Raw genomic sequence first — 60,948 nt, 5'->3', positions numbered from 1 at the left:
CCTAATCACTACAGCTTGGTTGGGTACGAGTAACAACATTGTTTGGTTGTGTACTAAGAACCCAAGCATTGTTTGGTTATGTACTAGGAACCCAATCACTGCAGTTTGGTTGTGTACTAGGAACCCAATCATTGTTTGTTTGTGTACTAGGAACTCAATCAACAACCCCTTCATTTAGACATAAACATGGGTCTTCTTCTATGTCATTTTGAGTTTCAAACACAACCTTTTGCTTCTAAAACTTCGGGAATACGTCTGGATCATCAATTGCTGGAACCACTACACTTTCTTGAGTTAGGTTTGTTGGGTTTCTAGGTAGTGATTTCTCTACTAAAGATACACACAGTGCAATGCGATGGTGGAGTGATATCGAGGTTTCAACTAAAAAGAAGTTCACATCCATATCTTGTTTGATATCAGTTATATAGGAAAATTTGTCATCTATACCCAGAGTATTAAACTTGGTTTTAAGAAATAATTCATATATAGATTTATCAACATTAGTAGCAAAATATATCATATCAACTAATTCAGCATATGTAGAATTTAGGAGAACATTCAAACCTCTAGTTGACTTTGGAACAAAATGAGTTATGCAATCCGTAATTTTCCACTCTCCATCAAGGTAAAAAAGTACTTGAGCTGCAATTGAAAATAGTTCAACGATTATACGCGTATTGTAATGTTCTGTTATTAGTTCACATAAAATAAATGTACCCATTTGAGAACAAAGAGTCGTGGGTCTTCAGCTGCTGAACTTGAACGAAGGGACGGAGCTGAGAATATACAATAACCGTAAGTTACCAAACATTGGAAAAGCTAAGCAACATTATAATATACCAAGTTTGTGAATATACAACATTGGATAAGCTAAGAAACATCATAATATACAATGTTTGTGAATATACAATGCTCGTGAATATACAATGCTCGTGGATATACAATGTTTAGACACATATACCCTATACCATCAATATAAACAGATAAACCCTAAACTCTACAAATATCCTAAAACTAAGGAATATCCATCAATATATAAGCATCTATGAGTTATACATAAAAGCCCGACTGAATAATAACATTACACAACCCTAAACTCAATCCCTAAAGCCTAAACTGACTTGTAAAGGAACGACGACACAGACGGAAGGACCAATCCCATAAGCATCAATCAATGATGTTGAACGAAGTTGGAATGGAAAGTCAACAGTTGTAAAGACGAAGTTTTGGAGGTCGGGGTGGGAGAGAGTCGATAGATCTTTGTGAATGAGTTTTGTTTTAAATTAGGGCAAAAAAAATTATATATACAATGAAAGACGAGAAATACCATTCACGCATTTTCATCTAAAAAGCGTGAGTTCATAAACGCGTTTTAGATGAAAATGCGTGAATGGAATTTCTTGACTTTCCATTTACGGGAAATGACATTCACACATTTCATCTAAAACGTGTTTATGAACTCACGCTTTTAAATGAAAATGCGTGAATGACATTTCTCATAAATGAGCGGTAAATTAGGCGCGAGAGATATTACAGACTTTTCGCAGGGAAAAAGGGCCCATTTTGCAAACATTATCAGACGTGAGCCTTTTTTGGAATTAAGGCTATTATGGAGGCCATTTCATCAAATTTCCCAATAGGGGACTATAATGTTATTTGCAAAAATAATCTTTTGCCTTTAGCAAAAGTTCAAACTATCCTTAATAAATTTTCTTCTTATTTCTCTTCTTCTTTTCTTTTCTTTTCTTTTCTACTCTCTTCTTCTCCCTCAACAAGGGCGAGTTCCCCTCCGACATTTCTGCTATCCCAAACAAAGCAACGCCTTTTTCTGCTTCCCCTCCAGACGTTTTCTATCTCCCCTACGACTATGTAGCATCTACATTAGATCTCCATCAAACGTCGACGACTGTACCATCCCTCTAGCCCCCGACGATTGTACCATCCCGCTAGATCTCCAACAAAACAAACTCTGAATCAGTGGGTAAGTTAGATATTATTTTTTTAGATGAAAACACTTGTTATTAATCAATTGGGATCGCAAAGTGCATCTTGCGCCGATGCAAAATGCATCTTACGCCTGCGCAGATTGCATCTTACGCCGACGCAAACTAAACTTTGCGCACTTTGCTGCACTTTGTTTTAGTTAGTATAAAGTTGTGACATTGTTCTCTATCCATATGTTCGGTCACTGCCAAGGATAAAATAGAAAAACAGGTATGATGCTAAGAATATTACCATTGTTTTTTCAATTGCCTTAAAGAAATGGGTTTTGGCCAAAGGGAAAAATTGTATGTTGTGAATTATATGTTTTGGACAAAGGCAGAACATAATGACTAATTTCTTTAACGTAGGATCATTTAATGTAACTAATTATATTTCATCAATGACATTTGAAAAGTTTCAACGTATACATTTATCATTACATTTGATTGAAAATTTATCATTTATATATTGATATTAATATCCCATTTAATTGCAAATATATCAATTTATTTTTATGCAATAAAATGCATTTTGCAAATAAGTTAAGCCCCACTTGAATTAATGTAAAACACTAATATTAAATAAAATTGTCTTTTTTTTTATCTTGTATGATAAAATGTTTAAAATTTTACAACTTTAATTTAAGTTAGTTAGTTTAAACAACAAGACTATCACAATATCATATTATATATGATTTATATGTGTATCATAAAAATGCTACATTTTGTTGTTTTTTTAATGTGAACAAATCCACTAACTCGATTTTATTCTTGGAACTCATTCATTCAATTTTATTCTTGAATTCTCGTTTTTATTTATATAATGAAAATCATCTATATAATCTAAATTCTAACATTATATTAGATTAATCCAACCACTTTCAATTAATCTTTTACATGTACTAATTATAGTTGTTTTTTAATTTGAACTAGTTAAAGTAGAAATATATCAAGTCCCTTATATAATGGCTTTTTATTGATCATAGGCGCCATCACGTTAGTTTATAAGGAATGATTATTGTGTGTCCAACAGAAAGTGAGAAGGAAAAAGGTGGTTAGCAAATGCCGCCGCGTCTGGATTCTTCCTCTTCTTCCTCATCGTCATTTGTAAGTTGATGGGAAAGTCGCAAGGGATCAAAGCTATAGGAAGATGGATCCATGGTGTCACCTATGAAATCAAAGTTGGAGTTAAATGCTCTAGGTTGTTGGTTGTTGGAAGTGGATGAGTTATTATTGTTGGAATAAGCAGGTTGTAGAAGTCGAAGCCCCAAACTATAATGATCTTGTTGTTGATGTTGTTGGTGAAAATGATTATGTTGGAATTGTTGTTGTTGACAATTGTTAATAGCATTTGCAACTACAAATCTATTACTTAATAGTTGAGATTGCACCATTGCTAGCTCAGCTTGTAGATTTATTACCTACAATAAACATTTTTATACATATATAGTTATTCTTATGAATTATTTATATAAATATATAAAAAGAAAATTTCCGAGTTAGCCTTAAAAAAATAAAGGAAAAAAAATAATATTTAACTAGAATGAACAAGAATGTAATTTTAAAAATTTAACTTATGATTCAATATAACTATGTTCTTATAAAACAAAAGAAAACAAAGGGAAATTTCTAACACAAATTTGTAGATTAAATAATAATAATAAACAAACAAAATCTTATAATTTAAGATAGTGTTGGATAAAATTAAAATTAAATATTAAAGTGACTTTAATATATGAAATAAAAAAAAAATGAATTAAGCACACAAAAATATTTAAACATTAATAAAGTTACTAAATTCTTTAACATTATAAACTAAATTATATAAAACTATTGTATATTATTATATGTTTCTAATATAATATAAGTTAAATAAAGAAATAAGAATATTTTTTTTCAATTACATACCTTACCCTTCGGACACTTTGGAGTGGCCCTCACTAATGGTTAGGTAACCTTCATATTATAAGAATAATTTTTTTTTATATACAATTAATTTAATTTAAAAGGATAAATTTGTGTTTTTTAAATTATTTTATAATTAGCTTAGTTAGTTTTATTTTATTTTTTAAAATAAGTTAAACATTTTATCTTTTTATATTTAATATATTTTTACTTATATCTAAAAAATATAATTATAAATATGTATTATTAAATAAACTTAAATTATATTGTTTTAATATCAAATTAATTGACAAGTGATTATACGTACAATTTTAATTAATTTTATTGTGGTTATTTATTGTTCAAATATCTTTTAATTTTATTTATTATTATTATCATTTTATTATCATTTTATTATCATTATATAATATTTTTATTTTAAATGATTAATGAGATTTTAATTTAATATATAAAAGTTGATTGTAATATATATTTTCACATGTTTCCTACTCTACTTAAGAACATCTAATGGTTTATTTTTGTTTGCTTCGCCTAAGTTATTTATTTATTCATATGGAGTTTGTTTGATATTAGTTTTTTAGATTTTTTTAAATTTTATTCAGTTTTTTTATAAATTTTCTATATCACGTCATTATCATTCTAACCATCAAATCACTCATTTCATCAATTAAAATACCTTAACTTTATTTTTTTTAAATTAAATTTTAAATAAAATAATATTATATATAGTAATTTAACAAATTAAAAATCCAACTAAAATATCCTTAACTTTATTTTTAAAAAATTAAATTTAAAATAAAATAATATATAGTAATTTAACACATTAAAAATCCAAATAACCTACTTTTTATTAAACAATTTTTTTTAATAAAATCTCAAAAAAATCCTAATAAAAACAAATTGGGACAATCTCTTGATGATAAGATTGGCGACACCGAGACAACTCATACAAGCAGTGGTAGATCCAAGAGGTACAAGAAGAGGCTTAAGCATCCCTGACTTTTGTGAAAAGTTTGGGTATAATTTATACAAATTAATTATGAATTATATATTTTTTTCTATATATAGTTAGAAATGGCAAGCAGTACAAAGGGGTAATGGCGCAGTTGGCTGACGCGTAAGTCTCATATGTTTGTTTGAGGCTAGTTCCCTAAAAGTATAGACTGATTTTGAAATATACTCTTAAAATATGTTTTTGTGATAGATACCCTTAATATGCTACATTTTGATGTTCAACTTTACCATCAAAATTGTTGTATTCATTTATAATTGCATGTTGTTGCAAGAAAATTTGTACTATACTGTATAGTGTATGTGATAAAACATCTTTTATTGTTTTCTAATAGTATTTCTTATTTTTTTATTATAAAAATAGGTTCTTGATACGTTGATTCAAGAGATGAACAATTATTTTTCGGAATCAACTATAAAGGTACTTACTTGCATTGTTTGTTCAGATCCAAATGACTCGGTTTTTCAATTTGATATTGGTAAGATACTTTATCTTGCTGAACTTTATCCAGAGGATTTTCGTTAGCTGACCGTATAGTACTTGAGACTAGCTTCAGATTTACATTCAAAATGTACGAAATGAATTTTCTATGATTCAAGATTTGGAAAGTCTTGCTAAGAAGATGGTTAAAATTGGGAAACATAGAGTTTTTACATTGATATATCGGTTGATTGAGTTAGCATTGGTTTTACCTATTACGACTGCTTCTGCTGAAAATGTATTTTTTGCGATAAAAATTATCAAGACTGATTTACGTAATAGAATGGGTGATGAGTGGATGAACGACAGTTTGGTAGTATACATCGAGAAGGAGATTTTTTCCACAATTGAAAATGAACAAATTTTATAATATTTTCAACAAATGAACACCCGAAGAAGTTAATTGTCTTCATTTGTTTGTACGTCTAGTAGTAGTTAAATTGTAAAAGGATAGATATTTTATTAGTATTAGTTTAATTTTATATCTTTATTATTATCATTATTAATTATATTTTTATTTTTGATCAGTGTTGCATAGTAAAAAAAAATTATACATGATAAATTTTAGAGCACCCATTGAAATCTGACTCTAAATTCGCTATTTGATTTGTGGCAATGAGATGTTAGTATGATATGTACATGGACTATCCATAAACTGAAACTTCAAAATAAATTATGATAGATTTTCCTAAATTCATTTTTCTACTATTGCCCTTGTAGAGAATCAACTCTTTTAGAGAAAATCTATCTAGGTACATTCGTGTCCACCCCTTCAAAAGATATGTCCCTCCTAAGAGATCATAGTTCTGGATAGTTCATATTTCGTGGATACGGAATGTTGTTTTTTTAATTTTTTTATTCTTTATGATGCAGTTGGGAAATAAAGAAGAAAAAAAATCAATATTTGTTTGATAGTGAATTAAAGTGATAAAAATGTTATAATAATGTCATATTAAGTCATCCTCAACCCTAATATATAAATATGTCCTCGATATGTGATCTATAAGTGAGGTAGGCCGAGTAGGGAGCCTATTTAAATAGTGTTTGATACACTATGTTGCTTTTATGGTCACTTTGACAATTTTAGATTCCTCTATTGGAGATATAATCCGAACAAATAGGCCGAGTATAGAGCTTATTTAAATAGTGTTTGATACACTATGTTACTTTTGTGGTCACTTTGACGATTTTAGATTCTTCAATCGGAGATATAATCCTTGTTTGGATTGGGTTATTTAAAAAACCTAGAGAGAGAAAAAATAATGTTTGTTGATGATTTTGAATAAATAATGATTAGTTTGGTAAAAATATTTAAAGTGTATTGATATATATAAATAAAATAAAAAAATAATAATTTAAAATAAATAATATTTTAGTATTTTAGTTAATGATTAAAGTGATATGAGAGATGAGAGATTAGTGATTTTATTTGAGTTATTAAAAAAAAATCAAACCTAACAAGGGCATATTATTTGTCAAAGGAAAGACCTCCCTTTAAGTAGGCTCAATAGACATTTAGTTAATGATCATGGTTTGTAGGTGTAAGCAGGCCGGCCTAATCTTATATATTTTTAAAAAATAACATAAAGCATTTCTCACATTGTCTAGCTATCTTTCATTATATCCATATAAATAGTAATTTATTTAATTTAATTTGTAAAGAAAAAATAAAATTTAAACAAATAGAAAGATGGAAAATGATTTTTTATTGGTTGGGTTGTCCTGAGTTGAATTTTTATGGAAAATGATATAATATAAGATTAAAATTATATTTAGATAAATTTATATTTTAATAAATCTAAAAAAATTATATTTATAAGAATTAATATATTTTAAATATACTAATATTAATCAATATTATAACTCTAAATAAAATTTCAAATGTATTAATAATATAAGATTACAATTAAATGGAAGCGAATATTGGTGTGATTCTAGTTTTAATTAAAATATATATATATATATATATATATATATATATATATATATATATATATATATATATATATATATATTACAAGGTTATACTTAACTTTTATTTTTGTAGAGTAGTATATTAATTAAAGAATGTTTGTTTGATAAAAATGTATTGAATCTTCTTATCTAGAACTGTATCCAATTATTAAACTTGGATATTATTAAAAAGACTATTACTCATTTTGAAATATATTTGCTACAACCCTCTAATAACATTGTTAGATTTTAATATGCTTTAATTTTAGTTTGATATAAAAACTTTATGTATTGCATAATAGTATTGAATATTCTTTAATGTAGAAATCTTCAATCAAAACATCTCCTGCTTATCTTTAATAGGATTAAATAACATGTAGAGGTGTAACACTTATTTATCTTTAATAGGATTAAATAGTCACATTTCCAAATGTATTTCTCTATTTTATTTACTTTAACTTCGTAGTAGAGCATTCACAAGGATTAACACTCATGATCCTTTCAAAGTTTTAGTCAGATTAAGTAGAAGAATATAAAATATATTTCTCAAAATGTCTCAACTGAACATGTTAGCGTTAATTAAACTTTTTTTTACAGATCAATTCAATATCTTTTGACATGTTGCTTTTGTTGAACAATCATTTCCTTTAAAATTGCAAAAACTTCTTCTATCAATTATTTCACCACTTATATTTCTTCTCCTCCACCAATATTTTCTAAATATTTCACATTTTCACAATTCATTCTCATCACTCCTAACATCTTAACCTTCACCATCATCAAACTTTGAAGTTTCATCATCGTCATCTCACATTTACTACATTTGCCCGACTATAAAAGTTGATCACAACTTCAATTTAATTTGTTTTATTACCGACTTAAAAGTCGATACCGACAATAAAAGTCGAGAAAAACATTATTGATTGTAAAAGTCGAGAATCTTTATCAAATATAGAAATAGAAAACATTATTACCGACTGTAAAAGTTGAGAAAATCATTGTCAAATGTAAAAGTCGAGAAAAAAAATACCGACTATAAAATTATAAAATTCGATGCTGACTATAAAAGTTGAGAAAATAATTTTAGGTCAATCACATGTCTCTTAAAAGACTCTTTAGTTTTTCTTTAGAATCTCTTGATTTCATCTACCCGTAAATCAAAGAGTCAACATTTAATATTATTTACTTGTAACATTTCGATTATTATTTTTTTTACTATAAATACTAGTACATGCAAATACTAATCATCAAACAATATCATGCAACTCTTTAGAGTTTATTATCTCGCTTATTATCATACTCTCTACCTTCTTTATTTTATTTACTTTAATTTGGTATCAGATCATTCATAAGGGTTAACCCCATGATCTTATCAAAGTTTTCGGTTGGATTGAGTAGAAGAATATATGATATATTTCTCCAAATGTCTCAACCGCACATGTTAGCGTTGCTTAATCGGTCAATTTTATATCTCTCGATACTTTACTTTTGTTGAACCCTCGTTTCCTTTAAAATTGCAAAAACTCCTTCTATCAATCATTTCTATACTAATATTTATTCTCCTCCACTATTATTTTCTCAATATTTCACATTTATCAAAACTCATTCCGAAATCTCATCACTCCCAACATCTTAACATTCATCATCATCAAACTATGAAACTTCATCATTTCTCATCATCTCACATTTACTTCATTTGTCTGACTATAAAAGTTGATCACAACTTCAATTTAATATGTTTTATTACCCCCTATAAAATTTGATGCCAACTATTAAAGTTAAAAAAATTATTACCGACTGTAAAAGTAAACGTTGACAACAAAAGTCGAGATAATATTATAGACGGTAAAAATTGAGAAAATCTTTTTTTAGGAAAACTATTAAAACCATTTCATTAAAATCCTAAAAGTGGGAGGGTTAGAAATCAAAACTAGACAAACCCTAGCTATGATTAAGGATGACAATCAAGAGACCCTAAAAAACTGATTAGTAGAATTCATACATTCTAAAAAATAGAGATTACAAATAGAAAAGACTTTTATTGTCGGTAAGTTGAGAAAATCTTTACCGACAATAAAAGTAGAGAAAATTATTACCGACTGTAAAAGTCGAAAAAACCATTGTCAAATGTAAAAGTCGAGAAAATAAATACCACTATAAAATTCAAAACTGACTTTAAAATTTGAGAAAATAATTACAAAAGGTAAAAGTCGAGAACATAATTACCAAGTAAAAAGTCAATACTGACCATGGACTCTTCATTTGTACCACACCATCACTCAGTTTGTCTGAAATTTCTCATCATCAAATACATATAAGCAACTAACTAACATAATAACCGAAGACCTTCACTCACACTATTTTGTCTTATTACGTAAAAAAACTCATTGTGTGTCACTCCGTTTTGTTTGAGGGAATATATTACAGACTATAACATCATCAATTTAAAGGATTAAGAATCAAGGTCAATCACATATCTCTCAAAATACTCTTGAGTTTTTCTTTAGAGCCTCTTGATTTCATCTACCGTAAATCGAAGAGTCAGCATTTAATGTTATTTACTTGTAACATTTCGATTACTATTTTATTTACTATAAATACCATGTACATGTAAATACTAATCATCAAACAATATTAGTATAACTCTTTAGGGTTTATCATCTCTCTTATATCATACTCTCTACATTCTCTATTTTATTTACTTTAACTTGTTATCAAAGCATTTATAAAGGTTAACCCCATAATCTTATCAAAGTTTTCAGTCGGATTGAATAAAAAAATATATATGATATATTTCTCCAAGTGTCTCAACCGCAGATGTCAGCGTTGTTTACACGTTTTTACCAGTCAATTATAAAACTCTCGATAAGTTACTTTTGTTAAATCCTCTATCCTTTAAAATTGTAAAAACTCCTTCCAATAATCAATTCTACATTTATTTATTCTTCTCCATTATTTTTCTCAATATTTCACATTTATCACAACTCATTCTAAAATCTCATCACTCCCAACATCTTAACATTCACCTTAATTTATCAAACTTTGAAACTTCATCATCTCACGGCATCTCACATTTGCTACGTTTGCCCGACTATAAAAGTTGATCACAACTTTAAAATAACTTGTTTTATTACCCACTGTAAAAGTCGATATCAACGGTTAAAGTTGAAAAAATTATTACCGACAGTAAAAGTTGAGAAAAACATTATTGATTGTAAAATTCGAGAAAACTTTTACCGACAATAAAAGTGGAGAAAAATATTAATGACTGTAAAGTCGAGAAAATCATTGTCAAATGTAAAAATTGAGAAAATAAATACCAAATATAAAATTCGATATTTATTGTGAAAGTTGAAAAAATAATTAACAACGATAAAAGTTGAGAAAATAATTATCAACTAAAAAATCGATGCTGACCATGAACTCTTCATTTGTCCCACACCATCCCTCAGTTTGTCTGGATTTCTCGTCATCAAATATATATATTTAATGATCAACTAACTAATGAAATTGATTTTTATTAAATTAAATAAGGAGTTACATATAAAATATTATTTATAAATAATAAAAAATAATATCTAAAAAATTAAATTAACTAAATAAAGTTTTAAGTGATAAACTATGAAAATTTTAAATAATAAAATTATAACAAAAATGATTTATCATTATACAATTTCTTGAGGTGACTTAAAAGATGAAGTCATTTCAATTAACAATGAAGTAGAGAATGATCAATTAAGAGTGGTTGGAAGAATCTATTTCTAAAATTTTTAGAGAGGATTATTAGACAACGAAAAAAAAATATTAAATGATAACTCACAATTTACGAATATGGTGGAAATAATGAGAAATTAATAAAAAAAACATTAAATTAGAGGATACCTTTAAAACGTCATCGAGATGAAAGATGAATTCTAAAAATTGTTTATTAAAAAATAAAAAAGAATTTTATATCTCACAATATTATCTCATTTGCTGCAAAAATAAAAAGAATACAGACTCGAAAATGATCACCTAGACTATTAAAGAGTATGAACAATAAACGATCCACTAAATATTGAGAGTATTATTCTGATGATAAATTTGAGACGATAAATCTTTAATTGTGCACCAAACAAAATAAAACAATAACTAAAATTTGAGTAGTAAAAATAGAAATAAGACACTGGAATTTCAGAAAAGTCAATGAAAGGATACGAGTAAAATGACTTTTTTACATTTTTTTTTAAAAATTTTCTAAAAATAGAAATATTGATTTACTACATTTTTATTTATTATTATACATTTTAATTTGATATAAATTTTATGTATTAAATATATAAATAGTATTTAAAGTTCACCATCAAATTATTTAACTTTAATAGTTTATATAATGTATGTTTATCACTGTAAACTCTAGTTTTCATTATCATTTAAAAAAAAGCACATTAAATATATATAAAATAATCAAATTGTTAATTATCAATTAAAATCGTTTGTTGAAGTTAGTTTACGAGAGTAAAAGTGATGATTCCTAATTTAAATAAATATATATATATATATATTTATTACTCTTATAAATAATATTTTTTATTTTAATTTATTAAAAAAACGTTATTTACTACCATCTAAATTGCAACCAGGACTTATTCGTTTAGGGTTATTTAAAAACATAACCTAAAATTATTATATTATTCTATCTCTTTATCCGTTATATCGTTACTCAAAATATTAAAATATTATTTATTTTAAATTATTAAATTTCATTTTATTATTATATATTAATAATTTTTAAATCATTTAAAAAAAAAAACTCTATCTTAGGACTAGTTTGATTCAACTTATTCTTAGTTTATTAACGCCAATTTATTCAGCTTATTCGCATTTACATTAGATACTATCTCAACTTATTTAATTGGTAAGTTTGAGGATGTTTGATTCAGCTTATATGTCTAGCTTATTTATTTTTTATATTTATAATATTATATATATAATGTTATATATATTTATTAATTTAATTTTAAATATTTATAAATGATTTAAGTTAAAGAATAATTTATTTGAAAATAAATTATATTAATTTTTGTTAATATATAATTTTAAATATTAATAAATGACTTAAATTAAAAAGTAATATATTTTAAAATAAATAATATGAATATATTAATTTTTATAAATATATAATTTTAAATATATTAAATATATATATATATATATATATTTTATATTATTTGTTTGAAAATCAGTCTGTTGTCTACATTTTTATTTTAATTTTTAATTTTTTTTTAAAATATTTAGATATTCATTTAAAGAAAAATAATTTATTATTATTATATATATTTTCACCTTTTCACACTCTCTTACTCAATCTTTTAATTGTCAGTTCTATTTTTTTTTTTCACTCTGACCCTCTTCCTATATCATTCATTTAGGTCACGTTCCATTCATCGATTATAATATGTACTTCTAGATAATTAATTAAGACTAGTTTGATTTTCAAAATTATATTTATAAATTAAAAATTATTTATATGTCATATTTTGCTTAATTATTTTCTATATTAAGATACATATATTATAAATAATAAATAAAAATGTATTTAAATTATATTTTATTAGTATAATAGTTTTATATAAATATATAAAAACATTAAAAATAGATGAAATAGATGAAAGAAAATAAATAAAATATTAGAAAAATATTAAATAAATGAGAGATAATGAATAAAATAATTAGTTTTGAATGAAATATATGAGAGAGAATGAATAAAATAATATTTAAAAGTGATGGGAGAGAGAAACGTTGAGATTATAAGTTTAAACGTCAAAATGTATTTTGATTATAAATTTTTGTGTGAGTTTATTACACAAAGTTACTGTAGCTCTAGCTGTAGCTGTAAACGACCTAAAGCAGTTTAAACGCTGAATCAAATAAGGCCAAAAATTATTTGAATAACCCCATTTTAACTCTTAGTTTCAAGGATCTACAATCACATAAAAACATTAAAAACATGTACCTTGTTTCAACAAAGTATACCAATATCAAGGCAACTATATAACCTAATGCACAAACAAATATTGTACCTTGATTCAACCAACTTAAAATTGATCAATTTACTATTTCTATATAAAAAAAAAAGCAAACTTGTCTGATAAAAAATAAATTAGTTATTTAAGATTTGTGTAAAACTTAAAATATTTGTTTTATTAACAATTTAATTTAATAAAAATAAAGAAATAGTATTTTGGTGTACAATGAAAAAATTAAATGATTTGATAATTACAATGATATTAATGTGAAAAAAATTAAAATTTCATGTTTAATTTTCTTTTAAAAAGAACTTTAAAAAACCTATAAAACCCCAAATCAAACAAGCCCGATGAATGTCTTTGTCAAATACTTTCATGAAATTTGGAAAACAATATTCCTAGTAATTGTCTTAAATTGCACCGCCGTTATTTTTTTTGAATAAAAAGTTTATTCAACCCAAGTTAGGAAATCAAAAAATAATAAAAATCTGAAAATACAAATGTAGCTTATAAAAAAAATTAATTCAATACATTAAATTTATCTATAATATTATTTTTGATATTGACATATTTCATTATTTATTTGTAAATTTGTTTAAAAAATTGATTTATTTTAAAGTTACAATAAAAGTTTCAATTAAATCTGCCAATAAAAGAATTAAATCTAAAATCTAAATTGTTTGACACTAAATAACTAGAGAAAATAATATAATAGCTACAATCTAAACACCACTTCTTATTACCAATCATTCTCCAAATGACCATATGTGGTAACAATAAAATTAAATGGTGAGGATTGTCTTATTGTTGGTTAGCTAGAATCCTATATTTTTAGTGTAAATGTAAGGTTAATTATAATTTATATAATTTATTGCATCTCAAATTTCATTTTACTTTTATCTATAAAAACTTATAATATTTTTTTCAAAATTTGAAACATTTTTTTTAAGGAATGACGTGTCATAAATACGAGTGAAATTAAAATTTAAAATTTCTCCCTTATATTAGATTTTCAATCCATTCATGAAATGATATATTGTTTTTTTACAAAATTCTCGATTTATAGTTACTCATTTTTTAAATTAACTTAAAAGATTAATTATTTTGGTCACATGTCCATACAAAAAGAAAAAATTACAATGAAAAGATAAGAGTTATTTTTGTAGGGTTATTTTTTTTTTTTGTCCCCAAGTGAAATCTTCCCCATGTTGAGCCCATCTACCATATTCCATTTGTTCATTCACAACATCAACCATTAATCAATAAACATAACTTTCATCCGAATCCTTATCATCAACTTTTTCACTAACCCAATTCTACACCTTCATCCTCAATCTTCTCAACCCCATCTCATCACTCACTGCCTTCCATCACCACCAAAAACCAACGGACTCCTCACTTTTTTGTTTAGCCTTCCAACCCTTTGTCTAGCTACAATTATTTTTCACGTTGGCCTCCTCAACATAGTATCTATTATCAAATGTTCGAGGACAAGGAATCGACCAAGTAACCATATTCCACCCCAACAACTCAACCACAAGCTGCCACATTGTCCCATTTAGGGACTCAAACTCGAGATTTCGTCGGTTTCGTTTTTGTTTACATGTTGCATTAGTTTGTGTTTACTTTTATTTATTTTGTTATTGTTAAGTTTAATTTCTTATTTTATTATGTCTACATCTAACATTCCTTATTATTAATTGACATGTTTGGAAATATATAAAATAGGAGTTAAGTTGAGGTTGACCCAAAAAAACAGTATTAAATTTGTTAATATATATATAATTAAGTTATATTCTAAAACATTAAATCATGTAAATCAATATTTGAATAAAATAAATTAAACTTTTTTTTTCACCTTTTCAAACAAGGACATTATAAATAAATCCTTGTGTTTCAAAAAGAAGAAGGTATATATAGGCATTCTAGTTAACATGCATGTTTTCTTCTCTTGTTAATTTTTTGATTATATTATTTCATGTTTAAAGTCTCTTTGTTGTAAACTTTGGCTTTCCCTTTTTCATGTTGTGATGTACACCATATATAATACTAATAACTAATTAAAAAATCTCATATATTGTATATTTGAAAATAACACTTAATTTTTGTATAATAATTAAATCACTACAAATAACTTTTTTGTTTTATTAACTTGTATTAACCCTGCACTTATAACAGGGATAAGTAACACAATGTTAGACCACATATACTAGCTATTAATTAATTAAATAAATAAATTCTAAGTGGTGACTTTTAAAAGTACAAAAATGAATTAGGTTAATAGACAAATATTTAAGAATTGTTGTTCACAATGTTCTCTCATCACTTGATTTAGTATATTAGGATCTATAAGACTTACTACCATTTTAGTATGTTTTTCTGAAATATCTTAATATACAAATTATTTAATATATATATATATATATATATATATATATATATATATATATATATATATATATCTTTAATCAAATCAATCCATTAATTTATTAACAAAATAATAAATATTTTCTATTAATTATATTTTAAACAAATATTTTTTCATTAAATATTAATATATTTGAAGTGTTCACAAATAACTTAGGCCTTCTTGATTATGAGTAACAAAGCCATATTAAATTCCTCTTAAAAAAAATATTTTGTAAATAATAAAAATCACTCATAGCATAATAATCTTAAAGAGATTGAAGGGTTTGAATTATTTACTTACTTGTTGTTGCAAAGCAAAAATAGTTGATACACAACCATAAATGGGATCCGATAGCCTAGCTTGTGCCTCATAAGATATTGTCACAGCTGCATCTTGTCTACGATTGACAGGAATATGTTGTAGTAACTTGGAAACATTACTTGCACCAAACACCTTATGAACAGCTGCAAACCTAGCCGCCCCTTGATCCATTCCAAAGTAAGGAGCAAATATACATCCACTTATACATTTCCTCCTAAGAAACTTGCACGCCCCACATGGAGCACCAGCCACCACCGACACCAATTCACCGTCTACTACAGCTTCCACACGTCTAGTCTTACTACCTTTCCTCCGCCCTCCTCCGCCGCGTGTTGGATTCTCCATTTGATGGTTAGGAGAGGGAAATCATGAATTGGGGAGTAATGTGATAGCACTGCTATATATAATATGCATCAAATGAAGATGTTGTGTAATGCATGTATGTTGTAATGCACGGAATATTCGTGGAGTTTGGAGAGTGGGAAGAGAGCTGAGAGTGGGACGTTACGGTTGGTAATTTAGAGAAGGAGGATGAAAAAAATAGAAACATTTTTGTTGTGAGGTCCAAAACTATTTGTTTTTTCATTAAAATTACATTTTCTGGTGATAAGTTAGTTAGATTAGAATTTTTAATCTAAATATTTAATTTTTAAGTTTTTAATTGTATTACTCTATTTCAATAAATTAAGAAAAATTGTAGTTGCGAAAATATATCGGATCTGTAGTGAAAACGGTTCAAGAAAATGTCTTTCAGATCCTTGCTTAATCTTAAATATCTCAATTCTAGATCTACATTTAAATGTTAGATGAAAATGATCCCATTAGAATGTCTGACGTTGGATTTTGATCTTTCCAACTTTTTATTGATGACCCTTGAGTATTCTTGAGAGTGGACAATTTTACCTTTAATCTCATCAAATTAATATAACATGTACTAAGTTGGAAGTTGGAACCTAGTTCTATTATACTTATTTATTATTCGGCTCATCAACAAAATAATAAAATATATTATATATCTACATTAACTTTAAATATCACTTTAATTGAATTTAATTTTTATTATGAAAACAACAATATAATTACTAAACAATATATATACTAAAATATTTAAATTAATTATAACAAGTTCTAGAGAATTAAACTACTAAACATTTCCTCCAAATGGTTCTCAAATTTGATAATATTGTTTTGTTTCAATGTGGTCACAATTTGTTTTTTTACTTGGTAACTTTTATCTAATCCAAATAATTAGCATCGGGTGAGCTTAGAAGTATTATTTTAATTATTTGTATTTATAATGATTTATAAATTATTAGTGGTTAGTATAAAGTAAAAACAAATAAATAGAAAGGCATTATTAATTTATTCTTGGATTTGTTCTTGGGTCATCATGCGGAAGAAGCTTGAGGTTGGTGCATATCTATGAGTGGCACATTCTTTCGGCCCTTGGCTATAACTGGAGTTGGTAGCCCACCAAACATATACTCTTCTTTGTAGTACAAACGTCACAAAATAAAAGTACTCTTCTTTATGGGCACATGTCAAATATGGTCCTATAGGCTATGCTATTGATTTTAATGCAATATAGTGCTAAGTATTTCTAAAAAAGTTGTTTAGGGTATGACAAAGATGTGAGCTTCTTGGAAGCTTATATTTATTTGTCTAACTGTTGATTTTTTTCTTACCAGGGGTGATTTTATTTGTTTCAAGAAGAAGAAAATATAAGATAATTTGTCAAAAAAATTTATAATTACACATTTTTTACAACTCAATTTATAATTTAAAAAATAATTGTTTGCCTACAAATTAATTTCTAAAATTAATATACGAACTTATTGCATGAGATTAAAATAAATAATTAGTTCGAAAAATGTGTGGTATTAGTTAGATTTCAAATTAATTATATTCTGGACTATTTAAAAATAAATTTAAAATAGAATAAATAAAATAAAATAAATAGACTAAGGGAGAATATAACGTTGTTTATCTTGTTCGTCGCTCTTGTTTTAAAACCTTTTTGTTTTCGACAAGAAATGATATTTTCCTAAAGAGTATGTTTTTATCCATTCGAATGTCATCTCTTTAAGGTCGATTTGTGCAATCCGAAGTTAGTTGGTCTCATGCCTTACCTATCCGTTTGAGTGCTCCGCCCACAAAGGGGATGCAACGAAAGATTTTAATGGTAGGCACAACCCATTCACTTTTTAGAAAAAAAATTCTACAGCAGTTATGTTATAGTACACCTTTACTTACCTTCCTCTCGAATCTCATAAAAAGTAGATAGGAAAACTATATGTGTAGGATGTCGTCATATCTAAGAGATGAAGAACCAAAATAAAATTCTATACCATAGACATTTTGGTTGACCCGTACATATTTTAGATTTGTACGTGTAGAAACATAGTAATTTAATTAACTTTAAGAGTCTCAACTTTAGTTTACATCACAAAGAAATTAAATGAAATAAAAATTAGAGCATTCATGGATTAAGGGTCTAGACTTTAGTGTTTGATTACGCATTAAGAAAATGTCATAGCGCTATGTCCTATGCACTTATCCAAAGGACGGTCTTTACTCGAATGTAGTTGTCCATTGTGTTTTGTGAGAATATGTTATACATGCATTCTAAGTTCAAAATTCTTTTGCTTGTGAATATCTTAACCTTATGTCTAGACTATTTTTGCTTAAAGATGATTCTAATTAATATAGCTATTCCACTCGGCTTAAGATGAGGCGTCTAAAAAGCACTTGCAGACAGACGTCTGACTGTGCTATCCGCATACCTTGCATTTAAGCTAAGACGTCTGTTCAAAAGGCGTCTGTTGACTCATAGCAATAGAAGTGTCAGCTGGCGTCTGCCCAATCACTTAACGTCTATCTATGCTTAAATTACAAGCTACTTAAGCACAACTCGTCTGATGTACAGTGTCGTTAGAAGACTGTTCTGTTCAACATGAATTGAGACATCTGTCTTAACACGTCTAGCTCTATCAACTTATCAACAAATTTCCCCCTCAATTTGTGCATATTGAATTAAATTAATTTAGATCTAAAAGACCCAAAATATTTCTAAAGTAAGAAAACTTCATCTCGGGGAGTGACTTCGTGAAGATGTCGGCCACTTGTTAATCCATTGGCACATATTCCAGCCGAATATGTTTCTAAGCAACATCGAATGAAATAATGACGGAGTTCTGTCTTCTTAATAATATTATATCTAAGTCTCTCCAGGAGAGAGTAGGGTCGTTCGACACCTACACATAGGAGAAATTTGAGATCATGGTGGCCATATCAAAGGGGTTGGCTATTAATTGGCTGTCCGTCCTGTTCTCTACCTTGTGTTTGGTGGTGTCTATGCCGAAGAAGTAGAGTGTGGGCTTCTCTGTCCAACTCAGTAGAGTTCTTGAGCACTTACATGTGCCTTTGGGCAAATGCGCCAATATTAATGTAAGTAGGGTTATGACTAGTAGTACTGTTGGGAACAACATTATAAGGATGAAAACGATCAAAAAAATCCAAATCCACTTCATTCGTCCCAAAATTGAGTGGTCAGTCGAACACTTAGTCTAAGCGCCTTACTACCTCTAGTCGTAAAACCCCAGCAAAGAGGAGAAAGCTAATGATGCAAGATTCAACTACACGTTCAACAAGTCGAAAGCGAACTTCTGTTAGAGAAACCGTTGAGGTTGTCTCCGTTGCGAAGAAGGCTAAATGCTTAAGGATTTTTCATTTTGTAGTCTTCTAAGGATTTTAACTAAATTAACATCAGTTTGATCCTTAGATGCTAAAAATACTATCCAAGTAAACCTTGAGTAGTCATAAATTATGACCAGTGTATATCTCATTCCCCATAAACTAGTTACTTAAATTGGACCAAACATTTCCATGAGTAGTAATTCCAAACATATATCAGATTGGATATTCCCTTTGTTTTTAAATGTTGACCTGATCTGTTTGCCCAGTTGATAATCTGGGAAAACCTTGTCTTTATTAAAATTCAGTTTATTCTAGTTACAAGATCTTTTGTACAAATATTATTAATTGTTTTAAAGTTTAGGTAATTAAGTCTTTTATGCCATAACCACTTTTGATCATTTTTGGCAATCATACATATGAGATCAGAAGAGTTATTATTCTAATCCATTTTATAAGAGTTTTCTACTATACTTCCTATTAGTAGGGTGTTCACTTTATGATCTAACACGACATGCATGCTTGTGAAATTCTACTATGGGCCTATTATCGCGCATTTGACTTATGCTAATTAAATTGTAACATAAATTTTCTACCAATAACACATTATTAACAATAAAATTACTATGGACAATCTTACCCTTACCCACGGTTTTACCTTTCGAGTTATCACCGAAGGTGATTTTTGGTCTAGTACATTTTGATATGTCCGTCAGCATTCAGTTGTTTCCTGTCATATGCTTGGAGTAGCCACTGTCCAGATACCATACTGAATCTTCCAAACTGCTGTCCTATTTTACCTACACCTCGTTGTCATCTTCCATGAGGAATTTGACATTTTTTCCTCACTTTCACTTGAGGAGCTCTCTTCGAAATAACTTTCAACCCATTTACTCTTGCTTTCCTCAGCAAGCAGAGCCTTCTGTTCCTTTTGTTCCTGGAAGATCTGCGATCCTCTTTGTACTTCCTCTCGAATGACTTTTGTCATCCCTTGTGAGTTTCTTGCAGTCAGCCATGAAGTGATCTGGTCTGTCAAAATTAAAATATTTTAAATTAGCATTAGACTCACTTTCATAATTATTTCTGTTAAGATTAGTTAGAATGATTCTTTCTCATGAATTTGCCAATCTTTTTGACAAATAATGACATTGCGTCGTTGTTGATCTGTTTAGTAGACTTGGTAGATGTCGAAGCAAGTGGCTCTTCAACAATCACCAATGCTTTTGTTGTGATGGAGGTGGACTCCTCCTCCTCATTCCTTGAGTTTATTTCAAACTCATAGGCCTTCAGATCAAAAAAGAGATCATACAACTCGATCTTATTGAGGTCCTTGGATTTCCTCATAGACATCGTTTTGATATCCCATTCTCTTGGCAAACTCTCATAGCTTTGATAACAAATTTCATATTGTTATACCTTTCCCAGGGTTGAGAGTTCGATGACTATGCTATTGAATCTTTCATCGAACCCATTCATAGTCTCACCCGGGCGCATCCTGATGTTGTCAAACTTTTGTGTGGCAACCATCATCTTATTTTATTTTGTTTGGTTGTTGCCTTCACAAAGTTGAGTCAGCTTCTCCCAAATCTTTTTGGTAGAGGAACATGATTTGATCTTGCTGAACATGTTCTTGTCCAAAGTTTTGTAGAGGATATCTTTGGCCACATTGTCGAGGTTGGGCTTCCTATTGTCTTCAACAGTCCACTCGTATCTGGATTTTTTTGTCATCCGAGGAGCACCCTCCGTTGTATTTGTGGCTGTGTTGACCTTTAATATCTTCATGGGACCATCTGTGATGATATACCACATGTCATCATTTTGTGCCGCCAGATGTGCTTACATTCTGATATTTCAGTCATCAAAGTCTTCCTTTGAGAACATTGGAATCTTGTTTAGGTAAGAGTTGATTCAGATATCTATAGTAGTTTAAGAATATAAAACCTGCTCTAATACCACTTGTTAGGATCGAAGACAACATTAGAAGGGATGGTTGAATATTGTTGTTCTATTTTTCATTTAAACGAGATTTTAATCCTGTTAAGGATTGAAAATCTATTTCTATTATTGGACAAATCGTAGCAAACTCTTGAACGGTTTCAAGTGCGGAAAATGCTTGCAGGATTTGTTGTGGTAGATATAAGAATGAATGAAGTAATGAAAAGACAACACAAGATTTTATGGATGATCGGAGATAAAAACTCTTACGTCACCCTTTCTTCTGTTTTTAGAAGGATTTTCACTAGAAGACTTTGATTTGTATATATATGCTACACAAACTCACTCAGATCACATGTCTTAACACTTGCCTGTCTGAACTTCTAGCTCTCACACTATCTTGTTGAATATACGACTATCTGTTCAACTTACACAAGTAAAAAAATTATCAAATAATACAAAAGATTATCGAGTAAAGTATCTTATGTGATCGTCGTGTATGTTAACGTCTCTCAACGTATATCATCTCGTATATGCGTAACGTAGTGACTTGTAAAGCATAGAACAGAACTGAGAGCGAGAGAGCGAGATAGAGCAAAAACGAACGAAAAACTTCACTGTTGTTCTCTAATGCCTTTTTATGCTTGAGAGATGTAAACAGTCGAATCCATTTTGTTGATACGTGGCAACAATATGTTTGTCGTATGCTTACCGTACGGGGTTTTAGTGTGTAGGGGAATGAAATATTCGTTTATCGTTTTGCATGTTAGAGTAGAGAGCTAGTTGTATATTTTGTCGTATTGGAATTTATGAGTGCTCAACTATTTGACTTAGTAAATAAGCATTCAACTGACGTGGAAATCAACTGATAGAAAGCTCTATTGATGATTAACTCTACTGATGAGCTACTCTGCTGATAGAGAATGTTCAGCTTATGGCAATTCTGTTGTTGGCGAACTCTACTGATGGAGCAGCTTAGCTGATAACAAGTCTACTGATGAAAACTCTGTTGTTGGCGAACTCTGTTGATAGAGCAGTTCAGTTGATAACGAGTCTACTGATGACAACTCTATTGTTAACGAACTTTGCTGATGGAGCATCTCAGTTGATAGCGAGTCTGCTGATGTCAACTCTACTGTTAGCGAGTCTTTAGCTGATGATAACTCTACTGTTACCGAACTTTGCTGTTAGCGAGTATTCAACTGATGGCAACTCTACTGTTAGCGAACTCTTCTGTTTGAGTACTCTGCTGCCAACAAACTCTGATGATTGTGTAACTCTCCTGCCATCGAACTCTGTTGTTTGAGTAGCTCTGCTGCCAGCGAACTCTGTTGTTTGAGTAACTCTACTGCCAGCAAACTCTGTTGTTTGAGTAACTCTACTACCAGCGAATTCTGCTGTTTGAGTAACTTTGTTGCCAACGAGTCTTTGATTTTACCTGCGTACTAACACATTGCTGAACTTAGTTTTATTCATTTATCAAAACCATGTGTGTTCATTTTAATTATCATAAGTTCATTTTAATTAATTAAAACGATTTTTATAATTCAACTTAATTTAACGATTTTCCCATTTAACTTAATTTAACAATTTCCCTTTTTTTATTAATTTAACAGGTGGGCTTAAAAATAGGACATGCTTAAAAAAAATAACGAGAAAAATTTAAATAAAACGAGTAAATAAAGGTAAGTTTTACTATTTTTGAATAATTAAATAAACAAAATAATGAATTTTATTGATTTAAAAAAAAATATGAGGTAATTCACATTTTAACCGTAATTCTTTTTGGGGGTTGACTTCAGCCTGCTTTTACATAGATCCGTCCCTGTATCTAAGCACCCATCCCAAGAATGAGTGTAACAATCAGGTTCATGTACAAAACAAAAATACTCAAAACTCTTTAACAACCATTAGTAAAACTACATATACTAGAATATAACATACAACATACCATTACAATTAGAGAACAAATGAATTAAAAGCGTCCACTCATGATATCAAAATCAAAAAAATCTAAATAGAATGCAAAAACACTGTTTCAAATAGTGGAACATAATTTGTTATCCTTCAACAATTTTAACTGGAGACCTGCAGAAACATATGATAAACTAAATTAAATTAATTTGTTAAAAATACAAAGAAACTAAGATATCTAAGAAAGGAAAAAAAAAGAGTAATGAATTTGGTATTATTATTAACATGATTCTGATTAATCCTCTAAGCTTATGATTATGTTGTTCCATTAATCATGTTACTTATGTTTGTATATATACATAATGAATTATGTGAATCAAATAGGATTCCTTATCTTTGATAAAGACATTATTGTTGAACTTTATGCATACTTTCATGAAAGGTCTGATTTATAAGAACTAGTATGTGATACTTAGAAGAGACTGATAAACTTACATACAACCATTATGATTCATATTAGTTTCTTTACTTAATTATCAACATTATGATGTTACCATATGTAATTGATTTATCTTATATTATGTGCACATTATGATTATATTAATTACTTACTAACAATGGAAGAATGTAAGACTAAAACCCATTAAGTATTAATATATAATAAGATAAATCATTTATATGAGTTGGGCCATTAATGTTATGGATTTTTTAATTAAAATCTGGTCCACAAACACATTGATGGATAGTCTTTGTTTTACTATAAAAGGAAGATTGACTATCTACGAATTAAGAGTTTCTTTCTCTAAACCAAGAAAGGACAGTAAAGAGAAAACTACTTTAAGCTTCTAGAAAAGGGAAAAACATAGAAATTCGTAAAACTATGAGTCCAAATTTGTATTACTGTTCGGTGAAAATGATATAGTTCGAAAATCCTTGGCAATAATGTTTTCAAATTAAGTTTCATATTTTCTAACATCAACACATTACAAAGAAAATAAAATAAAATCGGAATCTTCTTTGAGCTCTTCTTTCATTGTCCTTCGGCCTTTCGGCTTTCTCATTTTTCTTAATTCGACTCGATTCTTGTATGTGTCTAGCCATAAAAGTTTGACACTCTCGATCAATGTCTTCCCTTTCTTTGTGTCGCCCACTTGACAAAGTAGGAGACGTACAACTCGTCTTTCATAACCGTCTTTATAGCTAAGACTTCTCTCTCAAAGGCATCTTGTCTAACTTGAATGTTTCGCGGTTATGCCCATACTTTGGAAATTGAGAGTCTAAATGGTAGAGATCGTGGTATCGAGTATAGAACTACCTACATGACAAATACCAAAAACAAGCAAACATTTTGTCGTTTTTTTTCGGAATGTACTCATGGGCGCCAATCTAACTATAATACATACACGTATTTAGATAAGTATAGTAGGCATGTCAACAAATCTCTGATGTGGCTATCGATGAATAAAAGTGGTCCGGTTTTCTCGTCTAATTAAAACATTCGAGAAGGTTAATCCCCCGAAATCTAAAGTGAATCTTATGATGTAAGAGAGCATACCCTCACCATCCGCTGCAGCGCTACCTCTAAAAGCGTTACCTCTAAAAGATAAACACTTATTATACTTAATATAGATGACATATTGATTGTTTCAATAGATATAAACGCCATTCAAAATAAAGAGGCTTTTTGAAACCAAATTTAACATAAAAATTTTGGGAATGAAATCACATCATTTAATTGATTTATTTATTCATTGATAAGTGATGGCGTGATAATCATTCAACATATTTCTCAAAAAGCCATTGTTTTTTTTCTCTATAAATTTCACAACAATACATTGTGTTATTATCCATAAAGATATTTGTGAAACCAAACAGTGTCTCTGGCTGATTTTTTTTGTGTGTGGACTTGATCTCTGAGCACCAATCCCAAATGGGTGTAACAATCAGGGTCATTTACAAAACAAAAATACTCAGATAACAGCCATTAGTAAAACTACAGATACTAGAATACAACATACAACAGTCAATTACAATTAGAGAACAAATGAATTAAAAGCATCCACTCATAATATCAAAATCAAAAGAATCTAAATAGAATGCAAAACACTGTACCAAATAGTGGAACATAATTTATTATCCTTCAACAATTTTAACTGGAGACCTGCAGAAACAGAGGATAAACTAAATTAAATTAATTTGTTAAAAATACAAAGAAACTAAGATGATCTAAGAAAGGAAAAAAAAAAGTAGTTCAATGAATTTGGTATTATTATTAACATCCAAACAAAGGCAGGTGGTGTCTTCTTCTGTTTTCCCATGCTGCAACCAATTGGGGAAGATGATGAGATGGTGATTGCAGAATAATCCCTTGTGATTATAATTAAATTTGAACATGAATGGTATTCATGTGTGATTACAATTCAGTTTAATTAATAGAGAATAGTTTGATCCTATGGCCATCTCATTTTCTACATGAGTTGACTTGGTGTCGTATCGGTTTGACAAATAACAGAGGCAAAATTGGATCTGCTGGAGTGTTAATGAAGTGAGATATTCAAACTAAGGTGCTAAGTTGAGAATGGGTGATTTAAGGTTCTTTCATAAAAGTGCCTCCAAAATACATAGTACTCACCCAAATGGGGTTTGTTTGATGGATAGCAATTCAACATCCAACTGAAGAGGAAAAAGATAAAGTTAGAATGAGCAGGCAATAGCAGAATCCTAATGAATATATTTTGTTTTATTTTTTTCAATGTAGATAGTAAAGAAAGATGTGTTACCTCAATTGTAGCATTAGGAGGAATTTCCTGCACTCCCTTGCTCCCATAGGCTAATTCAGGGGGAACTATCAGCAATCTCTGCAAGAAATTAACTGGATAAAAAGATTGATTTAAATTCTTTGACCTTGAAAGAAATAGAGTATAATATGTGATCTCCTTGAAAGTCTAAGGTATTGCTAGCCTTAGTCACTGATATTTTTGTTTTTCCTTTTCTTTACTTTCGTGGTTTTGACACCTCCTCCTCTGCGTCTTTTTAAGAAAATGACCTAGTTTCAAAATATAAACAGAATCTCACCTGTCCTCCAACACGCATTCCTTGAACACCCAAGTCTAAACCTTTTAAGACATTTCCCCTTTCAGACTGACCAACATCAAATCCATATGGCTGCAAATGAAAACACATGTTAATATTTAACAAACTTTCAAGCATTTACAATAATGGGTAGAAGGATAATGAAAGATCTCACTGTTCCACCACCAACACCAAGACCCTGTCTACTTGTCATGAATGTTATACCCTTCCATTTAGCCACATAGTGAACCTATAAAAAATGAACAAAAAATAATTATCTTTCCAAAAGGCAACCTTAAGAGTAATGACATCACAGGACATAAAATCGAAGGTAAACTAATAGGAGAAACAAAAAAAAAACACAATAGATAGGTTTTCTAAGTGATGTTCTCTTTAAATGATTTGACAATGCATTAGGTATTATTGACTTAAGCATATAGTAGAAGATAGTTAGTAGAGACAGATAGATAGATAGATATAGAGGAGTATTGGACAGATGCAGTTATGAATGAAAACAATGATGTGCTGTCATGCATCTATTCATGATTTTCTCCTCTCATGCTCATGCGAAGGCCATTCTCTTCTCATCTGCATCTCTTCACCAAATCTATATAGATCCTAGATTTCCATGCAGGTCTATTGCATTAGTATGGAAGTATCGTGAAGCACTAAGTCAATATGTGTTGTACTAATGTTCCTGCAAATGCAATGTTTTTAAAGGAGTCACAACCATACTGCAACTCGAGATCCTTTCACAGCTTCTGCGCCTTTTCCAACTATAAAATCATAATACCTGCATAATATTTCCATAACATATGTTTATACCGGAACAATATGAATAGGTGTTTGAAAATTAATCAGGAATTTCTGTAAGAGAAGAAAGAAATTGGAACATTTAGTGTCTACCGTATCTAAATAAGTTATATTTTAGGGAAATGATGGTATGACAAAATGAAGAATAAGAAAATATAATGAAGCAAAAACAAAATCATGGAAAATTTTACTTACTTTAAGCCATTTGAAAGAGTTTTGAACTCACTCTCGGGTATTTTTGCACCTCTAAGCTGCCATATAGACACAATTTTTAATGTTTCATCAATTTTTCAGTAGCAAAGAAGACAACATCAACAGCAGACAAAATATGAAAGAATGTGGGGTAAGAAGTATTATTACAGCTCTTCTACTTGTGCTTACTGCTCCACTCTCGTAAGGAAAATAAAAGCCGACAGCTGAATCATGAAAAGAAACAGTTAAATGGATAGTTATGAACATCGAGTACTTAATAGAAATTAGAATTTAAAAATGTAAGTTATATTTTTGAATTGTAATAATATGATCATAATATTATGAGAATCTCTTTATTCAATATTATTATATATGTTAATAATTTAATTGGAAAATTGTGGAAAAAAATGAGTGAACTAAAAGACCGGACTCCATGCCTTGACAGTTTTCTAAATATGTAGCAGAATGTATTCAATTCAATATATAGAAATAATATTAAGGAGGGTATTGTAATTAAGCCAGAAACATGAAGCAAAAAAGTTTCTTCTTTCCAGAACATGAAACTAATTTCTGTCAATGAAAACCCAAAGAAAACAACTTCTTGAAGGTTGGTGAAAGCTTAATGATTTGTTCTTTGGAATGCACATATGTATGCCTGATTCTAACACGCAGCAAAAGAACACCAAGTTGAGTTATGTCATCTGCATAATTGTCATTTGATTGCCTCTAGAGAATTGGTTGCATAAGGCATCATCTCCATTGAGAGGTTAAAAGTAGGAACAATTTCAATATTATGAGTTATTTACTTCTTGAAAGGAACTTGAAAGAAACTCAATTGTGAGAGAATCAAAACAAACACAAACATTATGAATTAAGCTAATTATTTTCCATCTTTTGCACTTCCAACAGTCTGCTTCTCTGCTTTGACTTGTTTCTATTCTTCACTTGATTGTGTGACAGTTATGTCTCAAGCCCAATTTAAGCTTGTACCATATATTCCAACTTTAGGAGAAACCAGACTTAAATGATCCTTGAATACAACATAGAATCGCCCATTACAACAAATCATGTTAACAGAAAAAGAGAAAAGCCCTAAGCAGATGAAAGATGCCATTTTTTCACAAACATGCAATAGATAGATCTAAGTTACTACGAATTCAAGCACCAAACCCACCTGCTGTTACTAACCCACTTATCAGAACTCTCCTTTCATGGTATCCCTGAGATATAACGGGAATTTCTTCCTTAACCTCTGAAGAGGACGATGAACATTTACATGGAAATATTGGTCTAATCCACCTTAAGGGTTTTGTCCCTGCAATTAAACAAATTAATATGATTGGTAATAATACATACAACGCATATTAGATAGAGAAAAAGAGGTTACTGGATATGGAAATGGAGTTAAGAGAGTGGTGAAGGAAATTGTGATGATATGGAGGACAGAGAGAGAGCTCCATAGTTCAGAGTCTGTTGGAAATGGCAGTTGATTCAAAGAATCAGCCTTTTCGGGGGAGGATTTTGTACCCATTTAAGCGTTTTACAATGGGAATATAGGGGAAAGATAGCATGTCCAATTTCATCCACATTTTTTCTACCAAAATATCGGAAAATAAAATCATTGGCAAGAAACAAAATGGAAAATATATGTCTTGGCAGCCCAAAAAAAAGAAAAGAAAAGTAGAACATGTATGTTGAATTGGCATTATTGATTAGAGTAATGCAGGATGTTTGTTAATCTAATTGGTTGTAAATAATGGTCAAGTCACCCCACTCACAACAAGTGATCCTTCACTCCATACTCTTTCAATTATGAAAGTACCCACAATTTTTCTTTCTTCTCCTTTATTTTTTTTATTGAAAAAGTAAAACATGTTAGTAAAAATTTAGTTACAAATGAGTTTGACAAAATTATGGGGAAAGAGTATGCCATAAAAAGAAGAGCAAACTCGTGTGAATATGGATAGGGATATAGAACCCAACGCCACAACTTTTTATAAATACGTAACCAAACATCGGTCTCTTAAAATGAGAACTCTTTAATTTTATTTTAGTTTTTTTTTGTGAAGTAAACTAAATTGGAGACTCTTAAAGTCAATTAGTTTATTATGTCTCAGCACGTACTAAATCTAAAATTTGTACGGGCCAAATAAAAAGCCTATGGTATAGAACTCTATTTCGATTCTTCATCTCTAAGATAACATAATTCTAAAAGGAGAGTCTTCATGTCTATAATTATTAGATTCGAAAGGAAGGTAAGTCTAGGGGTTCTATGACATACCTTTTGTAGAATTTTTTTTCTTTCCAAAAAGAGTGCACGAGTCGAGTCTACCATTTAAGTCATTCGTTGCGTCTCCTTTGTGGGGTGGAGCACTCAGAAAGATACGTAATGAATGACACCGACCAATTTCAGATCTCACAAATCACCCTTACAGATGAGGCATTCGAATGGATAAACCTATAATAGGATAAATCTTTTCACGGGAGAGAAATAAAATGCGTACATAAAACTGACGACTCTACTAAGGACTAATTAGATGCTTAACTCAAAATATGTAATTGGTTAAACTACACTAATAATGAAGGATGTTACATAACCTATTTCAAAAGAATCTTTTATTGAGGGCACAAAAACCATGAACACAATGTGAATCTCACATTTTAATTTGCTTGATTCTTGCATGCAGATTTAACCTGACAAGGTTCATCACCTCATAATTGATGAGTTGTGTGAACAAACGTGTATTGATAAACACTATTTGCGCACACACGGGCTCAAATATCTTTGTATGTCAAAGCTATGTAGACATAAGTATCTAAGGAATACTACCTACACTAGTAGGCCCATTCACCCATGATCGTTGAAACTTGAAACACTAAGATACATCCTCTTTCTCATCTCATTTTTTATTGATTATGTCAACATGTTGTCGTAAGTCAATCTACGTGCAATTTTTACTATGTGTTTTGCATGTTAAAATAAATAGACGCCCATAAGCATAAAATTAGAGATTGTTTTTCAAAAATAAAAGTTAATTAGAACTTTTTTTTTCTAGGAAATGTCTCGACTAGCCCAACTCGATGTTGATTGTCACGTCAATCATTTCTTCAGTAGTAGGGAGTCATATGCATGCTTTGGCACTAATGAAATTCTCTCACTGATCTGTACACCACTCAAAATCAGTTTTTTGATTTAAATGCACAATTATTGGGATCTGGACACCATAACGTTTGTCATAAGAGGGAGACATATTTTCCTTAATATCGAGGACTTCAAGGTCATCATGATGTTTCCTAATGTCACTCCCCGTGCCTTTTGCATCCACAAGCATCTATCCCCTATAACCTTCTACATATATGTTTCGACATTAATAAGTAGGCTACTCAACATTTAATGGTGGATGAAACCATTGACTTGAATGGATGGAACGAATCAGATCTACACTCTGAAGATTTGGGACGAGCGAACATACTTTGCAGAAGGATAATGGCGATGATGCTTGTACACTTTCTGTTGCGCCCTTCACAAATCAAGAGGTCTTCAGCGCGTCTCATTGAAATTTTCGTCGCCATGGAAAGTAGTTTGCACAGCCTAACATGATTTGGATTGCTGAAACTCTCATGGGTCTTAATGTGTTTTGAACTAAAAAATAAATAAATTAAAATAATTTTTTTTGGCACAATTAGAATCCCACATTCCGATCGAAAGATGATGGGAGTGAAAGAAGTTTCTTAGTATATAAAAGAAACTATATTCATAATTATAATAAATCCCACATCGAAAGATGATGGGAGTTGGAGAAGTTTCTTAGTGTATAAAAGAAATTCTCCCCTCTTTGATTTATTGCACCCAATATTAGTATCTATTCTTCCTTATTAATTGATAGCCTTAGTGCTCGGAGACATAGACAACATTTTGGCCGAACTCTGTTATCAAATTTTGTTAGTGTTCTTTCGGTTGTTTTCTTATTTTGTGTTTCTGTCAGGGTTTTTCCCAACAAGTGGTATCAGAGTCGAAGGTTCGTCCTTGGCATGGTGGAGTCTTCAAAAAGGGCGTCAACTCCTTCGTCATCCTGGACGAGGACACCGATGTCGAATTTGAAGTTTGCGGTGGAGATCTTTGATGGAACTAGGCATTTCGGCATGTGGCAAGGTGAGGTTCTAGATTGTCTTTTTCAGCAGGGTCTGGATATTGTTATTGAGGTCGGAAAGCCAGATGGTATAGAAGAAAAAGAGTGGAGTATCATGAATCGATTGGCATGTGGAACAATTCGATCGTGCCTGTCCAGAGAGAAGAAGTATGCTTTGAAGAATGAAACTTTTACACAAAAACTGTGGCAAGTATTGGAGGATAAATTTTTGAAGAAGAGTGGTCAGAATAAGCTCCTTATGAAGAAGCGGGTGTTCCGGTTTAATTATCAATTAGGTACTACTATGAATGAACATATTATTAAGTTTAATGAATTAGTAGCAGATCTATTAAACCTTGATGTTAAGTTTGAGGATGAAGATCTTGCTTTGATGTTGCTATCGTCCCTTCCTGATGAATATGAACACTTAGAAACAACATTACTTCATGGAAAGGGAAATGTTTCTCTTGATGCTGTAAGTTCTGCTTTATATAGTCATGAATTGAGAAAAGGACAAAAGAAAAAGCAAAATAGGTACAGCAGATGAAGCATTGATGGTCAGGGGCAGTCAGCAAAGCAAATCAAAAGAGAAAAGAAGAAGATCTGAAAGTAGAGTTACCAAAGATGAATGTGTTTTCTGTCGTGAGAAAGGACATTGGAAGATTAACTGCCCAAAGTTGAATAAGAAAGAGAAAGATTCTGAAGATGCGAATGTTACAGAAAACAAAGGTGATGCAGATTCAGAATACTCTTTATCGATGTCACACACATCACATCCTGATGCGTGGATATTGGACTCAGCATGCACTTATCATATGACACCAGTTCGAAAGTAGTTCTTTGACTTTAAGGAACTGGATGGTGGAGTTGTTTACATGGGAGATGCTAATACATGTAAAATAAAAGGGATAGGTTCAATTAAGCTGAGAAATGATGAAGGATCCACCGGAATTATCAGAGATGTTCGGTACATACCGAATATGAAAAAGAATCTCATTTCTTTGGGGGCCTTGGAGTCGAAAGACCTACATGTGAAATTGGAAATTGGAGTTCTTAGGGTAATATCTGGAGCGCTAGTGATGTTGAAATCTATCAGGAAGAGTAATAATTTATATTACTATTCAGGTAGTACAGTTAATGGGACATCATGTGTATCAACTTCCGGGAGCAATAAGGAATTAGAGGCAACAAAGTTATGGCATATGCGATTGGGGCATTCTGCTGAAAATCTATGCAAACTCTTGTGAAACAAGGATTATTGAAAGGTACAAAAGTTTGTAAGTTAGATTTTTGTGAACATTGTATTCTGGGAAAACAAAGACGAGTAAAATTTGGCATTACTATCCATAACACCAAGGGTATTTTGGATTATGTGCACTCAGATGTCTGGGGACCTGCCAAGACTCCTTCTCTTGGAGGTAGACATTATTTTGTTATTTTTATTGATGATTTTTCCAGAAGAGTATGAGTGTTTACTATGAAGAATAAAGGTGAAGTGTTTGAGGTTTTTTTTAAATGGAAAACTCAAGTTGAAGACAAGACAGGAAGAAAGATCAAAATTCTCCAGACTGATAACGGTGGAGAATACAAGAATGATTCATTCTAGAAGTTATGTCAAGAGTGTGCCATAGTTCGACACTTCACAGTCATAAAAACACCACAGCAGAATAGAGTATCGGAACATATGAACAAGACATTGGTGGAGAAAGTTCGATGCATGTTGTCTAATGCTGGGTTAGATAGGAAATTTTGGGCAGAAGCTGTGTCATACGCTCAACATTTAGTAAATCGTCTACCATCATCTGCACTTGGTGGTAAGACTCCATTAGAGGTATGATCTGGAAAACCTGCAACTGATTATGATTTTTTGCATATTTTTGGTTATACTGCATATTATCATGGAGTTGAATCAAATTTGGATCCACGAGAAAATAAGGCTCTTTTTATGTGATTTACCACAGGAGTTAAAGAATATCGCCTCTGGTGTTTGGATGCAAAGAAAACCATTATTAGTAGAGATGTTACTTTTGATGATTATTCAATGTTGAATAAGGTAACACCAGACAAGATTGATTGTACTCCGCAATAGGTGGAGTTTGAGCAGATAAAGATAAGCCCAACTATAAGTGACTCACCAACGATAGATGAAGAGTTAAATGAGGAAGAGGTTCAGACCCAAGAACCTTCAGAACAACGTGAATCAATTGCTGTGAATAGGCCAAAACGAGTTATTCAAAAACTAGGTCGGTTTATTGACATAGCGGCCTATGCACCTCTAGTCGCAAATGATGTTCCATCCACTTTTTCAGATGTCAGTCGAAGTACTGAAAATGGAAAAAAGGAGAGGTGTTATGGAAGATGAGATGCAATCTATTCATAAGAATGAGACATGCAAGTTGACGCATCTACGAAAAGGGAAGAAGGCTATTGGTGGTAAATGGATATTTGCTAAGAAAGAATGATTTTCCAAAAAAATTGACGTTCGTTACAAGGCAAAATTGAAAGCTAAAAACTACGCTCAGAAGGAAGGAAGTGATTATAATGAGGTACTTTCTCCTATTGTTAAACACTCTTCCATTGGAATTTTGTTGGCCTTGGTAACGCAGATGAATTTGGAGCTAGCTCAACCAGATGTGAAGACCGCAGACATACACGGTCATTTGAACGAGGAAATCTACATTTATCAACCAGATGAATTCAAAGTTGCTGATAAAGAAAATGGAGTTTGCAAGTTGAACAAATCATTGTACAGGTTGAAGAAATCGTCGAGACAATGGTACAAGCGACTTGACAAGTTTATGATGGAGCACAAGTACACAAGAAGCAGATTCAGTTCATGTGTGTGTTTGCGCAAATTGCAAGATGAGTCTTACATCTATCTACTCTTGTATGTTGATGATATGTTGATAGCATCAAAGAGCCAATATGAAGTTGACAAATTGAAGGCTCAATTGGGTAAAGAGTTCGAGATGAAAGACATGGGGAAAACCAAATCTAATTGTTTAGATTTGGTAAACATCTTCCGCGTTTGAGTCGGCGTTGAAGAGCGCCAATTGGAAACACTGAAGGTTTAATTTTTAATATTGAAGATTAGTATTTGAATATTGTTCCAAAGTGGAGATTTGTTGTTTTTGGCACAATTAGAATCTCACATCGGAAGATGATGGGAGTGAAAGAAGTTTCTTAGAATATAAAAGAAACTGTATTCACAATTAGAATAAATCCCATATCAGAAGATGATGGGAGTTGGGGAAGTTTCTTAGTGTATAAAAGAAACTCTCCCCTCTTAGGTTTATTGCACTCAATATTAATATCTCTTATTTCTTATTAATTGATAGTCTTAGTGCTCGGAGACGTAGGCAATATTTTGGCCGAACTCCGTTATCAAATTCTGTTAGTGTTCTTTCGGTTGTTTTCTTCTTTTGTGTTTCTGTCAGGGTTTTTCCAACAATAATAACATAAACATTTTCCAATAAAAGCACAAAAAAATATTTTTCTTAGTCTAGTTTGGTTTTTCGAAACTATAATATCAGAGATGATATATTTTTAGGTAAACTTTTGGGTTCGTTTCTTGTTCACAAGTTTGTACCACTTTTATTCCAATATAGACATATATTCTGTGAAAAGATTGTTGCAAGACTATTGATAGAATGGATTCAATATTTAGACAAATGAGTAGGATTTGTAAAAATGAATATAGTGTAACAATACTAATCTTGTAAAATGATCAAGTGTTTAAAATAGAGAACACACTAATGCCCTTTTTTAAGAGTGTAATCATGCACCAAACCGAACTTTATTTTCTTTCTAAAACGTGTTTTTATGCACAAATCATTTTATTTCTCAACTTCTTTCGAAGTAAGTTGGGTAATGATATTAAAAAAGTTTAATCATGATTAAGTTCTATTTTCTTATTTATAATCTCACAATTGGGCGAGACCTTCGATAAATCTCTTTTCTCAACTCGTTTTATAAGATTCTAGAAGAAGATAGCTACATGACTTGGAAAATGGACAAAAATTAAAATTCCACTCTATTTATACCTCAATTTGATTCCTCGTCTGGTTTAATAGATTCGAGAGGAATATAGGCATTGATTTATAAAATAATCAAGTATAATTTAAAAAAATCAATTTTTAGATTTTACACCGTGCACTAAGTCCTTATAGGAATATTTTAAAATAGATTGTTTTAAAAAAACTTTTGGGTTCGAAACGATGTTATTTGTTTCCTTGAGCATTGACTACTGCGTTCCCAAACCATGAGCAGTTGTCGCTCTGTCCACAATGGCTTCTATTTGACTTCCATTTGCGGTTGGCGAGCCCTACAGGCTACAACCGATGGTGGTTAGCGGTGCCAGATGACAGAGCTTCGTCTGGGGCTCATTTAACTTAACTACTAATTAAACCTAAATTATTATTTTTGAAAATTTTATTCTATTATGTATATTTATTTATTTACCATTTAGTAATGTCTAAAAATTGTATTCGCTCTTAGCGTAATTTTCTCTAGAAACTCATAAAATGTGACGAACAAACAAAGTTTTCGGAGGTTGTCTCATCTAAAATGAGATTATATGAACCACAAATAGAGTTTGATTAGATTTAGACAATATTTGACTTTAAGGGTCTTCACTTGTTTCCTCCATGAGAAATCTGGAAAAATTGATTGAGCATTCAAAGATGCAAAATAAAATATATTTTGATTTGTGGTTCGGTGGTTAGTTACACTTGAGAAAGAGCCTCATTTCTTTGTCATTGTGCTCGTTCAAAAGATCGTCTCTAATCTAAATCTCCGACAATTTAAAAAAACACTATGTTTACACTCTATTTGATAAACTACTTTTTTTTCTCAAGACTTATAAATGACTCCAAAGATTAATGCAATTCTATCGTACACCTAATTTTGCAACACTTTGTGCTAGTAATTAATGTGTTTAACTATAGGCATTTGTGAAATAGTAAATGCAAATAACATATTGCAACACTTTGTGCTAGTAATTAATGTGTTTAACTATAGTCATTTGTGAAATAGTAAATGCAAATAACATAAGTATAAAGCGCAACTATTAGCAAAAAATTAATCCAAAATGGCACCTCGAAAATATAGATCACAATCATTGTTTCGAAAATATATAATATTTTTAAGAATGTATTTGTTCATACTTTGAATTTTTTTGAGAGAAATAGAATAAATCTAAATCAAACAAGCCCTAATGGCTTTGACAAAAACAAGACAAAGTGATTTAATCACAATCAAGCCATGGGTTCACCTTGGTCTCAATTGAATTCAAGGCAGCAAAAATCAGTTGTAGCGGTCGGGTGCTCTCGGTTGCAGCGGAGGTGAAACTGTCGAATGCTCTCGGTCGCAACATGAAATCCTCTATTGGATGTCAATCAGTCAAGAAATGTGGTTCAGGGCCGAGTTACCAAACAAAAGTTGTAATCTTCTATCAAAAAGGTGAAGGTGTTGACCACCTTCCTTGAGTGTTATGATCATGGATAATCGTTTAAATACGAGATTGAATTTATAGCCGATATCTAGAAAGTTGGGGAAAAATATATTTTATTCCTAAGTGAAAGAAAAATCATCACAAAGGACGGTAAAGACGTTCAAAGCATAGCCACAAATACGTTTCTAATCCCAAAACGTCATGATTCATTCTAAAGAATCAAGGTTAATTCCAATCTCGAAAAAATAAGAGATAAATAAGGAAAGGAATTGAGGAAACAAAAAATATTTTTTTTTATCCAAAACCACGAGTCATTTGTTCATACATAAAGCTCGAAACCTTCGACTAATGAATTTCAACTAGCTATGAAGGACACTTTTATAAAAGGGAAAACAAGGATTTGTTTGAAATATTTCCTTAAAAGGAATAGAGCCACGACCGATACAACTGAAGAAAAATAAGCAAAATCAAGTCTACAAAACCCTATATATTGATAGGTACGTGAGTTTATTTGACACAATCTTATAAGAACCCTAATTGTAGTTAGGTATCTAAACACTGTGTATTGATAGGTGCGTGAGATTGTTCGTATACAATCCCGTTTAAGTCCTATTTGTAATTAGGTATCCACAACCCTATTTGTTAATAGGTGCGACGTATCGTTTTTATACGTTTCCGCTAAAAACCCTAATTGTACTTAGGTATATAAACCCTAACTGTTGATAGGTACTGAAATTGTTCGTACACAATCCCATTTAAAATCTAATTGTAGTTAAGTATCCAAAACCCTATCGGTTGATAGGTGCGATATATTGTTTTTTTACGATTCCCGTGAAAACCCTAATTGTAGTTAGGTATCTAAACTCGATATGTTGATAGGTACGTGAGGTTATTCGTACACAATCCTGTTTAAACCCTAATTTTAATTAGTTATCTAAGACCCTATATGTTGATATGTGCGATAGATCGTTTTTATACGATTCCGCTAAGAACCCTAATTTAGTTAAGTATCTAAACCCTATTTATTTATAGGTATGTGAGGCTACTCGTACACAATCCCGTTTAAATTATAATTGTATATAGGTATATAAAACCCTATATATTTATAGGTGCGATAGATCGTTTTTATACTATCCCGTAAAAATCCTAATTGTAGCTTGGTCTCCAAAACTCTATCTATTGATAGGTACGATAAATCATTCTTACACAATTCTGTCTACAAATCCTATCTGTGTATAGGTTGATACATCATTTATATATGATTCTGTTAGAAACCCTATTTGTTTATAGGTGCGAGAAATCGTCCGTACACGATTCTGTTAATAAACCCTATTTGTTGATAGGTTGAGACATCATTTGTATATGATTTCATTAGAAACTCTATATGTTGATAGGTGTGATAAATCGTTCGTACACGATTCTATCAATAAACCCTATATATTAATATGTAAAGACGTCATTTGTATATGATTCTGTTAGAAACCCTATTTGTTGCTAAGTGCGAGAAATCGTTCGTACACGATTCCGTCAATAAACGCTATATATTGATAGGTCGAGACATCATATGTATACGATTCCATTAGAAACCCTATCTATTCATATGTGCAAGAAATTGTTCACACACGATTCCGTTAATAAACCCTATTTGTTGATAGATCGAGACATCATTTGTATATGATTATGTTAGAAACTCTATCTGTTGATAGGTGCGAGAAATTGTTTGTACACGATTCTTTCAAACAACCCTATCTATTGATAGGTCGAGACATCATTTCTATATGATTCCGTTAGAAGCCCTCGAGAAATAGTTCGTACACGATTATGTCAATAAACCCTATATGTTGATAGGTTGAGACATCGTTTGTATACGATTCTATTACAAATCCTATCTGTTGATAGTTGTGAGAAATAGTTCGTACACGATTCCGTTTGTAAACTCTATCTGTTAATGGGTTGAGACATCGTTTATATACGATTCTACTAAAAACCAATCTCGATAGGTACCCTTTCTTGCCACCAATAAACCCTATCTTTTTATATATCATTCAAGACATGTCTGTAAACAATCCAAGAGATCATTCATACATGTTCCAACCACACCAAACCTTGTTATCCAAGTAGGTAATTCAAACCCTATCATCTGAATGGGTATACCCTATCACTCGCATATGTACTCATGCAAACTCTATCTCTTTATAGGTATCTAATCAAAACCCTATTTTTCAATAGGCGTATCTCCCAAATCTCAAAAGCATTAAGACTTGTTTGTCAACAAGGATAGTGATTATTCGTACGTGATCCTGACCAAACCCTATCACTTGATAGGTAATCACACCATGTCATTTAAAACAGGTACCTCAAAATTCTAACTCTCAATAGTATTCAAGTCTTACTTGTTAACAATCACAACGATCGTTATACATGATCATGTCTAAACTCTATCATCTGCTCATGACAAAACTCTATCACTTGATAGGTCCTCACACAAAATTCTATCACTCAATAGGTAACCAAACCCCATCTCCTGATAAGATACTCAAGTAAACCCTATTTCTAAATAGGTACTCAAACAAAAACACTATCATCCGAAAAGGTATCTAAACTCTATCAGTTGATAGGTATTTAAGCTTCGATTGTCGAAAAGCACAACGATTATTTGTGTACATAATCCTGTTCAAATCCTATTCAGATAGGTAATTCAACAAAATCTTGTTCAAAATCATATCTCACTATAGGTACTCCAATGAAGTTCCCATTCTCTGATATAGTCCTGTATCGATCCATTTCTTTGATAAATATTTTGTTCCTAATTCCCGACACATGAAAGTTTGTTTGTTGATAGCATCACGATCATTTATACATGATCGTTCTCAACTTCACTTGTGAGTGATCTTCACGGAAAGTTTGTTAACTTCCGTAATAAAAGTGGTAATACCATGATCATATATAAATGATCACACAATAGCAAGACCCATATGACAGATTGTTGACTTCCTCACCAAGAGTTATATGTTGATGAGTCTCGTGATCATATGTTCGTGATCACTCTAAGAAGTTACTCGTTAGTAACCCACATGAAACATTATTACAACTTTCATGTTCCTACATATCTCATAACGTTAATTTGTTAGCCATTTATACATGACTAAAACATGAATAATTTGTTGATATTCATGCTAGACAGGAATTGATGTTTCAATACATATGATTATCCTTACCCCATAGATTTTATGGTTAATTTCTCAACTTCTATAAAATATGATTTTCAAGAATCATCCTTGTTAGGATAAAACAACAAGGAAAGAATTTCCTAAAGCAACGCTTGAAAACACCTCGACGAATGCTATGTATAGCATCAATATGTCACTCCAACCGCAACACGCTACAAGTTCCATTTTTCCTAACTCCCTCATTATAAATTGGATAAGATTACTTAGTGTTAGATGTCAAACTCGAATCAACGTTTTCAAAACCAGATTATTGTATTCAAACTCGATTCGAGAGGCACACTAAAAAATAAAAATCTACACTCCAATTTATAATATTAATATATATATATATATTTAATAAATAAAATCAAAATAATAAACTCAATGGCCAAAAACTTATTTAAAATAATTAATTAAGATTATTTATTGTGATAATTAATTAAATTAATTAAGAGATAGGGCCAAAATGAAAAAATAAAATTATTTGAGATAAATGTTGTATCCAAAATGTCTCAAAATAATTTAAAAAAAATTGAAGGACAAAAATAAATAATTTTGATGAATTATTGTATCCATTTCATCTAGAAACAATTATTTATTTAAATCCTTAAAATATACAAAAAAATAAAATAAATTAGTAACATATTTGCCATATTTATTTTAATATTTTGTGTATTTAAAAAGATCAAAACTAAAGCCAAAAAGGTGAAAGAAAAATCAATTTCAAATAAATCCTTAGGATTTAATAAAAATATATTTGTGATTCTGTGTGGCCGAAACTAAAGGAATTAGTTGTAGCGCACATTAGGAACATCGGATGAGAGCTAATTTTTTATCTAGGCCCCAAGAGAGAGCTGCGTAGCCGGTTATAGCGAAATCAACGCACATCCGGGCCACAGTAGATCACCAAACGTACGTTAACTGGAATGCTAACAAAATACCCAAAACGCCAACGACGTTACACAAATCGTTAACGGAGTGCATCCCAGCATCAAAACGACCGCCGTCTGAATAAGCATGAAGAACCGTGTTAATCTTCCCTTTTTAATACTCAATCATTATTCCAAAAAATTGATTGATTGAAAGACTAGGATGATCACCATACGATGGTGATAATTCTTCATACAAAAGTAGGAATCGTCAATGCCTACTCTATACAGTTGACTAAAGAACATCTAAAACGCCATCAATGGCTTTTGGATGATTCAGCTCAATTGAAGCCTCAACCAACCTTAGGACAATATAAATACCCCACGAATCATTCCATATGCAATGAATCCAATCTCCACCTTCAATTCAGAAGATTTCAAAATTCGACATTGAAGCTCAAAGCTTCTGGATTTTTTGGAAATCCGTTTAAGACCTTAAGGCTTGGATCTAAGCATCTAAAAAGCTTCCCTAAAGATCAAGGAGTGTTTTCCAATCATTGGTAAGTTTCCAATCAACCTCTAATTCATATTTACAGTTTAAATTTGAATTTTTTATATTTCAAATTGCATAAGTTGTATGTTTGTTGTTTATGGTGTTTTATGATTGAAAATGCATACCTAGATAAATTATAAACAAATGGAATATGATAGAAATGATCAATCAATCTAAATAACAAAAATATAAATTTGAATTAAAAAAAACGGGTTTGTTGTTCTTGGGTTAATTCCGTTGAATCACAACTTAGAAAACTTCTCCATATGATTGTAACCATGTAGGGCAACTATTTGGATCATGTTTGATCAATTTTGATCATGTTTGATCAAAATAAGTAAAATTTTGAGTTCTTGAATTGGTTAAAACGAACGACCAATGTTCTTGTTTTGGTACCAATGTGATATAAGGAAGTTATTAGATAACTCATTTCACTTCAAAACAACTTTTAAATCAAAATCCTAAATTTTTACCACAAATCGTTTTGAACAAATTGATCATCATCCAAGTTAATTGATACTTTAAGATGATGATAAACATGTTCTTGGCCGCTTTGTGAAGCTACCCAAGCTCTTGGATTAAAGAATCAGAGCTACAAAATGAATTTTAAAAAATGGATCATTGTGTTCTTGAGGAGTGAGCACTATTAGCCTAAGACCAAGAGATCCAACTAAGGATCCTTGGTCCGGACCGAGACCAAGGACCGAGAAAATCGAGCTAGGACTAAGACCAATGACTGATGTTCTTCAGTTAGAACCGAGACATAGGACCGATGTTTTTGAGTTAGAACCAAGACTTAGGACCATGACGCCCGATCGAGGATTATCACCTAGTACGGATAGGTCTGACCTAGAACCGAGAGGCCTAACCTTGTGACCGAGAGCTCCCGAGCCTAAAACCGAGGAACTTAGCCCAAGGCTAACCCCGAACCGAGAGGTTTATAAACCTCAACATGTAAATCTAGCACCATGCTAGTCTAGGACCGATATATTTTTATACCTAGACCGATAATCCTAGTAAAGGACCGAAATCTTTAGCATCATGACTGAGAGACTCTAGTACTCAGACTAAGAGCTCCGAACCCAGATTGAGGGTCTCTAGACACCGACCGACAAAAATGAACCCGAACCTTAATTTCGGTCCTAAGGCCGGTTTGATTTCACTTTTAAAAATTCAAAATTATTTTTATAATTTTGGGACTATAAATCATTTTCTAAAAATCCCGAAAAATTACAAAATGTATTTTAGATATTTTTGGATATTTCTACAAAAATATTTCCACAAAGGCTCGTTTGATATTTATTTCTAAACCCTAACATCTTTAAAAATGACTTCTTTGGTATTTCCACCATAATTATCATCCGCAACAGGTACCAACATTTAAATATTATCGATTCAATATTTTAAATAATGCTAAATCTTAAAAGCATGACTAGAACCAAGAGAATAATTTATTAAAACTCAAACGTTAGACAACATATTTTCAAAAAACCAACTTTATAAGTAGAGATCGTTTTTAAAAAGTGTACGGAGAACAAAGCGCGAAAGCCCTTTCTCGAGTATCACCAAACTACGAACTAAAATAAACTCTAGTCAGAACGTTTGTATATGTATGTCAAGTTTTATTTGATTTTCAAAAAAATTAATTGGCAACTCTGTTTCATAATAAATAATTTTTTGTAATTAATTTTGACGGTTTCAATTGATGATACACCTCTTATCTTTTGTCAAACTCAAGATTATGGTTAGTGGGTGGTTTACCGATTGGATAAAGAGACATATGAAATTAATGGATTTTTAAAACAAATTGTAGTTTGATAATATTTCCGATTATTTAAAATTGAACCCCAAAATTAAATTTTAATTAATTTAAAACGCTGTCAGAAATCAATGAAATCTTTTAAAAATAATGTTTTATATTAAAAAGAATTTTTTTTATACATAAACCGAGGTTATACTTCTCAAACCTCAAACTTTCCATGAAACCCATCTTTTCTGGGATTACGATAATGATCGTTCAATGGACAAACTTTTTTTTATGAAATTAGATTTGGACCACTAAATCAAGTTAGGTTTAAAAAAACAATAATTATACCTACGTGAAGAAAATAACATCATTTTTAGTCATTGTGTTATGGCTTTGGTTGCACATTTATGTCTTCGGGCATTCTGTGTTGACAAACCCTTACTAGTTGAACTCACACTAAATCGAAGTCGATCATGACCGCGGTTGCTGCTCATCTTTCTATAGTTGCTCACGGAGGCCGCCAACCACTCTTCGGGTCCAATCGTTTTTTAAAACCACGAAAACAAACATAAAAGATTATTTAAAGGATTTTCATCTAATTAGTAATGGTTGTAAACCTCCTAAAAATGTGTAAAATTAAACATTTAAGAAATTTTAATATTTTTTTAATCTATTTATATTATATATGAAAGGATTCAAATTTTAAATAATTTAAAATTTCAAGGATAAATTGTTTGTTCCAAATTAATTATTTATTTTAACCCTGTGAAATTAGTTTTAAAGATTATTTTTGAATAACTCGAAATTATTTTAAAATTTGAAGTAAAAAAATAAGTGTAGTCTTCTATTTAATTAAGATTGTCTAGTCTTTATTTAATTAATTTGACTTCAAATATATAATTTTTTTATTTTAATCTCGTGCAAATAATTTTTATAAAAATATTTTGTAAAACATTTTATTCTTAAGTAAAATTATTGAAAATAGAGTTATAGAATAAGTTGTCAAAGATATTTCAAAAAAATTTAATATATATTTACAGATATTACTTTGAATGTTGTAGTAAATTAAATGCCAAAATTATACACCAAAAACATTATTATTACTAACCAATGTTGGAGAACAAATTCATAAATTTATTAGGAGAATGATAAAAATACATATTCGATTGCATTCCAAACTTACTGGTGATAATCGCTTCATAACCCGCTATAGAAACCAAAGCAATGTCCATAAATCAAATATATATATATATATATATATAATTATAATGATGCTTAATTTTTAAAGTGTTCGGATTGCCGAGTCGAGAGCTGTGGTTAATTTGGATATATGTGAGAGTAAATGGATACTTGGGTCGGATTGTGGGTTGACCCGCCCATAAACTTAAAACGGTTAAAAATAAAATTAAAAATACTATAGGTGTGGTTCGAACTTGCAACCTAACAAAAACAAGTACAACCTTTTAACCAACTAGACTAATAACACTTTATATTTTAAATTCAACCCAAAATTTGATAAACGCATGACATTTTAACAATATAAGTTCAACTTTTTAACTAACTAATCTATATATATATAATGATGCTTAATTTTTAAAGTGTCCGGATTTCTGGGTCGAGAGCTGTGGTTAATTTGGATATATGTGAGAGTAAATGGATACTTGGGTCGGATTGTGGGTTGACCCGCCCATAAACTTAAAACGGTTAAAAATAAAATTAAAAATGCTATATGTGTGGTTCGAACTTACAACCTTACAAAACAAGTACAACCTTTTAACCAACTAGGCTATTAACACTTTATATTTTAAATTCAACTCAGAATTTGATAAACACGTAACATTTTAACAATATAAGTTCAACTTTTTAACTAACTAATCTATATATACATATAATGATGCTTAATTTTTAAAGTGTCCGGATTGCCGAGTCGAGAGCTGTGGTTAATTTGGATATATGTGAGAGTAAATTGATACTTGAGTCGGATTGTGGGTTGACCCGCCCATAAACTTAAAACGGTTAAAAATAAAATTAAAAATGCTATAGGTGTGGTTCGAACTTGCAATCTAACAAAATAAGTATAACATTTTAACCAACTAGGCTAATAACACTTTATATTTTAAATTCAACCCAAAATTTGATAAACGCGTGACATTTTAACAATATAAGTTGGCAGCCCTCGGCCCGATCATCCAATTCGCTCCAACAGACAGGCATGGTTCTGTAGTCAAAGCAACTTCGTCACTTTCGTGTACCCATCGGACGGCAGCCCTTTCGTGGGTTCCTTAAGGACCGATTCACTCTGCGTAGATTGACTGAACGCAGAAAACCTTCCACTGGCAGGCGATCGTGTTTTTCACAGGATTTCTCGTTACTCGTTCAACTTTTTAACTAACTAATCTACATATATATAATGATGTTTAATTTTTAAAGTGTCCGGATTGCCGGGTCGAGAGCTGTGGTTAATTTGGATAAATGTGAAAGTAATGGATACTTGGGTCGAATTGTGGGTTGACCCGTCCATAAAAATTTTACCGTAATATTTTTTTCACGGTTTTTTATATTATTACTCAAGAAAATGCACGGGATACATGCTAGTTGAAATAATGATACATAATAAATGGTTAACTATTTAGAAAACCTCTTACATTAAATTAAACACAATATAGCATAACATTTTGCAAACTATATTGCCAAATTTATAAATTCCAAAATTAACATAAATAACGTTGCAAAAGAAATTGTTAATTTAATGAAATTATAATTAAAAAATATATAATAATGCTTAATTTAAATTTGTTTGTCAGGTGGAGAGTTGTGGTTAATTTGAATATATATGTGAGAGTAAATCAATATTTGGGTCGAATCGTGGGTTGACCCTTGAAAGAAACAGTTACACCTAGAATTTTAAATGCTATACGTATGTTTTGAACTTCAACCTAACAAAAACAAGTACAATCTTTTAACCAACTAAACTAATATGTTTTTATATTTTAAATCCAATATCAAATTTGAAAAACGTGTGATATTCCAAACAATATAAGTTCAACTTTTTAACTAACTAACTAACTAACTAACTAATCTCTCTTTATATATAGTAATGTTTAATTTGAATTTGCATTTTTCGTCGGGTTAAAAGCATTGGTTAATTTGGATACATATGTTAGAGTAAATGAATATTTGGATCGGATTCTAGGTTGACACTCCCATAAACTTGTAACGGTTAAAAATAAAATTAAAAAAGCTATATGTATGTTTCGAACTTACAACCTAAAAAATAAGTATAACCCTTAAACCAACTAAGCTAATAAACATTTATATTTTAAATTCAACACCAAATTTGATGAACATATGACATTCCTAACAATACAAGCTCAACTTTTAACTAACTAACTAATATATAATAATAATGCTTAATTTGAATTTGAATTTGTTTTGTTTTTCAGGTCGAGAGTTGTGGTTAATTTGGATATATATATATATATATATATATATATATATATATATATATATATATATATATATATATATATATATATATATATATATATATATATATATATATATATATATATATAAGACTAAAAAAATACATGGGTCGGATCGTATGTTGACCCTATAAACTTGAAATGTTCAGAAATAAAATTAAAAATACTATATGCATGTTTCGAAATTGCAACCTAACAAACAAGTACAACCCTAAAACCAAGTGTGATTGGGTGTGGTTTTCCGAGAAATAATAAGTCGGTAACAAATAAGTGTGGTTAAAAATATGAATCATATATTTGGTAACTAAAGTGTGATGTCACGATGTTAAATATCGATTGAGATTGGTGGTTTATTTTTTAAGGAATAAGAGACGTGTGAATGTGTGATTGGCTTGTGGTTTGCCAATGTATAAGAGGTGGATAACAAAGTATCATGAGGTCATAATATTAGAGGTTGATTGAAATTGGTGGTTGGTTTGCTGAAGAATAAGAAGCATGTGAAACTGCGATTGAGATTGGTGGTTGGTTTTCTGAGAAATAACAGGCGTTTGAAAATATCATTTAGATTGGTGGTTGGTTTCGAGGGATAAAAGGTGTGTAAAAATATGATAAAGAGAAATATGAAGAATTTTGTGTCACAAAATGTCGACTAATTAATTAATTAGTAAAAAATATTAAATACAAAATATATATACATACACAAAATTATAAAACTTTATTATGTTATTGAGATTGATAGTTGGTTTATCAAGGGATAAGAGGCGTGTAAAAATATGATAAAGAATCATATAAAAAAGTTTGAGTCACAAGATTACGAATAATTAACTATTTAATATTTAATACAAAATATATATATACATACACAAAATTATAAAATTATTTCAACAATTTCAAATCGTCTAGCAGTTAAGGTGTTCACATTTCATTAATAAGACTAGAGTTCGAATCCCAAAAAATACAAATTTAAAACTTAGTATTATAAATATTTGAGAGACTGATGTTAAAGAATGTATTCTTGAGTATAATATATGGTGGCACAAGTTTTAACTATTGACAAGAGGCATGTGAAAGTGTGAGATCGGTTTTATTAGTTTGTTTGACGAGTATTTGAAAGTGTGAGGTCACGAGATGTAGGTCGAGTGGTGGGTGGTTAGTCAACTCAGGGATAAGAGACATATCAAAAAGTGTGAGTCACAATATGATGATCAATTGGGGGTTATCGGTTGATTTGACGAGATGTGTCATCAATTGATATTGGTTGTTGATTTGTTAAAGTAGAGGGGAAAATATGCGTATAACGTTGTAATTAAATATTTTTAATATTTAGAATATTTTTACTAATTACATTATAATTAAAATTTTGATTATAAAAAGTAAAAGTTATTAATAAATAAGTTAGAACTATTATTACAAAATATAATATAGTAAAAAAAAAAACCTTAATTGCAAAATAATATTATAAAATATTTCTAAATATTAGGAAATTTTTTATTAGTAAACATGTTACTAAAATAAAATTGTTAATATCAAGTTGCAAATAAAATTATAAAATGTCAATAATTACTAATACTTTTTTAATTACAAAGGATATTTTTTAAAACGAGGCTCCTTTTTTTGTAGAGAGGTTATATGTTCTACAAATTGATTAAAATACCTTGATTTAGATGTCCTTCTCTTAATGGTATAATAATCAGATATATGCTTCATAAAAAAATAAAAACTAATATGTTGAAAATGAGTCCCATTTATTTATTTTTTTATAGAGATTATATGTACTACAAATTGATTAAAATTTTGTAGATTTAGATGTCCTCATAATTGAATAATAATCAGATATATGCTTCATAAAATATAAAAACTAATATCTTTCGTTAGTGAACGTAACCTTATCTATTTTAATATTGAAGTGTTTCAATATCTTGATTATTATTATTTTTTTGGCTAAACGTCTCTTTCGGCCTCTATAAAGACCCATCAAGAGAGAGCATTACAAAATAAATTTAAATATCTTGGATAAGTAACATTAATTTTTTAGTCACTTGATGTTATCAACATGTACTCCACTTGTACAATTGTAAATGACGAAAAAAGATAGATTAGTCTTACATACGCGTTGCGTTTGTTTTGTATCTTAGTATATTATATTTTATAATTGGAAACATGCTTAATCCAAATTATTTGATGACATCATTGTTATTTTGTGATCACCATATCAATTTACAATAAATATATATTTTATTACTGTAAAATATGCTTCACCATTAATGTATAGGAGAAATTGAAATGAAATTTAAAGTATTATTTTCTTAAATATAAGCCCTTAACATTTAATTAACTTGTTTTGATATACATCCTTATTAATTTTCTTTAAATGTGATTAAGAAGAGAGGGACATAGAGAGATAAATTAACAATGACATTTTCATTTGTTATTTGTTATAATAATAAGAAGAATAATGCTAAATTTGAATTTGTTTGATTTGTAAGGTCGAAAGTTGTGATTAATTTATATATATATATATATATATATTAATATATATATATATATATATATATATATATATATATATATATATATATATGAGAATAAATGGATATTTGGTTGGATCGTGGGTTGCCCAGCTCATAAACTTGAAACGGTTAAAAATAAAATTAAAAATGTTATAGGTATGTTTTGGACTTGTAACCTAACAAAATAAGAATAAACATTTAACCAACTAAGTTAATAAAACTTTATATTTTAAAGTCAACACCAAATTTGATGAACGAAGATATTCATAACCATATAATTTCAACTTTTAACTAACTTTTAACTTTTAGGAGTTCGGAGATAAAACTCTTACGTGACCCCTTCTTCTCAAACCTGTGAGAAGGATATTCACTAGAATATTCGATCTATTTACAACACGTACATAAACTTAGTCGAACAACCAAGTCTTAGTTACTGTATGTTTTCGATCTTTTAATATACTCACTCTGTTGAACAGAAACAAATTCTATCAACTTACAATGATCACCACTCACACAAAATAGGTAGTATTGTAATACACATGATATTCAAAAACACTCTTAGAGAACTTGTAAGTTTCAAAAGCTTGAGAAATTCGATAGCAACGATTCAAGATGTTGAAAAAAGTGAGAGTTGAAGCAGATTGACTTTTGTCTTCTTAAGTAGGTAAAGATATCAATAGATATATTTGTGACTTCAACGACTATATCTCCTTCATGATACCACTATCTTCACTTTGATTGGTTGAAGTCCAGAATAGTACATTATAAGAGATATTCTTGATCTTGTCTTTACTTTGATTATAATAAGTTAAGATGACATTAATTAGATTATCATTTCCTAGGAGCATACAACAAGGATAATTTGTCTTCTGGTGCTCTTGAAAGTCAAAAATGTGTTAGCAGGCAACTGCTATCAAAAGATTTTCCTCAGACTTACACCAAAATGGAAATAAAACTGTGATGTAGCTTAAAGCTGATTTCTGTCACTACCGGAAAGGTGTTTGTATTTTGGAAAGTAGTGAAGTTAATATCAGACGCGCTTCATGGGATGCTGAAATGTAGAGTGCCGGATTCAATTGTAGGGAGTCGATATTTGGAAAGTCGGACGCTTTCTTTATGAAATACTGATATTTGGAAAGCCGTATCCAAATGTCGATGTGTTCCGAAAGCCGATTTTGCGAGTGCAAAACTTCCGAGTGCTAAACTTCCAAGTGCCGAACTCCTGAAAGCCGAACTTCTGAGAGCTAAACTCCTGAAAGCCGAAATCCTGAATACCAAACATTAGAGAGCCGAACTTCTAAGAGCCGAACTCCCAAAAGCCGAACTCCTAAATACTGAACTTTTGAGAGTCGAACTTCTAAGAGCCGAACTCCCGAACGCCGAACTTCTGAATACCAAACTTCTGAGTGTCGAACTCCCGAAAGCCGAACTCCTGAATACCAAACTTCTAAGAGCTGAACTTATGAATACCGATAACATCCGAAATCCGATAACTTCTGAACGCCGATATCTTCCGTAATCTGATGATTTCCAAAAGCCGAAATCTTCCAAAAGCCGATATCTTCTATGATCTGATAACTTCTAAAATCTGATATAGGATTAATTTGCACATTATTATTTTGCCACAATTAGTTTCTTATTTTAAATAGTGAATTAATAATATTACTTAATTAACTATTTTTACTTATCAGAGAAGCTCAAGGAGACAATTCAACTATTGACCAAAGAAAACGAGAGATCCAACTATGTGATCGTTGCACGGACAAAGTCTAGGGATGCGGTCAATTAGATAACAAGTCAACTAAGGCCTTCCAAATGTAGATTTGGTCTATGCTATGACAACAACAACCCATACAAGTCATGCAAGAATTCGAAACTCACGAAAGGCAAAGTTCCCTCTATAAGTTTTGTCAAGAGTACCTCAACTACACTCAAGCGAATCACGATGCAAATGAGTCAATAACTAAAAAAGAATTAAAATATGTTGAGTCAACTGACAAGTCAAGGTGGCTTAATCCTAACAAAAAGAAAGTCAGTCAGTCAGTTGGACGTAAATCCGACAGACGGCTAAGAAGGCCTCATTAAAATTCATCCTCAAAGCATAATGACTCATCGAAAGGAAGACAAAGAGGTGTCAAGCTTAATGGAAATAAAATTATAAAGACAAACACTGGTAGATCCATCAAAGTAACACAAGTATGGATCCCCAAAGGACTAATTAACCGTGAACCCGATTAAATATGGGTACCAAAGGTTGTAAATAGTTTTATTCACAGGTTAAACAAGTTAGCTGCTTGGACAATTCAGAATGGTACTTGGATAGTGGATGCTCAATGCATATGACCGGAAATAGAAATATTCTAACCAATATTGTAAAGGAATCTGGATCAAGAATCACATTTGGTGATAACTCCAAGGGTAAGACCGTGGGTAAGGGTAAGATTGTCTATGATAATCTAACCATAAACAACGTGCTACTAGTTAAAATTTTGTGCTACAACTTTCTTAGTATAAGTCAAATGTGTGACATAGGATATGTTGTTGAATTCCGTAAGCAAACATGCATAGTAAAGGATTAACAGGGAAGTACTCTGTTGACAGGGCATATGCCAAGTAATGTCTATAAAGTCAACTAGAAAAACAAATCATCTAATCGTATTTGCATGATAGCTAAGAACGATCAAAACTGGTTTTGGCATAAGAGACTTAACCACCTAAGTTTTAAGACTATTAACACTATCTGTTCTAGGAATTAGTTGTAGGAATTCCTAAGTTGAATGTTTTTAAAGATAAAGTTTGTTCTCCTTTCCAGATGGGCAAACAAATCAAATTATCTTTTAAAAGTAAAGGTAACATCCAGTCTGATAGGTGTTTAGAGCTTTTACATATGGATCTCTTCAGTCCAATTAGGGTAACTAACATAGGAGGCATGAGGTATACCTTAGTAATTATTGATGACTACTCTAGGTTTACTTGGGTTATTTTCTTAGCCTTTAAAGATCAAGATACCCCTAATTTGATTAAAATGCTTAAAAGAGTGCAAAATAAAAAATCAGTAAGTATAATTAAAAGTAGAAGTGATAGGGGTACTAAGTTCACTAACAAGACTATTTCTTCTTACCTTGAAGAGTCTGGTATTATACATGAGTTGTCTAGTGCCAAAACTCCACAGCAAAATGACATGGTTGAAAGAAGAAACAAAACCCTTAAGAAGGCGACTAGATTAATGATAGCCGACTCCAGAGTGTCTCAAAAACTTTGGGCAAAGGCTATCAACACAGCATGTCATACTCTTAATCGGTCAATAAGAAATTTAATAAGACACCTTATGAAATTTACCATGGCAAAGCTCTTAACGTTCTCTATTTTAGGATCTTTGGCTGTAAGTGTTACATTCATAATAATGGCAAGAATCATTTGACTGCTTTTGATGCCAAATCTGATATTGGTATTATGTTAGGATATTCCTCAGTCAGTAAATCTTATAGCGTATATAATAAGGAAATTTTAACTGTTGAAGAATCATCCCATGTTGTGTTTGATGAGTCTATCGAAAGTAACACCACTATACCCATTGATTTGTCTAACAGAATGGAGGCTGCTACTCTCTAATCTGATAACGAAGATAAAGTCGAGGTCAATAGAAACATTACGTCTGACCGGACTGATAAGAATGTTGAATCTCAACAAGACCAGACTGTATTTCAGAACGCGACTGATAGTCTGGACAATGCAAATTCATCAGACCGGATGTCTTTTCCCAGACGACCATTCGAATTAATTTTTCTGAGACAACTGGTCGGTCAGATCCCTTAGACCCAATCGGTCGGTCCCAAAATTTTTTGGGACCGACCTTCAAATGGAATAGAAATCATCCTCTTAGGCTTATTATAGGTAACCCCTTTACGACTCTTAGAACCAGACATCAGATGTTAGATGAGTATGCGAACTCTGCTTTCATCTCCCAGATTGAGCCTAAGAAGGTTGACAAAACATTGCTTGATCCAAATTGAATCCTTGTAATGCAAGAGGAGCTAAATTAGTTCGAAAGAAACAAAGTATGACATTTTATTCCAAGACCAGCTAAGCAATCTATCATTGGAACCAGATCCGTAATTCGCAATAAACTTAATGAAGATAGTTTGGTTATGAGGAGCAAGGCTAGATTAGTTTCCCAAGACAGGAAAAATGCATAGACTTTGAGGAGTCTTTCGCTCCTGTCGCTGGACTTGAGGTCATTCGAATTTTTCGGGCATTTACTGCTTTTAAAAACTTCAAAGTTTTTTAAATGGACGTTAAGAGTGTCTTTCTTAACGGGATAATTAATGAGGAGGTCTACGTTAAGCAGCCTCCCGGTTTTAAAAATCCTACCTTGATGAACCATGTTTTTAGACTAGATAAAACATTTTATGGCCTTAAACAGGCTCCTAGAGCCTGGTATGATACACTTACCAAATCCCTATTTGATCATGACTTCACCATACGTTCTGTTTATAATACATTATTTAAATTTGTCAAAGATTCTCACATATTACTTGTTCAAATATATGTTGATGACATTATTTTTGGGTCAACTAATCCTAATCTGTGTGAGAAAATTTCCAAGATGATGACACATAAATTCGAAATGAGCATAATGGGGGAGCTAAGCTTTTTCTTAGGCCTTCAAGTTCGTCAACTTAAAGAAGGCGCTTTCATCAATCAAGCAAAGTACACCAAGGAGTTGTTGAAGAAGTTCGGGATGGAGAGCTGCTGAGCCGCATAAACTCCCATGAGTTCATCAATCGGGCTTGACAAGGATGAAGAGGGGCAGTCTATTGACATAACTGTCTACCCCGAGTAATTTATTGGCTCTTTGTTCTACGTTATAGCCAGTCGATCATACATTCTTTGCAGTTGGATTTTGCGGAAGATTTCAGGTCAATACTAAACAATGTCATTATGTTGCTGCTAAGCGAATTTTGAAGTATTTAAAAGGGAATCAAAATGTGGGACTGTGGTATTCGAAGGATTCCAGTTTCAATTTAACTAACTATTCTGATGCAGACTATGCAGGCTGCAAAATAGATCGGAAGAGCACTAGTGGAACCTGCCAGTTCCTTGATGATCGTCTTGTCTCCTAGTATAGCAAGAAACAAACCTCTATAGCAACCTCAACAGTTGAAGCAGAGTATCTTGTCGCAGGCAGTTGCTGTGCTCAATTATTGTGGGTTTAACAATAATTTAGGGACTTCGGAATTCAGATTGAGGAGTCTCCAATTTTCTATGAAAACACTAGCGCCATCTCCATAACATACGACACGGTGTTTTACTCTCAGATGAAGCACATTAACATCAGACATCACATCATCCTAGATCATGTTGCATAGCATATTCGGCTAAAATATGTCCCAACTGATCAACAAGTGATTGATATCTTCACCAAGCCACTCCCTGAGACTAAGCTTTCCTACTTTAGAAATATTTTAGGTCTTTTAGACCTTAACTAAATTTTCTAAAAACACGACATGCATAAATTTACGGAGAACTTCTTTCTCTTAAAAATACTTTAATTGCATTTGTCTTTATAAAAACTCCATGCATAAATTTAGGGAGAAATTTTCTCTACAAAACCAATCTTATTGCATGTTTTTATAAAAAATTTCCTACATAAATTTAGAGGGAAGTGAGTTAGTAAATCAAAAAGACATAAATAACCGGACGATTTTCTCAATTTGAACCGATCAGATCATTCGACCAAAATCACTATAGATCGAACCGAACCACTTAAGCAACTTGAAATTTAAGCCAGTCGGTTATTTACAATTTGAATAAAATACTGCTCAGTTAGTCCTCGCTACAAGCGGAAGCAATTTTCTCAAATAAATAACCGACCTCTTAAATACATGATATGCGGACAACATATCTATTTCGGTTATTTACAAGAAAATTTCGGCAGTCTCATCTTCAGACTAAAATGGGACAGTTGCCTTATTTTGTCATTATGGATATCCGTACTTATGACCAACTAATTTAAGCCCTAATTAGCCAGGACCGAGTGTTCTTCACACTTAGGACCGACAATACCTAGCCTAGGGCTAACCCAGGAACACGAAATTTTGCACCTGACCAAGAATTCCCAACATCCCACCGAGGAATCTCGCACCCGACCGATAAAATCACACATAAGACCGAGGACACCAGTCCAATAGTTTGTTTGGTTGTACTTTTTATATTTTAAAATTATTTATGTAATTTTGGGATCCTAAATCATTTCTAAAAAACCCAAAAAAATAAAAAATGATTTCAAAATATTTTTGGATTATTTCCACAAAAATATTTTTATAAGGTCTTATTTGGGATTTATTTTTAAACCCTAAATTCCTTTAAATCTGATATTCTTCAAGTACATTTCTCCAGTCATCGTCATCAGAAACAAATATCAGCATTTAAATATTGTTATAATTTTAAATACGCAAAAACATATGCATGTTTAGGACAAAAAGAATAATTGATTAAAATAAAATGTTATACAACAAATTTTTAAAACCAAGATTTTATAAAGTAGAGACCGTTTTGAAAACGGGAACGGAGGATGAAGCACGAAAGTCTTTCCTGAGTATGAACTAACTATGAATCAAAACGAAACTTTAGTCAAAAATACGTTTGTAACTTATGCTTTTTATTTTGATTTTAAATTGAAAATTAATGGGTGACACTATATCAAATAAATAATCTTTTAAATTAATTATTTTTAATTAATTTAAATAAGAAATTTTTTTAATTAAATTTTTATTTGATTATTTTAAATATAAAATATTATTTCAAATTTGCTAAAAAAAAACCATTATTACTATATAATTAATTTTAAAATGTGAGCATTTATTTTAATCTTTTAAAAATAATTTTTTATTTTAAAATATTCCTAATACGGAAAGAGATGTTAAAATTTATCAAACCTTCAATATTATCAAGACCATGATTTTCTGGAGTTACAGTTATAAATTCTTTCTTATAATTACTCAATATTTATATTTTTATTAATTTTAATATCTAAATTTAATTTTTAACATAAATTATTTAATAGAGTGATTAACGTCCTAAAATTTTGTTTATATTTTGTTTGTATATGAGTATATACTTAATATATTATAATTTGAGAATTTTGAAATTATATATAATAAAATTGTTATTTTATATTTATATTTAATTTATTATATATATATATATATATATATATATATATATATATATATAAATATAGTTTCATTCATTCCTTAAAAAAAAATATTAAATGACTTCCTAACTAGTCAAATAACCTAAAATATCCATTTAATTCGAAAAATTATAATGGACGAGTTTAACTTTTTTGAAATTTTAAAAGAGCTTAATTATTTTCCATTTAGGTAAACCTTTCAATTACTCAAACTTTTATAATTTTCAATTCACAATTTCATGATTTTATAAATTATTTTAATTTTCTGATTTTATAGAAATGATGTAAATATATATTTACATATTTTTAAAAAATTCTTATTAAAAAAAATAAAGTTAGCTAATTAATTAATTTTATTACTATAATTTTTATTATAGTCACTTGTTCATGATTCTTTTATAAATTAATTTTATATTTAATTTTATATAAATAATAATATTATTATTTTAAAATAAGTTTTTATAATTTTGCTATAAATTTTCGACTTTACAAATATACAAAGATTTAACATTTTAAAGTAAATTTCAGATATTTACATTTTTTTTGGTCAACTAAACGTCGTATTTATTTTAATAAATAAATTAAATATAATATTTTTTATTTTTTTTCTTGGATTTTTTTATAAAGTAAGTGTATAACATAGTGTATTTTATGCATTTTCAAATGTTGTATAGTTTAAGTAATAAAACACAGAGTTTATCACAATTATATGTGGGTTCTAATCTTTATAATTATTTTATAAACTAAATGTATTTTATATAATTTTTAACAAATATAAAACTAAAAGGTTAAAATCTAATATCAATGCCACAAATAGATAAATGTTGAAGGTACCTAATTTTTGAATTGTATAAAACATGTATGTAGAAAATGTTAAGAAGAAAACTAAAATTACCTCAATTATTTCAAACATATTATGGGAAGTCGTTTTCACATTTTTTTATAGTTAGGTACATATTAAATAAAACTAATTAATTTATTTTATTCTATATAATTCAACTCACTTTCTAATAATATACCGTATATATAGCAAATTAATTAATTAGAAATTTTCAAAACAAATGTTGGAGTACCATATAAGCTTTCTTAATCCTTAACTGCAATTAGAGTGAAATTGCTAAATATTAAAATAAATTAAATGTTTAGGGCATATTTAGACAAATTAAATTTTAAGACATTTTAAAATCCGTTTATACTTTTAAGGATTGTATTATATGTATTAATCCTTTATTTTTCAATAGTTAGCCATAGGATCACCTAAAAAAAATACATTGATGCCCCTCCCTTGTAAGAGGGAGCATGCATAATATGGTAGTAGAAGACCTCAATCCCAATAGGATATAAGAAATGTGGAGTTCTGGACTAATGGTGCAACTCTAAGGAGACTCTATATTCACTATCTACCTAATTTATTGTCCAAATTATTTTTTTCTAAAGTTATAAAAAAGATATAGAAAACACTATAAGTATAATATTTCTAATAAAAAAAATACAATTTGTTAGGCCCGTTTGACTTTTTTTATTCATTTTTCATTCTTTAAAAAATTCCAAAAAATTATAAAACTGATTTCGTTATTTTCACAAAATAAAATATTAATTAGTAAAAATTTTACATTGATCTAAAATATTTTCTATGTTACTCATTCGATTTGGGCTCTAACTTCGAGGTATGTTCAAACATAGTTTATATTAGTCCTATTTATGTCATACTATGATGTACATATATGCATGTCTTAGAATATGAGTTATTATACTTAGAATTAGGATAAAGATTATGCTAGTACTTTAGAGGTGGGTTAGGATTGGGAATTCTCATTAAAAGTATAAAATTATATATATATATATATATTTGATAAATAATCAAATATTTGTCCTTTCGTAGGGCACATGGAATATATCACTAATGCCCTTTTCCACGTGTAACTAAACACCAAACTCACAATGACTTAGTTATTAAACATAGAAATTACGATTTTAATTCTAATCAAGTGTACGGTAAGTACTTGATTTTTATGAAAGGTGATAGTGGTTAAAATCTGGGTTAAATGTTTGAGGTTACACATGTTAGTCGTGCTAAATGTGTATGCATGGTAGAGAGTGATGAATAAGATTTATATTATTAATTATTTGATATACATTGATATTTAGTCTACAACATTCACATATTCTTCTAACTTTTATATTATTTCAATGTACAGATATTGGATTACTGGTCTGAAGTCTGAATTTTACAATATTAAACTTTATCATGAAAAAAGAAGAGATAAGTTATTATAAGTTGGTGGTGATGTTGATTTCGTTAATTACTATAATGTTGTTAAATTGTGTTGCCAAGAGATTAGACAATACCAAAGAAGAAGGGTATAACAACAATAATATTACGTTATCGTTTGTGAAACTATGTGATCCTTTGAAATTTAACTCAAAGGAACATTGTAAATGATGATAATGTTATATATACTTGTATGTGAGTATATAAAAGCATATAGATTGAGGTTTAATGTTGAGTTTAATTTGTACGGTTAACCAAGCCAACTCTAGTTAGAAGAATGACAAATGTCTAAAGTGGTACTACAACAACTATGATTAAAAGAAGTACAAGAGACTCAAGTGGTAATGTAGAAACTTAGTAAGAAGGACTGCTCAAAGTTCAAATAATATTGCAGCAATTTCAATAAGGCTTGCACAAGACTCAAAGGGTATTGTGGAGATTGTTGAGAAAATTTTTAATCTAAACACTCGATAAAAAATTATATTGAAATAAAGTGGTAATAATAATAAAAAACACAAGATATAACGAGGTTTGGCCAACAATGCCTACATCCTCGGAAATTCGTCAATTCTATTGATTTTCCATATAATAATGGTCCAAGAAATATGTTCTCTACACAAGATAAATTTGCACAACTTTACAAAAAATAAATAACATAACAAAAAAAATATCTTGTTTATATTTACTTAGTTGGTGCTCAATTTGTTTTTTAGGGTTTAAAATCAAGAGATGCGATTTTTTATTATTATTTTCATAAAAATATGATGAATAAATATATTCAAAATAATTTTATTAAATAAATAAATAAGGAAAATTTAGCTTGTAAAGTTTTTGTATGACTTATAACAAACAATAATGATATTAAAAATTTGATCATATTTTAATTTTGATTGAAAAGTCAATGAATGTGACAATTGTGTATATCATGAAGACAATGAAAGTGGTTATTTCATTACATGTCTTTATACGAAGTCTTTATTGATGTCTTTATTGTTGGAAATTGCGATAGAAATGATTAAATATATTGAGAATGTGAGCTACACTAAACGATGTATCATGTTGTTATCAAATAATAAAGTGATATGAAAGACTTTACGTCTACAAGTGATTATGTTTACACTTGAAAGTGAAACTATATGGTTAGAATATTCTAACAAAATTATGGTTGATATATTAAATAATATAATCTATATTCATAATTTTTTTTACATTGGTCAAAAAAAAGTTATATTTTGTGAAATATGTAATCATTTACACGACGACATAATAGTTCAAAGATATTTTGTCTACTAGTTAGCCAAGTAAACAATATTTTTCATGAAAGAATTTATGAATGACCATTCTTATTAGAAGATATTCTAAGATTGTATAAATGAAAATTTCTAATTATTGTGATAATAATTTGAAATTGGACAAATTTAGAGTCAATGGAAATTCTTGACATACACGTCTTAGACATAATATCATTGGACTATACTCTCTAATAGAGTTATCATATTTGACTATATTAGTCAAGAATAATATTGTTGATCCACTAATCAAACTATTGAATAGAGAGTTAGTTTGAAAGTCTTTTAAAAATATTAGCATAGTGTAAGCACTAAAAATCAATATTCCAATTTATAATATTAAAATAATTATTTTGATTATTTTTAAATAAATAAGATCAAAATAAGTAACCCAATGGCAAAAAACTATTTAAAATAATTAATTATGATTAATTATTGTGCTAATTAATCAAATTAATTAAGATTTAAGGCCAAAAAAAAAATTATTTGGGATAAATGTTATACCATATTATCTCAAAATAATTATAAATAAATTAAAGGACAAAAA

The 60,948-nt window shown here is 30.0% G+C and overlaps 2 protein-coding genes across 3 annotated transcripts; both read right to left on the bottom strand.

The window, feature by feature from the left end:
- Positions 1 to 3,037: 3,037 nt before the first annotated feature.
- On the bottom strand, positions 3,038 to 16,416 carry LOC124943587 (LOB domain-containing protein 20-like). The gene is made up of 2 exons (XM_047484075.1): positions 16,051 to 16,416; positions 3,038 to 3,403 (listed from the first exon to the last, which is right to left on the bottom strand). The coding sequence occupies exons 1-2, from the start codon at positions 16,414 to 16,416 to the stop codon at positions 3,038 to 3,040; spliced, it is 732 nt and encodes a 243-aa protein (XP_047340031.1).
- A 9,151-nt stretch (positions 16,417 to 25,567) lies between these two features.
- On the bottom strand, positions 25,568 to 29,262 carry LOC124944000 (peptidyl-prolyl cis-trans isomerase FKBP16-4, chloroplastic). 2 transcript variants are annotated; one of them, XM_047484458.1, is made up of 10 exons: positions 29,078 to 29,254; positions 28,865 to 29,005; positions 27,859 to 27,914; positions 27,694 to 27,749; positions 27,421 to 27,478; positions 26,861 to 26,935; positions 26,689 to 26,778; positions 26,394 to 26,471; positions 26,246 to 26,286; positions 25,568 to 25,774 (listed from the first exon to the last, which is right to left on the bottom strand). In XM_047484458.1, the coding sequence occupies exons 1-10, from the start codon at positions 29,148 to 29,150 to the stop codon at positions 25,747 to 25,749; spliced, it is 696 nt and encodes a 231-aa protein (XP_047340414.1). In that variant the 5' UTR covers positions 29,151 to 29,254; the 3' UTR covers positions 25,568 to 25,746. The 2 variants fall into 2 exon arrangements, 1 of the variants encoding a protein (XP_047340414.1); XR_007099784.1 differs by having other exon boundaries at positions 25,743 to 25,774; positions 26,394 to 26,485; positions 29,078 to 29,262.
- Between the last annotated feature and the right edge of the window lie 31,686 nt (positions 29,263 to 60,948).

The sequence above is a fragment of the Impatiens glandulifera genome, chromosome 6 (assembly GCF_907164915.1).
Source record: "Impatiens glandulifera chromosome 6, dImpGla2.1, whole genome shotgun sequence".
Classification (NCBI taxonomy): domain Eukaryota; kingdom Viridiplantae; phylum Streptophyta; class Magnoliopsida; order Ericales; family Balsaminaceae; genus Impatiens; species Impatiens glandulifera.
The sequence above is the reverse complement of the archived record's forward strand: the minus strand, read 5'-3'. Positions and strand labels throughout refer to the sequence as shown.

Bases quoted from the DNA above. Each gene is read 5' to 3' on its own strand.
- LOC124943587 (XM_047484075.1), bottom strand. From the start codon at position 16,416: ATGGAGAATCCAACACGCGGCGGAGGAGGGCGGAGGAAAGGTAGTAAG. The intron at 3,404-16,050 runs GTAAGTAAATAA...TGTTTATTGTAG, and splicing joins TTTTTGCTTTGCAACAACAA to GTAATAAATCTACAAGCTGA.
- LOC124944000 (XM_047484458.1), bottom strand. From the start codon at position 29,150: ATGGAGCTCTCTCTCTGTCCTCCATATCATCACAATTTCCTTCACCAC. The intron at 27,915-28,864 runs GTGGGTTTGGTG...TTCATGATTCAG, and splicing joins AAGTGGGTTAGTAACAGCAG to CTGTCGGCTTTTATTTTCCT. The intron at 26,472-26,688 runs GTGAGATTCTGT...AATTTCTTGCAG, and splicing joins GAATGCGTGTTGGAGGACAG to AGATTGCTGATAGTTCCCCC.